This window comes from Styela clava, chromosome 4, assembly GCF_964204865.1.
Source record: "Styela clava chromosome 4, kaStyClav1.hap1.2, whole genome shotgun sequence".
Classification (NCBI taxonomy): Eukaryota; Metazoa; Chordata; class Ascidiacea; order Stolidobranchia; family Styelidae; genus Styela; species Styela clava.
In genome coordinates this window covers 20,977,125-21,043,697 of record NC_135253.1, presented here as the reverse complement: position 1 = coordinate 21,043,697, position 66,573 = coordinate 20,977,125, and the positions used below count along the sequence as shown (strand labels likewise).

General features: G+C 34.4%; 1 protein-coding gene and 4 long non-coding RNA genes across 7 annotated transcripts; 4 read left to right on the top strand and 1 right to left on the bottom strand.

Annotated features, from left to right (window-relative positions):
• Nucleotides 1–8,309: 8,309 nt before the first annotated feature.
• LOC144422220 (uncharacterized) lies at nucleotides 8,310–11,781 on the top strand. Its single transcript, XR_013475212.1, has 3 exons — nucleotides 8,310–9,296; nucleotides 10,335–10,400; nucleotides 10,717–11,781. It is a non-coding gene; the product is annotated as an uncharacterized LOC144422220 (long non-coding RNA).
• Nucleotides 11,782–18,787: 7,006 nt separating this feature from the next.
• On the top strand, nucleotides 18,788–23,305 carry LOC144422065 (uncharacterized). Of its 2 annotated transcripts, XM_078111823.1 has the most exons (7): nucleotides 18,817–19,326; nucleotides 19,788–19,853; nucleotides 20,222–20,287; nucleotides 20,795–20,866; nucleotides 21,901–21,966; nucleotides 22,339–22,404; nucleotides 23,183–23,305. In XM_078111823.1, the coding sequence occupies exons 1-7, from the start codon at nucleotides 19,236–19,238 to the stop codon at nucleotides 23,194–23,196; spliced, it is 441 nt and encodes a 146-aa protein (XP_077967949.1). In that variant the 5' UTR covers nucleotides 18,817–19,235; the 3' UTR covers nucleotides 23,197–23,305. The 2 variants fall into 2 exon arrangements, with proteins under 2 accessions (XP_077967950.1, XP_077967949.1); XM_078111824.1 differs by lacking the exon at nucleotides 20,222–20,287 and having other exon boundaries at nucleotides 18,788–19,326.
• Nucleotides 23,306–28,017: 4,712 nt separating this feature from the next.
• On the top strand, nucleotides 28,018–29,701 carry LOC144421873 (uncharacterized). Of its 2 annotated transcripts, XR_013475005.1 has the most exons (3): nucleotides 28,018–28,462; nucleotides 28,765–28,988; nucleotides 29,321–29,701. It is a non-coding gene; the product is annotated as an uncharacterized LOC144421873 (long non-coding RNA). The 2 variants fall into 2 exon arrangements; XR_013475004.1 differs by having other exon boundaries at nucleotides 28,018–28,988.
• Nucleotides 29,702–42,749: 13,048 nt separating this feature from the next.
• Nucleotides 42,750–44,122, bottom strand: LOC120327269 (uncharacterized). Its single transcript, XR_005567511.2, has 2 exons — nucleotides 43,687–44,122; nucleotides 42,750–43,350 (listed from the first exon to the last, which is right to left on the bottom strand). It is a non-coding gene; the product is annotated as an uncharacterized LOC120327269 (long non-coding RNA).
• Nucleotides 44,123–49,426: 5,304 nt separating this feature from the next.
• LOC144421888 (uncharacterized) lies at nucleotides 49,427–52,133 on the top strand. The gene is made up of 4 exons (XR_013475016.1): nucleotides 49,427–49,634; nucleotides 51,098–51,218; nucleotides 51,381–51,489; nucleotides 51,998–52,133. It is a non-coding gene; the product is annotated as an uncharacterized LOC144421888 (long non-coding RNA).
• The last annotated feature ends 14,440 nt before the right edge of the window (nucleotides 52,134–66,573 follow it).

Below are 66,573 nucleotides of genomic sequence, written 5' to 3'. Positions count from 1 at the left end.
AAGCTAACATGTGAACCAAGATGGCGGACACCGGAACGTAGTATGAGTACCAGGTTAGAGTTAGGACATAATTATATTTCAATTTTTTTATTATTTTAGTTCTATTACGAGTTCGGGGACTAGTCAAGTAACTATCCAGATTGCATACTTCTTTCGTGCCCATATAGTCGAGTATCGCTCTCTCGTTTAGTCTGCAACGCCAACTTTGTTACATTTAACGTTTTGCGCTCTTTGTGGCGGTTATTCTATTTCATTATTTGATTTTCCCTGTTCAGCTGTGGTACGGTACAGATAGACTGATGTGGCAGATTACATACCTACTGCGTTCCCATATATTCCAGCCATGCTCTCTCGTTTAGTCTGCTGCTCTGTTACATTTATGGCATTAATGACAAAGCCGGGCCGCTTAAAATGGTTGCTTGTTCTGCTCCGCACAAGTCAAGTGAAGTTTATTTTCCCAACCATTAAAACAATCACATGTAATATTTCAAAAATGGTAATTGTACAATTTTGGGCGTTCCAAAAGTATGTGCACCAAGATGGCGGACACCTGACATTTACCTTATTTTAATTACATTATGAGTTCGGGGACTAGCCAAGTGACTTCCTTATTGTTTGTCTTTGAAATTAGGGCTCAATTCCAACCTGGTACACACACTACGTTCAGTTGTTCCCCATCTTTTTGCACATGCTTCAGGAGCACGAAATTTTGCCGTGGAGAAGAAGCCGCCGGGAGCCAAAACTGGTTATCGAGCAGCGACACCCAAGGTTCAAAATAATCTAATATCTACTTGAAATGTTCAGAAAACTTATGTTGTTATCGGTATCGTATGATTTTGTTGAATGATACACCTCAAATATTTTACCAGAGATAGATAAATATTAGAGCTAATCTCAAGTCTCAAAAAAGCAATCGTATTTATTTCAGAAAAAAACTCATTTTATGAAAATTTTCTGAATAATTTTGTTTATTTGTATTGACAACAACGCGTTTCATGTATTGTCAGCTGGAATATTTCTACACCACAAACTATTTTGATTTAGTTTCCGTTTCTGTGATTGCTCGATAGGCTGCGGCAAGCGAAGCTATAAGTCCAGGTATTTAGCGCATGGTTTGCTGATGGCGGTAGTAGCTGAACGGTTAGAAGTCTTGGCGAATTTGGAATGATATAGGAAAGATTATATTTTTATATATACCAGGGGGAGGCAATTACTTTTTTCAGCGGCAGTTGCATCTTTTAGAATATGTTACTAGGCCGGACTCTCAAATCTCAATATGAAACAATAAATAAATGATAAAAAGTACTGAAATTGATATTCCGGAAATATAATAGCATAGTGACGCCGCATTAAGCGCCGCACGAACAAATTTATTGAATGCATATCTCTAGAAAAACATAATTTACAGACCTAAATACTGATATCAGGTGATATTCCTGGGAGACGCTAGCTAGAGTATTACAATGACACAAATAATGCAGATGAGAGCATTTGAGGTATATGTGTCACGACCTGCACATTATTATGTTCGGGTGCGTATAATATAAATCCTTATGTATGCACATGTAAATACCCAGTGATTTTTGGTCGACTGCGGTTGGATTTGTGACTATACGTCATGGAAACAAGCTAACGTCTATATACTGCAAAGTAAATGATCTCATTTCTAATACCCCAAACCCCCTTCACAAACACATCATTTTTAAAATGTAAACAAATACATATTTTTGTACCATACATATCAATTTTCGTAGCTTGAAACGCATTTTAGACCCTCACGACTTTTAAAACATGACTGTCTGTTATGGTTTAACTTGGCAATTACAAATTTAAGAATCTCGTTTTTGAAAATTTCTTGCTTCGTCCCTTTTAAGATTGTAAAATTATGGCCTGGCCCCAACCTGGTAGACATACTTACCTCTCAGTGTCCCCGTCTTGGTTGACATACTACATAAGTACCCTTTTCTTTATAACTACTGGACTAATTGCTTTGGAATTTTCAATGGTTATAAATTTTATTTTTTTGCTAGAATTATTTTTTTCAAAAACTTTCTGTGGATGGTATGGGTTTCGTTTTTAGTGTGTGTAATGAAGTCAGTGAAAGTTGATTTTTGGTGTTCAGCTGTGGTACGGTACTGATAGACTACTCTGGGCAAATTGCATATCTATTTCGTGACCATATATTTGAGTATTTTCATTACATTCCATGTGCTTCGTTCGCCCTTTCGTCGAATATGTGGTCATTTTGTTCATTTTATGGCGAAGCTTCTTATTCCTATATTCATAACCCATTTAATCAAACCAGTATATTGTCCATAAACACCATCTGAATAAAATGGCTACGCCGAGTATTAGTTAGAATGCAGAGCAAGTAGTAAAATGAAACCGAAGATTCCTATTCTGATTTTTGCGAAAATGTTGAGGCTTTCGTATCACATAATAGTTAATTAACGAAGGTAAGTGAATAGCCCGTCATGTCTGTTTTAAACCGTTGACCAGCAGGCCTTTACTGTTCTGAGGTGGGATGCCAAGGCATGACATCGTGGTAATCATTATATTATATCATTAGAAGTCACTCTTCTAGTTAAACTCCATGAATGTTTAAGACGATAACGATTTACTTATTTTTTATCAAATTAGAAAATATGATAGAAGATTTGAATTTGGAATTTTTCGAATATACACTCGCAAAATGTTTCAAAAACTCAACGTTTCGTCCTTGGTTATATTCACAATATTCAATTAAAGATCACGCAAAGCAGCGAATAATCTAGATACACCATCTGAATAAAAATGGCTATACCGAGGAGCTGGCCTATTAGTTAGAATGCAGAACAATTAGTAACAAAAACCGTTAGTACCGCGTCCTCGCGGAATGATCAACAAATTTGTAGAAAACGGTTAAAGAATTTCTACTTCCGGCACAATTGTTCTTACCAGCTTGTCGTTTCCTACATTCCTAATTAGGACGTTTTGCAAGAACTGCTTCAATTTATAATTATTTTAGGATGTAAAATTGCGTTCCAAGTATTTCCAATCATTGTTCGCGCTAGCTAAACGACGTCAAAATTTTGCGAAAACTGCTTCAAATATCATTGTTTTTGAAAATAAAATTAAACAAGATATTTGTTTTATTGCTTTTCCAATGATTACCCAATGTTCAAGCTTTATAATATGTAGAAACGTTTGCTCATATTGAAGTTTTATATTTCTAATTCTCAATATTTCATTTGCCTAATATTTGTCTGGAAGCACCAGCTGAATATTGATGGCTATGCCCCGTAGCTGACCTAAAGTTAGAATGCAGAGCAATAAGTAACAAAAACGTTAATACCGCGTCCTCGAGCGGTTATTAAAGAATTTGTAGAAAACGTTCTAGGAATTTCTACTTCCAACAAAATTGTTCTCAGTAGCTAGTCGTTTCCTACATAAGACGTTTTGCAAGAACTGCTTCAATTTAAAAAAATTTTAGGATATGAAACTGCGTGCAAAGTATTCCAAATCATTTTTCGCCCTAGCTTAACGACGTCAAAATTTTGAGAAAACTGCTTCAAATGTCATTGTTATTGAATATAAAATTAAACAAGATATTCGTTTTAAATAACTAAAGAGACCTATCAAACATCACTTTTCCAATGATTACCCAATGTTCAAGCTTGATAATATGTAGAAACGTTTGCTCATATTAAATTTTTATATTTCTAATTCTCAATATTTCAATTTTACGTTGAATTTAATCGTTTTCTATGAACTGTAGCTTGTTTTCCAATTTTCATTAAATTATAAGTGTTGCTTTAGCCTTTTAGTCGCTTGATTGTCGCTTGATTTATTTTCATACCCAATTTAACACTTCGATGGCGAAATATGATTTAATTTTTGGTTTGGTCAGTATTCACCTATAATACGATATGTTTAATTTTTTTTTCATTTTATTCTCACATCATTTGCTTCGGTAATAAATGCTATGTGTAATTAGGACGAGCATGTTCGTTGTGTGAACACTTTTTATGCCATTTGTATATATTGGGACAGAGGGATTTTGTTAAAGTCATCATGCCATGGAACCTGCTTTTTCATAAAATGCGAGAGCTCGTAATATCTTTCTAGTTGCTTACTCGGGTTGCTTTTGTATTAATTCGAAAATCTACACACATACAGTATGGATTGTTTCAGATCAGCAACCACACTTTCCCATGTTTTCCGTTATTTTATTTATATCGTTTATAAATAGTGCATAACAAGATAATCAAGTGATCTGTTAAAACTAGACACGAAATGTACATATGGATCGTTTTGTTGTGATTAATATGTCGTTGATGTCTATGTTCTCGATGGTGTTTTTCATGTGATTGTTATGAAAAAATGACGCTTTTCTCGGCGCTCCGCTAATATGTGAACCAAGATGGCGGACACCGCAACGTAGTATGAGTACCAGGTTAGGGTTAGGACATAATTATATTCCAATTTTTTTTATATTTTAGTTCTATTACGACTTCGGGGACTAGTCAAGAAACTATCCAGATTGCATACCTACTTCGTGCCAATATAGTCGAGTATCGCTCTCTCGTTTAGTCTGCAACGCCAACTTTGTTACATTTAACGCTTTGCGCTCCTTGTGGCGGTTATTCTATTTCATTATTTGATTTTCCCTGTTCAACTGTGGAACGGTACCGATAGAATAATGTGGCAGATTACATACCTACTGCGTTCCCATATATTCGAGCCATGCTCTCTCGTTTAGTCTGCTACTCTGTTACATTTATGGCTTCAATGACAAAGCCGGGCCGCTTAAAATGGTTGCTTGTTCTGCTCCGAACAAGTCAAGTGAAGTTTATTTTCCCAACCATTAAAACAATCACATGTAATATTTCAAAAATGGTAATTGTACAATTTTGGGCGGTTCAGAAGTATGTGCACCAAGATGGCGGACACCTTCATTTTTCCTTATTTCAATCACATCATGAGTTCGGGAAAGCCAAGTGACTTCCTTATTATTTGTCCTTGAAATTAGGGCTCAATTCCAACCTTATACACACACTACGTTCAGTTGTTCCCCATCTTTTTGCACATGCTTCAGGAGCACGCAATTTTGCTGTGGAGAAGAAGCCGCCGGGAGCCAAAACTGGTTATCGAGCAGCGACACCCAAGGTTCAAAATAATCTAATATCTACTTGAAAAGTTCAGGAAACTTATGTTGTTATCGGTATCGTATGATTTTGTTGAATAATACAACTAAAATATTTAACAGAGATAGATAAATATTAGAGCTAATCTCAAGTCTCAAAAAAGCAATCGTATTTATTTCAGAAAAAAACTTAATGTATAAAAATAAAAATTTTCTAAATAATTTCGTTTATTTGTATTGACAACAACGCGTTTGATGTATTGTCAGCTGGAATAATTCTACACCACAAACTATTTTGATTTAGTTTCCTTTTCTGTGATTGCTCGATAGGCTGCGGCAAGCGAAGCCTTAAGTCCTGTTATTTAGCGCATGGTTTGCTGATGGCGGTAGTAGCTGAACGGTTAGAAGTCTTGGCGAATTTGGAATGATATAGGAAAGATTATATTTTTATATATACCAGGGGGAGGCAATTACTTTTATCAGCGGCAGTTGCATCTTTTAGAATATGTTACTAGGCCGGACTCTCAAATCTCAATATGAAACAATAAATAAATGATAAAAAGTACTGAAATTGATATTCCGGAAATATAATAGCATTGTGACGCCGCATTAAGCGCCGCGCGAACAAATTTATTGAATGCATATCTCTAGAAAAACATAATTTACAGACCTAAATACTGATATCAGGTTATATTCCTGGGAGACGCTAGCTAGAGTTTTACAATGACACAAATAATGCAGATGAGAGCATTTGAGGTATATGTGTCACGACCTGCACATTATTATGTTCGGGTGCGTATAATATATCAAAAAAATATATCCTTATGTATGCACATGTAAATACCCAGTGATTTTTGATCGACTGCGGTTGGATTTGTGACTATACGTCATGGAAACAAGCTAACGTCTATATACTGCAAAGTAAATGATCTCATTTCTAATACCCCAAACCCCCTTCCCCCTTCACAAACACATCATTTTTAAAATGTAAACAAATACATATTTTTGTACCATACATATCAATTTTCGTAGCTTGAAACGCATTTTAGACCCTCACGACTTTTAAAACATGACTGTCTGTTATGGTTTAACTTGGCAATTACAAATTTAAGAATATCGTTTTTGAAAATTTCTTGCTTCGTCTCTTTTGAGATTGTAAAATTATGGCCTGGCCCCAACCTGGTAGACATACTTACCTCTCAGTGTCCCCGTCTTGGTTGACATACTACATAAGTACCCTTTTCTTTATAACTACTGGACTAATTGCTTTGAAATTTTCAATGGTTATAAATTTTATTTTTTTGCTAGAATTATTTTTTTCAAAAAACTTTCTGTGGATGGTATGGGGTTTGTTTTTAGTGTGTGTAATGAAGTCAGTGAAAGTTGATTTTTGGTGTTCAGCTGTGGTACGGTACTGATAGACTACTCTGGAAAATTGCATATCTATTTCGTGACCATATATTTGAGTATTTTCATTACATTCCATGTGCTTCGTTCGCCCTTTCGTCGAATATGTGGCCATTTTGTTCATTTTATGGCGAAGCTTCTTATTCCTATATTCATAACCCATTTAATCAAACCAGTGTATTGTCCATAAACACCATCTGAATAAAATGGCTACGCCGAGTAGACCTATTAGTTAGAATGCAGAGCAAGTAGTAAAATGAAATCGAAGATTCCTATTCTGATTTTTGCGAAAATGTTGAGGCTTTCGTATCACATAATAGTTAACGAAGGTAAGTGAATAGCCCGTCATGTCTGTTTTAAACCGTTGACCAGCAGGCCATTTCTGTTCTGAGGTGGAATGCCAAAGCATGACATCGTGGTAATCATTATATTATATCATTAGAAGTCACTCTTCTAGTTAAACTCCATGAATGTTTAAGACGATAACGATTTACTTATTTTTTATCAAATTAGAAAATATGATAGCAGATTTGAATTTGGAATTTTTTGAATATACACGCGCAAAATGTTTTAAAAACTCAACGTTTCGTCCTTGGTTATATTCACAATATTCAATTAAAGATCACGCAAAGCAGCGAATAGTCTAGAAACACCATCTGAATAAAAATGGCTATACCGAGGAGCTGGCCTATTAGTTAGAATGCAGAACAATTAGTAACTAAAACCGTTAGTACCGCGTCCTCGCGGAGTGATCAACAAATTTGTAGAAAACGGTGAAAGAATTTCTACTTCCGGCACAATTGTTCTCACCAGCTAGTCGTTTCCTGCATTCCTAATTAGGACGTTTTGCAAGAACTGCTTCAATTTATAATTATTTTAGGATGTAAAATTGCGTTCCAAGTATTTCCAATCCTTGTTCACGCTAGCTAAACGACTTCAAAATTTTGCGAAAACTGCTTCAATTAAACAAGATATTTGTTTTATTACTTTTCCAATGATTACCCAATGTTCAAGCTTTATAATATGTAGAAACGTTTGCTCATATTGAAGTTTTATATTTCTAATTCTCAATATTTCATTTGCCTAATATTTGTCTGGAAGCACCAGATGAATATTGATGGCTATGCCCCGTAGCTGACCTAAAGTTAGAATTCCAAGCAATAAGTAACAAAAACCGTTAATACCGCGTCCTCGAGCGGTTATTAAAGAATTTGTAGAAAACGTTCTAGGAATTTCTACTTCCAGCAAAATTGTGCTCAATAGCTAGTCGTTTCCTACATAAGACGTTTTGCAAGAACTGCTTCAATTTAAAATTATTTTAGGATATGAAACTGCGTGCAAAGTATTCCAAATCATTTTTCGCTCTAGCTAAACGACGTCAAAATTTTGAGAAAACTGCTTCAAATGTCATTGTTAGTGAATATAAAATTAAACAAGATATTCGTTTTAAATAACTAAAGAGACCTATTAAACATCACTTTTCCAATGATTACCCAATGTTCAAGCTTGATAATATGTAGAAACGTTTGCTCATATTAAATTTTTATATTTCTAATTCTCAATATTTCATTTGCCTGGGATTACTAAACATCATACTACTATTTAAATTGAAAATCGTCTATGGTATTATTCAGCATAATACTGGTAATATATAGCTGAAACTATCGATCACCATTGTATTTGGCTTATCGTGTTTTTGTGAAAGAATCAGTTGCAACACGTTTCTAATTTGTCTTTTATTTGGGAGCCGAGAAACAATGTGAAAAAGACACAGACTGTGATTCTGACCAAATTTGTGATGAGCGTTTTGATGAGTGTCGTACTGTAGGTAAATAACTAAATATCATTAAGACTCCATCGCTCCATGCGGATCACTTTATTGCTACATCATTGGTTTATGACCTCAACTACCAACAAGTTTATTGTTATATAAAAAAAATTTAAAACTGTATTTTTTTGAAAATTACTCGTGTACGACGAACAGTATGTCAAACTGGCGAATTTTACTACTTTCCTTTCTCAGTCAATTTTTTTCATATTGAAATTGTCTCATACCATACAAAAATACATTCGTCTAAAATTGAAAAGTTACTAACATTATTCTATCATTTAAATTGAAAATTGACTGATTTTATATTCATAATTATTCATACTCATGTCCAGGATTGGTCATTTATATATCAATCCCACACCCAACCTGAACGGAATTTATTTTAGAAATCTTTCAGTTGAGCCGAACCACCAGTCCTAAAGGAATTTTAACAAATATACTTTGCAGCAAAATTTTCACTTCTATCTAAATTAATTGTTTTACATCGTGCATTTTTTATTCAACATAATACATAATTACATGTAGCTAAAACTATCAAGGACCAATTAATTATTCGACATGACCGATGGTGGTGGTGGTATGAGACAATTTCAATATAAAAAAAATTGACTGAGAAATATTCAAATGAAAGTTGTATATAAAATAGCACTTCCTCGGAATAACTTCTAAGTCTTTACGAGTCAAAAATATTTTATGATACGGTATTAATTTTAGTCTCAATTAAATTAAAGATCGACTATTTCCATATTCAGTATAATACCAATCATAAATAGCTAAAACTGTTGATCACCATTTTTGCACTACGATATTTGGCTTACCTGATTGTTTTGAATGTCTTAATTTTAATATGTTTCTAATTTTTCGCAGATTGTGCGACAGATAAAGGCTGTGATTTTGAAGAAAGGTGCTATGCGGGTGTTTGTAAATATCAAAGTATTATTTTAATATTATTAAACAAAAACTTCAATTCCAAAAATAATCGTCTTCCCTAATTCGACAAAAATACCTGAATGTCTTTAAGACTGCATCGTTAGCAGCATGAGGACCACTTTTATGCTATATCATTGGTTCGTGGACTGAACCTCCAACAAGGTCATTGTTGTATTTCATTTATTGGTCCTTATTTAAGATCAAATTTGACTCAAGCAAGATTGAGTCGAGATTGTTTTGTTCATTGCCAACACTCAAACATACGTTAAATTGAAAATGTATTTTTGTTGGAAATTACTTATGCGTGACGAACAACCTATTAATCTGTTGTATTTGATAACTTTATGTTTCTGGGTTTTGCAGAGAAATGTGTTTATGTAGTTGCGAAGACCTCGATTGTATCATACCAAATAAAAATTGATTTAGTATAAAATTAAAAATTTATTGAGCATTATACTGCCATTTAAATTGAACTGTTTGTGGCAAATTTTGCAATATGCGTCATATTTGGTATTGTCCTACTAAAGGTAGTTTCTTTATATTATGAAATAGAAATATTAATTCCTACAATTACCATCGTCCCTCATTTGGTACAAATAACTAAATATCATTGCGATTTCATCGCTAGCAGCATGCTAAACACTTTTATGCTACATCATTGGTTCAATACTAAACTACCAACTTATCCCTAAAACTTTCGTTTAAAAATTTCTGAAGATTATTGATAATGATGTACAGAATCAGTCTTTTTTATATCAAACTCACACCCCAAACGGAACTCATAATTTCGTTCGAGCCGAAGCACCTGTGCAAAGGGAATTGCAACATTTATACCTTGCAGTAAAATTTTCAATCGAAAAATGCCATGAACTAATTCTAAATGAATGGTTTCACAACATACATCATTTTCCTATTAAGTACCCAATCAGATTTAACTAAAACTATGGATTACTAATTATTCGGCATGACCAATGTTTGTCTTAGAAAACTGTCGTGAATGGCTCAGTTACAGAATATTTCAATTTATTTTATTCTATCTAGCATGTTACGAAGACAAAGACTGCGGTGGTGGACGATTTTGCAATGCCAAACTGGGAAGTTGTATAGGTAAATTCTAATATTATGCATCAATAACATCTCGAGGGTTGAAAATGTTCAAACGAAAATTGTATATAAAATATTACTTCTTCGGAATAGCTTTAAGTCCACCCGCTCAAAAAATATTTTACCATGCGGTAATAATTTTGTTTACACCCCATCACACAAACGAATGTAATTATATGAACATTGTACGCTATACCACACATTCACTCTTAGAGACTCCATATTTCCATATTCAGTATATTACCAATCATAAATGCCTAAAACTGTCGATCAACGCTTCTCTCAGTTTTAATATATTTCTAATTTGTCTTCAACGCAGAATGTAGGAGTGATACGGACTGTGATTCTGACGAATTTTGCGAAAGTGGCGTTTGTGGTATTGAAGGTAAATTTCTAATATCACGGAACAGAACTTTTATTTCTATCAAATATTATCGTCCCTCATTCGATACTAATAACCAAATGTCATTAAGAATTCATTGCTAGCAGCATGTGGGCCAATTTTATGCTACATCCTTGGTTCATAAAGTCAACTACCTACAAGTCTATAGGTCTTTTTTTATTTATTGCTCCTTGTGTAAGATGAATTTCTTAACCTAAGCGAGACCCAAACTAGGCCCAGCCTAGTTTGTCCATAGCCAACGCTCAAAAAAACTCAAGTTTAAACTGTATTTTTGTCTGAAATTACCTATGTTATATCAGACTAACGTTCATGACTCATTTACTTCGCATAGTCTTGCACCGGAATGTGTGTTTTTTTTATTTGCGGAGAAAACTTATTAGTCTGAAATTAAATAGTTACCAAACATTATACTATCTTTAAATTGAAGATCGAATATGTTACCAGATTGTTGTGAATGTCTTTTAATATCTTTCTAACCCTTGCTTTAAAGCGGAATGCACAACCGATGGGGACTGCTCTTCCGACGAATTATGTTGTATGGGTCTTCGTTATATTGAAAGTAAATTTTCAATATTACAAAACGGAAATTTCAATTTCTACACTTCCCGTCGTCCCGTATTCGATAAAAATAGCCAATTCATTAGTTTATGAACTCAACTACCAACAAGTTTATTTTGATGGTATTTTATTCATTTCTCTTCGTTTATAAGGAATTTTTGACTCAGGCAAAATTGAGCCGATCCGATTTTGTCGATATTTAACACCCATTTATTTGCAAAAAAATTTATAATTAAGAAAATAAAAAGTTACTAAACATTATACTAACTTTAAATTGAAGATCGAATATGATCATAATCAGCAGAAATACCTAAATATTTTGATCACCATTTTTTGCACTTCGCTATTTGGCTTACCAGTTGTTGTGAATGTCTTAGTTTTAATATCTTTCTAACTTGTCTTTAACGCAGGTTGCACAACCGATAGGGACTGCTATTTCGACTACATATGTTATGAGGGTCTTTGTTATTATGGAGGTAAATTTTCATAAACTCAAATTTTAACAAGATTATTTTCATTTTTTAAATTGTGTTCTGTAATTTGTAGTCAAATTTCTGTCCATTAAAATTTTGCCTATGTTTGTCAACACAAAGTCTGAACTGAGAGTCAAAACTTTGATTTTGTTGGTAATTATTCATGCGTGTCAAAGGATTTAATATATGAAATCATAACAGCAAAATCATTTTCAATTTTATTTTTCAAGAGTCTCCATCACCAAGCTTGCAATAAGGAAGAATCAATGCAACCAGAGAAAAGTATAGAATAGAATATATAGTAGTAGAAAAGTATAAAATAATAAAATATCCTACAACAATAATGTTTGATGACTTTTTTGATTTTTATTTGGGTCATGTTAGATGTCTTGGACTATCATAAGAAGCATTAAAAAATTTATGCATTCATAGGCGTATCCATTAATTTTCAAAAACGGTGGGGTGGGGAATTGCACACTGTAGCAGAATGTTCAGAGATTTATGTAGCAATTTAAAGATTTAGTTTTATAGGTATTTTTTGATTCTCTTTGCCACCATCGGTAGATTTGAACAAAAAACTCTGACTAAAAATAAAGTAAACAATCCTTGACTCCGACTCATCGACATAAGATAGAATTAGTCAATATAGGCTAATTTGTTTTGTCGGTTCAAAAACGTAGTTGATATTTCCAACAAACTTGAATAGGGATATTTAAAATGAATTCATCGATTAAGAAAATATGAAAGCAATACCGAAATATAAAGGAATAATGATAGCATATAATAATAGGTAACGGCCATTAATGTGTCCAAACTCGGCTGCAAATAAGCCCAAAACTTGTCCGGAATTAATGAGACGACGCTATATTGGTTGTACCCTATGACAAGCAACTCGATATGCTTCTGCGAGAGAATGGGTTAGTCATCCAACAATTTGGTTTTCTTGTTTTGCTAAAACGATTAGGGTAAAGATTATTCAACTCGAAACTTTAATAGGGAATTAGGTATTTCCAATCATATGTATTTGAATATTTTTTTCTATCCAATAATTGATTTCTGAACTACTAGACCCAACATTGCCAGTTAGCCATCAGGTCTCTCCCGTACTTTCTGCAGACTGAAAGTGTATTGTTAGTCATTTGAATGATCCCATGATTATGACAAGAAATATGTGCGCTGCTAATTTATTCAGATACTTGACTTATGGTTGGCAAATGATTTCTATCTATTACTTATTAATATTCTTTCTATCACTACTGTTTTTTAAAAAAAAGTGGTCATTGGTAATTCATTCCCGGCAGTTTAAAAGGGGCTTACAGACAAATATTCGCTTAACTAATAATTTTTGTAAATTCGGAGTTATTTCAGGAAAACATTTTTAGAGCTGAACTAGAAGCAGTTGATGAATTGAACTTTGCGATTGCACGAATAACTATGTAAGGTGCTATTATACTTTTGTTTAAATTGATATGGTCGTCTAGAAAATTTTGCAGGAATGTTAATTTGATTTTTAGTCGAGTTGTTAAACAGTCGAAATGACAACGGAATGTGCACAGCTCATGTTAAATTCAGTCCGAGTATTTATTATTAACTATTATTATTAACTATTATAAGAACAAGAGAGCTCAAGTATATGGCCAAGAAAGCTAAACGTAGTGATATCAAATCTTTTACAGTTCCTGTGTAGTCTATCCAACATATCAGTGAGATGTGATCAAGACGCGTATTTTTTCATTTCGATTATATCATCACTCAAGATTTCGGGTGAAAAATGAATCCTATGTACCTCACAGAAATTTCTGAAATAAACGGAAGTAACAGCCATCTAGCGACAATAACGAGCTTCAACCAATAAAAAGTTGAAAACAAATAATTCTGTAGTTAAAATAAAATTGATTTGTACACAAAACATAATAACAAAACGATTCGTTTCGTGCCCAATAACCTAGTCTAGGGAGTAGCCCATCGCTTGATCCTTCTTAATAACAGGCCGATATAAGTTTTGGGTCTTAGTCACATGGTCTTAGTCAATAAGATGAAAAGGGTCTGGTGAGTAGACCTATGGTTTGATCGCTATAAGTCACAAGTTTCATTTAATTAATAACTTGTACTTTGGCATTTTTACAGAACAATGATACTAAATAAATCTGTTCAACTACCCAAATACCCTGAGACAGTAGCCCACTACCTACTGCCTTGTCAGTTATATATTTATCAGGGAAGTAGATTCATTCGAAAAGACACAAAACTAAAATTGGTGCTGACTTCAAATATAGTATCTAACAAGAGAGCTACGCCCAAATATATGGACACGTCTGTTCGCAGTACAGTACGGTTTACCGTACCGTCAGATCACAGTCTACAAATATATTCACACCAAGCGAAGCAGTACAGTCGGACACAAAATGGCGTATGGACATGTCACAAGGTGCTGATATTTTTCATTCTGACACATAAAAAACGAATCTTTTAAAGTCCACAGAAATTTTTGAAATATGTGAAAGTGATAGCTTTCTGGCAAAAAAATCAATCTTTGACCACAGAAAATTTCAAAGCAATTGGTCCAGTATTCGAAGAGAAAAGCAGAATAATAACCATAACAACAACATAATATTGAAACGATTGCTATGTCCACTACGTGTCTAATAACATGGAATTATTGAAACTGTTATTTAATATGCTTTGTCTACGAGCAGACATTGTTAGAATTAATTACTTGAAATAATCGATTATTGACTATAGGTCTTATGTTAAGGAGAGGACTTATATTAAAATTATTTCCGAAGTTGTAAGCAATTTCTGTTCTAATGTGAAATTCTGTGGCATGACATTACGGTTGTCATTAAACTATGTCACAAGAAGTCTTTTTTTTAGTAAAAATTTATTAATGTTCAAGACGACGACGATTTACTTCTTTATTTTAACAAATCAGAAAATATGGTAGCCGATTTCAATTTGAGATTTTTTTATTATACACGCCAAACGTTTCATAAACTCAGCGTTTTTTTTCTTTTCTTTCAAAAAGTATTTAATAAATGTTCACGCTAACCAGTGTATTCATCTAGAAATACCATATAAATAAAGATGGCTATGCCGATTAGTTGGCCCAATAGTTGAAATAGAAAGCGATTAGCAACAAAAACCGTTGATATCGTGTCTTCGTGGAGTAATTAACAAATTTGTAGAAAACGTTCATGGAATTTCTGCTTCCAGCACAATTGTTCTCATACGCTAGCCGTTTCCTACTCTGCAAGAACTGCAAGAATTGCGTGCAAAGTATTTCCCATCGTTGTTCACGCTAGTAAAACTTAGTACGTCAGAGTTTCGCGTAAACTGCTTCAAGTACCATTGTTTGGTAAAATAAGAATGAATAAGATATTTGTTTTATATAACTTAGGACACGTATGAATTATCACTTTCCTAATAATTACCCAATGCTCAAGCTTGATAATATGTAGAAACCTTTGCTGAGATTGATGTTTTATATTTCTAATTTTTAATAATTTATTTGCCCGACATTTCTTTTATGCGATCTTTCTTTTTTAAATTTTATTTAGTTCTAAATGAACTGCGTTAGTTCATTTGATTGAAACAAATAAATGGAGTAAGATGGCATCGCGGGCATTGGTACAGATCAATTTGTTAACTTTTCCATGATATGATAGTGTCGGCAAGATGCCAGGTAATTTTGCTTTATCCTTGATGAAATATAAAAACTAGATAGGCTAGCTCAATTGTGAGAGTTTAGGATACTTTTCTAGTTGTTTGCTCGGCTTGCATATGTATCAAATCAAAAACCACACACAATTACAAAGATTGCGTATAATCAACAGAATTAAAAACAGTATCATGAATGCCCGCCATGTCTGTGCAATATCTGATATAAGGTGGGATTCGAAAAAAACGCACCATTTTTCCAAAGATGGTCAATTTTGCTTCGTTACTTTTGAACGCTTTAGCATCTTTTTTGATGAATGTCGATTTCTCGGGAAAATGAACATAGCGAGTTTTTGCGATAGTTTCTCGAAAAAGAAACATAGTGGCGCAAAATAGTGGCGCATTTGGCGCAAAGTGGCATAGCAAAGCGCATAGTAGCGCATTTGGCGCAAAAAGCATCATTCTAATTTTTAAAACGTTTACCGAAGGCCTTTCGGTCTTAAGCGACAAAGGTCAGGCTTTAATAACACGTTAATATTTGTGAATAGCCCGTCATGCCTCTCAGGCAACTTCTTTTCTGATGTGGAATCCCGTGTCATAACATTATAATTGTCATTAAATTATGTCACAAGAAGTCTATATTTTAGTAAAAATCCATGAATGTTTAAGATGACGACGATTCACCTTTTCATTTTATTTTAATCGGAGAATATGGTAGCCGATTTAAATTTGGGATTTTTTTTTGTTATACACGCAAAACATTTTATAAGCTCAGCGTTTTTGTTATTTTATTTTAAACAATATTTATTAAATGTTCACACTAGCCAGTGTATAGTCCAGAAACACTATATATTTGAAGATGGCTATGCCGATTAGTTGGCTGAATATTGAAAATAAAAAGCGATTAGTAACAAAAACCGTTGATACCGCGTCTTCGTGGAGTAATCAACAATTTTGTAGAAAACGTTCATGGAATTTTTGTTTCCGACCAATTGTTCTCATACGCTAGCCGTTTCCTACTTTGCAAGAACTGCTTCAATTTATGACTGTCTCAGGATATAAAATTACGTGCAAAGCATTTCCCATCATTGTTCCCGCTAGTAAAACGCATGTCAGAGATTCGCGTAAACTGTTCCAAGTACCATTGTTTGGAAAAATAAAATTGAATAGAGTATTTGTTTTATGTAACTTAGGACACGTATGAATTATCCCTTTTCCAATAATTACTCAATGCTCAAGCTTGATAATATGTAGAAACGTTTGCTCATAATGAAGTTTTATATTTCTAATTCTTAATGATTCATTTGCCCAACATTTCTTTTATGCGATCTTTCTTATTTAAATATTATTTAGTTATAAATGAACTGCGTGAGTTCAATTGATTGAAACAAATAAATGAAGTAAGATGATATCGCGGGCCTTGGTTTAGATCAATTTGTTAACTTGCCATGATATGATAGTGTCGGCAAGATGCCAGGGAACCTTGCTTTATCCTTGATTAAATATAAAAATTAGATAGACTAGCTCAATTGTGAGAGTTTAGGATACTTTTCTAGTTGTTTGCTCGGCTTGCATATGTATCAAATCGAAAACCACACACAATTACAAAGATTGCGTATAATCAACAGAATTAAAAACAGTATCAAGAATGCCCGCCATATGTGTGCAATATCTGATATAACGTGGGATTCGAGAAAAACGCACCACTTTTCTAACGATGGTCAATATGGCTTCGTTAACTTTCGAACGCTTTAGCATGTTTTTGCGCTAGTTTCTCGAAAAATAAACATAGTGAGTTTTGGCGCGAAAAACATCATTCTAACTTTTAAAATGTTTAACGAAGACCTTCGGACCCTGGCGGCAAAATCCAGGCTTTAATAACACGTTAATATTCGTGAATAGCCCGTCATGCTTCTTCAACAAAAACCGTTGATACCGCGCCTTCGTGAAGTACGGTAATTAACAAATTTGTAGAAAACTTTCATTTAATTACTGCTTCCGACACAATTGTTCTCACTCGCTAGCCATTTCCTACTTTGCAAGAACTGTTCACAATTTATGACTGTCTTAAGAAATAAAATTGCGTGCAAAGTATTTCCTACCTTTGTTTACGCTAGAAAACGCACGTCAGAGTTTTGCGTATAGTGCTTAAGTATCATTGTTTAGAAAAATAAAATTGAATAAGGTATTTGTTTTATATAACTAAAGACACGTATGAATTATCACTTTCCCAATAATTACTCAATGTTCAAGCTTGATGATATATAGAAACATTTGCTCCTATTGAAGTTTTATGTTTCCAATTCTCAGTATTTCAGTTGTCGGAGATTTCGTGTAAGCCGTCTTTTTTTCTTTCTTTCTTTCTTTCTTTCTTATAAGTATATTTTAGTTTATAAGAAACTACGTGAGTTCATTTTATTTAAACAAACATATGTAGAATAACTATATATTTCCATTACATCGAGCAGAGAACATTGTTTTGTTCGCTGTGTGAGACGTAGCGTTCTGAAGCTTGAGAACAGAACATATTATTATTATTAGGTTGAGTAGGTTGAGAACTACCAAAACTATTTATATGCATTGGCGTAAATAGCAAAAACTTTTGCGAGTTTATGAATTTTCCATTTGTTTAAAAGTTATTTCTTTCATATATAATATATATATATGGCGCCGGCAGGGAGTTTGTATTCGACTCTCCCCCCCCCCTTTTTTTTACACGTTAGTGTTTATTTTCCTTAAATCCAAATTGTGCCACGACAACGACGATATTCACTTCACTTTTAAACTTGCATAGAATTGTGAATTCGGTGAGGGTTATTATACATCCGTCTGCAGCATGACGGTGGAGACAAATAAAGAAGTGAATCCGCGCCTAAAAGTTTTTGAAAAAGTGTCAATATAAAGTATTTGAAATAAAACCGTAAACAATATAAGTTTTGTTGTAGACGGCCCACGACAGAATAAAAACGCTTATCTAGGCATTGTAAATCGCAAACTATCGTGTGCTTTCAGAACACCTCATGTTTGGTTGGCGTTGGACCATCACTGAAATCAGAAGGAAGTAAATTGTGCGCGGGATTTACCCTTTTACACATTTATTTGAATTACTGTCGAAAATTTTAGTGGTAAAATATTATACAAGAATTGCAACGCGAATTTTTCCTGAATTGTGATGATATATACGATAATTATACCTAAAGTATAAACAAAAAAATTTTATTGTACAAAAATAAAATGTAAATTTTAATGCAAACTAACAGTTTTCCTTAACGGTTTTTTAAAATAATCTGGGTGACAGAATTGTGATAGAGCAAAGTCGGTGTTGCAAATACAGCACAGATTAGTCAAGTTTGCAACTGAGCTATTTTAGAGTAATATTGTTGTATTTTAATTCAAGAAGACGCAATCGCTAGTTAGGTTGGACGCAATTAAATTAATATAGAAAAAAATTAAATTCTCGTAGCGGTCATGAATTGAATATGATACAATGTCGTAGGATTTGACATTTTATTTTTCGAGGACAAAATACTGAAGTTTCAAACCAAACTCAGGTGAAAGGTTGAAAGATATTTTATTTTGCCGTGAGCTTAAATACGAACCTTCGACATTACAAGGTTCAAACTATAATTCTAACGTGTCACAATTCGATTATCTCAGTATTTTTTTTAATTTGTATTATTTTCTAATCCAGTATTTCATCCAAGTTTTAAATAAAACTGTTAGAATTCAAAACACTTATAAGCCAATATGAAGAGAATTATTGTATCGATCATGCTGTCGGCTGCTGTAATGTTGATGTTACTTAATGGCACATATGGACTAATGAATCTGGGCGACGGTTTGCTAATTATATTTACTTCGTGAAAGTTCAAATTTTTTTGACATAAATTTTCAAGTTTCAATAGTTGGATGCATAAAATGATTCAGATCCATGCAAAAATATGGAACCATGAACAAAACGGTCCCACAAATCTTTGTCTCGTGTTTTGGAGACATTATTCATACTCATGTCCGGAATCTCTCGTTTACTTATCAATATCAAAACCAAAACACGAACACGAATTCTAAGTTTGTTTGAAGTATTTCATATGAGCAGAATCACCCTATGACCGACATGCTTCAACACATATTATCTAATTCGAAGATACAATGATCTAAATATTATATAATTCAACATGATACCAATCAAATGTAACAAACATAGATTACCAAATGTTTGGAATTATCGATTCTTCTCTCGCAAAATTGTCTTGATTATTTTAGTTACAAAATATTTTATTTTTTTTCAATTTTTTTCAGAGTGTTTCAGGGACCAAGACTGTAAAGATTTGACCAGGTGCGAATTTTCTACGGGAAACTGTCGAGGTACATTTTAATATTCTAAATCAATAGGTTTTTAAGTTGTGGGAATATTAAAATGAAAATTGTATATAGAATATCACTACCACGAAATAACTTTACCTCTATCTAGTCAAAATTTATCGTGTGGTGTTAATCTTTTTTACATCACATCACACAAAACAACGTAACTGTCTGAAAGTTGGACGCTGCACCAAATATTTCACTGTTAGAGTTTCAGTTAAATAACAGATCGACTATTTTCATATTTAGTATAATAGCAATTATACAAAGGTAAAACTGTAGATCACCGTTCATTGCACTACAACATATGCGCTAACCTGTTTGTTTTGAAAGTCTCAGTTTATGTATATTCTATTTTGTCTTTGTTCTAGAATGTATAGGAAATACAGATTGTCCTAAAGATCATCTTTGCGACCAATACGTATGTTATTATAAAGGTAAAATTCCCGAAATATTACAAAACAGAAATTTTCAAATTTACAACGTATATACCGTACGAAATACATTTGACTGAAATTGAAAGTCACTAAACAATATTCTATCATTCAAATTGGACATCGATAGCCATTCTTTTCATATTTAACACTTCATCCCAACTCGAGTTAAAACTGTATTTTTGTCGTAAACTAAATGAGTGGCGAACAATCTGTCAAACTGACGTATTTGACAACTTCAATTTGCTTAGTCTTGAAACGAAATGTGTTGGTTTAGTATCGGATACCTACATTGCATCATACCATACGTTAAATGCCTTTGTCTGCAATTTGAAAGTTACAAATATCATTCTGTCGTTTAAATTGAAAATTGTTTTATTCTATATTCGGCATAGTATCAACCACATATAGTTAAAACCATAAATCACCAATGTTTGCACAACGATATTCGGCTCAACAGTTTTATGAATGAATCAGTTGCAATGCATTTCTAATTTGTCTTTTATACAGAATGCCAGGAGGACAGAGACTGTGATTGTGGTCACATTTGTGATAAGCGTATTAATGGGTGTCGTGCTGGAGGTAACTTCTAACATTATGAAACAGGAATATGGATTTCTACAACTACCATCTTCGCTTACAAAATAACTAATGTCATGGCCGTCATTGCTAGCGGCATGCTGACCACTTTTATGCTACCTCGTGTGTTCTTAATCTCAACTACCAACGAGTTTATTTTTATTTTTCCTGTTCGTGACGATTTTGTGAATCAAGCAAGCTTGAGCCGAGTCTATTTTGTCCATATACTTTCTCAGTCTAGCAAAAAAAAGTTTTTGTTTGGTTGCGAAGCCCTAAATAACACCATAACATACAAAATACAGTTGTCTGAAATTGAAAGTTACTAAACATTATTCTATTATTTGAATTGTAAATCGACTGATCCTATATTCAGCATTATCCATATTCATGTCAGAAATGTCAGTCAGTAACTTATCAATCCCACGCCTTATCCAGAACTCCCAGTTTTGTTAGAAATCTTTTATTTGAGCCGAAGCATCAATCCTAAAAGATTTGCAACAGATATACCTTGCAGCAAATTTCCACTCTAAGGATGCCAGGATCAAATTAATTGTTTACACCAGGGCTACTCAACTGGCGGCCTGCAGTCCGAATCCGGACTTTTCGAATATTTGATTCGGACGGCACCTAATTCTTTATTTTGGATCATTAGCCCCACTTTTTAAATTCCTTCTTATAAAATGATATTTATAGTTTTAAATATATATGAAAATAACTATAACACCATAATAAACAATCCTGATTATCTAATAAACGTTAGCCGCCGAGGAAGTGCGCGTTCAAGAATGCCGAAATATAATTTCTGGAAAGACCGGACCCAAATATTTTTGTATGTAAGTTTCGTATGCGGACCTCGGATAAAAATAGTTGCGTAGCCCTGGTTTACACCCCTATATTTTCATAATCGATATAATGCCGAATCAGATGTAGCAAAACTATCGATGACCAATTATTCGCCATGACCGATGTTGATCTAATCAAATTGTCGTAAATGACTCCATTACATATTATTTCTAATTTGTTTCTATTTCATCCAGAATGTGGAAAAGATGATGACTGCTTTGATGGCAAATTTTGCTACACAACTTGGGGAACGTGTAAAGGTTAATTCCACTATTATGCATTAATAACATACAGAGGGTTGAAAAAGTTTAAATGAAAATTGTATATAAATAGTTACTTCCTGTGAATAACTTCTAAGCCTTCCCGGCCTCAAAGACATTTCATTTTGCGGTATTGATTGTAATAACATGCCATCACACAAATCAATGCAACTGTCAGAATATTCCACTCTATGTCAAACATTCTATTATCAAAGTTTTAAATAAATCATAGATTGACTGATTTTATGAACTGTATAAAACCAATCATCAATGAATGAATCTACATCAAAACCTTTTGCACTAGGGAATTTGAAATACCGGATTGTTGTGAGTGTCTCAGTCTCTATTTATTTCTAATTTTTTTTTACACAGAATGTAAAAACGACCAAGACTGTGGTGATGACCAAAGTTGTTTTTCGGGTGATTGTAGATATCAAGGTAAATTTTCAATATTATCAGAACTTTTAATTCTAATACTACAACTGTTTTCCTCCAATACAAACAACTGATTTGTCAACAAGTTTCCATTGCGAGCAGCATGCGGACTACTTTTATCCTAGATCATTGATTCAATAAATCAACCAACAAGTTTATTGTATTTGTAGAGAAATTCTTGTCTCGGACATAATGATCCGATCATACCCTGATCATAGTCAACATTCAATGTTATCTAGAATTAAAAAAGAATTTTTTGTCCGAAATTACCCTTGCTTGCCGAACAATCTGTCAAATCCACGTGTTTGATTACTATACTTTGCATGGTCTTGCAAAAAAATGTGTTTTTGCAAAGACCTTGCAAAATTGAATCATACCATACAGCAATTGTCTATAATTAAAAAGTTACTAAACATAATACTATCATTTATTTTAAAGATCGACAACGGTAATTCTATATTAAGCATAGTATCAATCGTATAAATATCTCAAATTATCTATCACAACTGATAACCATATGAGTATGTTGATCAATTTATTATATCAAATTGAATTATTAACTCAAATATTAACAATGTTATTGTCATTTTTTGAATTGTGTTATGTGTTTCAGAGGCAAATTTTTGACCATTTAGATTTATTTTTGTCAATTCAACACAAAATCGGAATTGAGTGTCAATTCTGTATTTTAATCATAAATTACTCATGCGTGAATAAAAAGATAAATATTTGAAATTATAACAGTAGAAAAATTTGCTAAAATGCTTTTCATTTTGTTAAGGTGATGAAATTTGAATCATGAAGCACCCAGCGTTTTGCAAAGAGAAAGAATCAATGCAAACAGAAAAAATGAATTTGATTAAAATTTACTAAGTATAAAATAATAAAATGTCCCACAACAATATTATTTCTGCCCTTTTTGATTTTCATTCGGGTCATGTTAGAAGTCTCGAACGATCATAAAACAGCATTAGAAATTTTATACATTCATCAAGATGCAGGAATTTTTCATTGAGAAGTGGGGAGTCTAAAATTTCTATTGGTCAAGGTAGAAAAGCAACAGCTAACGGGCAAACTGTAGCTAAATATAGAATGTCCAGAAATTTATGTAGCACTATATATATTTTGTCTCAGGAGTTGTTTTTGTTCCTGTTGCCAATATCGGTATGTTTGAAAAACAACTCAGGCTCAAAACAGTAGTAGATCAGCTGACAGACGCAACATTTTATTTGCCTGGCCTTTGATATTTGTACATCGAAAGGAAACCGGTGCGATGTGGCCATACTTTGACTCGAAGCGGGTAAACAAACTTTCAAGTGCAACCAGAGGGGTAAACGTTAATTCAGGATTACTTCTAATTTCAATGTCTATTTGGGATCGATCCTGTCAAATGCGTTATCAGTTTAGCGTAAACCAAAGCCAGGTTGCGCTTGGTCTTAGTGTCCTGCCAGTTAACCATACATTTTGGGTCGTACACTCAGACAAACATTAGCTTTAATTTAATAAGCCGATATTTACTTATTCTCAGCTGTGGATTTGTTATTTTCCTGGTCATAAGGCGAGTTGATGGAGAGCCGAACATTATAGAAGCTGGATAACGATTGGGGTAATCAACGCTGAGTCGAGGGAGAGTTGTGTCAGTCAGCTTGTCGTGTGTGTGTGTGTGTTGTAAAGTTGTGAGGATTCGAAAAAGCAGCGTTTGTTATTGTTTTACATAGCTTTTCCACAGAACTCGCTGGTAATAGCGTAGAATTGAGTAATACATAGGGAGATAGAATATTTTTTCCCGATAATATATCGTGCAGCATTCATTTCACTTATTAGTGCTGATAATTAAAAGATATTCTTGATCCTTAAATAACAATATTAAAATGAATTTACCTTTTGTCATTTAAAATAGTTATTGATTGAAAAGGCTTAGGTGTTGGGAAAAATTATAATCTCGTAATCTCGGGTTTTGTGGGTTTATTTCGTTAACCATTAGTTTCGGTTAATCTAATTTTGATGGGGTTCACGATAGGTTTAAATAAATGTTTCAATTAATTCATCGATAAAAAAAAAAGAAATCCGACGCGGCGGTTTATTTATATGGCGAACCACGACCGAATGCAGTGTGTGGATAAACTAAAGTTTTACATTTTATCGGAAACGGTATTTCGCTATTATTTCGCTAACCATTAGTTTCGGTTAATCTAATTTTGATGGTAGATTCTGGTATACAGACTAGTCCGTTCCTTTTAATGCCAAGTGGTTAAATAGTTTGGAACGAAATGGTTATTTTCAAATGTAAACCCAGTTCCTGGATGTTATCTCGTTCCAAGAATAGCAAAAGTAATAAGAATAATTGTCTGGTAAAATATAAGAAAAAAGGTTCTAAGCTTAAAGTTCGGGGAAACATTCATTTCGTGCGAATGATACACGTTAGCAAAGTCTCATTTCTCAATATTGCACGCGCCCCTTCCGCCGAATTTCGTCAGCCCGGGGTTACTAACGTTCAAGTGGAAGGGCGTGCATGATTGGACTGTTCTCGATCAGCTAGGGTCGGCGACGTCACGTGGCACGCCATTTGCTGGAAATGCGGCGCACCGTTAGTACTTCGTTGCTACCAATCAACTGATGCACGGTAGCAACTCACGGATCTGGTTAACCGTATTTATAGCTAGAGCGATATATCAGCCTGATGTTGCGTGTTTGCCGATATATATCGACATAAGCTGCTTTTCTACGTTTCCAAAGTGCGAGTCCATTTTTCCAGATGAATCTGCCGCTAGAGTTTTTTCGCCTCTTTCGTTTTTCATTTCAACGCACAGAGAGTGTTCTCCTCTTTTTCTCTCCTCGCTTCTCTCGTTTTGCCCCTCATCTTCCTCTTTTGTCACTTTAAGGCGCAAACAACGACGCTCGCATTCTTCATTGGGCTGCGCGTGGCGAGCAAAAAGACTTTGCCTCTTAAACTACATTCATGAATTTTGAGATTGAAATACTTAATTTCTTGTGTGGTTGTGGTTAGCTTTATTCAAATTTCAACACTGCTTGTCTGCTAAATGTGATTCCCACATTTTTAATAAATTTCTATCCTCCGTGGTTACTATATAAATTTTAATGACTGCATCACTTCTTTATGATTGTGGTTAAGTTTCTTTATCAAACCTTCCTTCTTGCGCAGTCGATTTTAGATTGCCTCCAATAATTATTAGATGTTAAAATGTTTTTATGAGTATTTTTTATAGTATGGTGCAAGCGCTGTGTAAGTTACTTACTTTGTTATTCATATTTATGAGAAATTCTATCGACACTTGACTTCTATAAATTTTCTACTGACTGCCTTTTTTCTTCTGTGAACATGACCAAGTTTCTCCTGGGTTGTAGATTACTGTGTGTCCTCATTATTTGCTGTGAAACTCATTATCAGTGCTTATTATGGCACTGTGTAGGATACCAAATATTTTTTTCTGAAGTGATTTTTATAAACTTTCATTGACTGGAACTGAATTTTTTTCCTATTTACTGCGGGTTCAAGTTGTAGATCGGTATTGGTAATATTTTGTATTTTAATGAAAATGAAAATTAGTCACAACCATTAATAACTATATACTCCCAGATCGGATCCGATTCCCATAATGCAATTTGATTACCTGCAGAATAGCGTTGAATAAAGTTCTACTAAATCATATAGGCAAACCTTAAAAATTTGACCCAACGTTAACATGGACCTTGAACAAGATGCATGACACCAGTAACGACGTTACCTCGTCAAACACAAAATAGTGTTACGTTGTAGCAACGTCGTGCAGGCGGAAGCATAACCTTGGCTGCATCCTGTCTTCGGTTTACATCGGGCGGGCATAACCCAGGTCGCATCATACCAGCCGTTTAGTGTTTACAACGTCGCCAAACCATACGGACAAAGACATAATGAAAGTTGTATCCTGTCTTCCGTTCACATCGAGAGGACAAGACCGAGGTCGCATCCTGTCATCTGTTTAGTGTTTACATCGGAAGGGCATGACTGCCAGCTGTTCACCAATGACGTTACGTCAAGCAGGTGTGTTTCAAGAAGGTTTTACCGCTTAAAGTGTTAGACTTAGTTGTTGTGGCATTGCAGGTTGCACATCACGGTGTTGAATCTCATGCGTACCACCTCAGCTGAGGTGAAATAAATCGAGTAGGCAATGCAAAACTAGGAAAATTCCGTTTTTTTACAGTAAATAGTAGCAAAAGTTGCGTGCTGAGTCCATGTTGGTCGGTGTCAGGGTAAATTAAGTTGAGTATATCTCATGGTCGACTCAACTTCTTTCATTTACGCAGTTCGATACAAAAGAAATTCAAACTTTTAGCTCTGTTGAACTTCACTTCGATTGCTTCTTGTTATTTTACAGGCTTAAGTTTTTAGAAGGCGAAGTCAGATATGTTTTTCAACGAAATGTTCTGCCTTTTCTTTTTATTCTGTTTCTCGCTTGAAAAGCAATCACATGGTAAGACTTGTGATAATTTAATAAGCAATGTAAAAATCGACGGGATATTTTGTACAATTTCTAACTGCCCAGTTGAAACTGAAAAGTTGCTTGCGCTTAAAATTCCCTTTTTGAAATAATTCCTAACCGTCACTGTACAATTACCAATTAGTAATTTTTAAACGTCAGGCCTTTTTATTCCGATGTGACATTTTTGGATTTGTGGTGGGGACTTTTTTAAAATGATTCATTCAACTTTGTATTTCTAAATAACGAAGATTTATAATAGGTATTAGTGCTGATAGAAAATTAAAACCGACACCATGCAAATCACAGCATGTAATTTCTGAAATCCGTTACCACAAGCGCAAAAATACCTGCAAATGTTTGAATTACTTGAACCGTTTTATATGTTTCAGATGGAGTCTGCATCACTAAATTAGTAAATGATAAACTCGTCTCTATGGAGATTGCAAGATAAAACGGAAATTATCACAAACTAGTGTTCAAACTATTTTATTTATCTTTTGAGCACTGCTTTAATTCTGTAAAATACTCAATCTAATAAAACCTTCAACCCAAATGTCAACCAGCCATCTTGGCTAATTGAATCCATAACCCCAATAACACAATCGTATCTAAAAAAGCAATATCTTCTTGTTTGAATTTTGTTCGAGAGTAGCTGAGAAAAACCAGTCAAAAAACTGTACACAGAAAACACAACACAAAAAGTTAGATCAAAGTCGCATTAAACAAAAACTATAGTTAAAGAGAAGTCCTGATTAAAATTCCTGTTCAAAATTTCTATCATTCAAAGTCCGAATCCAAACTTTGAGTCTATCTTTATCTCTACGTCAAAAATTATTATCAACTGTTCATCACCCGAATGTAGAAGTCGGATCTCTGAATGGGTTCAGAATCAGGAGTGATATAAAAAAATCTTTTCCGACGGTTCCGGTATATTCCGATAAAGCAAATACTAGAAACTTTTCGTTTTATTAGTAACATTAAACTCAATTTGACAGAAAAACGACGAATCTGGTAAGAAGTTTAAACAAGATATAAAGAACTGAACAGATAAGTGCGAGTTATGCCCCCATTTAAATAAATTAATACTGTCCTGGACGAGCCAGGGCGGCTAAGACTTCTTTTGGACAGTATTACCGTCTACAGTGATGTTAGATGAATTTAGTTAATTTCTTTTTATTTCAAAAGAGTTTGGGCTTAGATTGTGTGGTATGATTTACGCTAGGATAGTCTCTTTACCTTCTAAATCAAATGTTTTAATTTTCAGCTTTAATGTGATGTAGAGATGCCTATGTTATTTGTGTACATATAATATCTGATTAGCTAGCCGTGCCATACTGATTTAGAATTACACAACGAGACATCGAGCGACTTCGGTTTTTGTATATTACTGTATATGATCACGATACTACTGAGATTTTGACATTCGGTTACTCTATATACTGAGGCGAACATGAAATTTGACAAGAATAATGATATTTGATCTCGGACTTGGAATAAATTAATCGTCATTTCACAAAATATTTATTTTCATACAGAAATCGCCAATTTGATTAAAAAAAGTCATGCAAAAAAGTACCATGGTAATGTATTTTTATATTTTGCAAAGAGTCACATATTTCAGGTTGCAAAGAAATATTGCTTGAATCCGATGCCCTTGTAGGATTACCCAAGATTAATATAAAAGAAGCTACGGCATTTGTCAAGAAACAGAATCGTTTTGTTTCGGCATTTCACATCGCTAATTAGAGATAATGTTAGAAATGGGATTGACGAAATAATGTTTTTAAGATAAATGTTAAAATTAAATTCCCAAAATTTATAATATCATTTTCTGAATACATTTTTATCATTAATTATTTAATAATCATAATAATGGTTTTAGGCACATGTGGCGTCTTTTACGATTCGAAATGCTACCCAGCAGTTGTGTACAGAACAAAGAACGTCACCTTCAATGATGCTGACCCAACTTGCAAATCAATGAACATCGGAAATCCGGCAAATATTCACGATCTTATGCATTTCCACTTGTTGCTCACATACCTACGTTCACTGATACCTGCTGGTGGGACATATATTGATATCTGGACAGGAATGGAATATAAGGTCAGTTAAATGGACCACGAACTGCAATGCAAGAGTTTTGATTTTTTTTTACAACTTTATGCGCCGAAGATTTGCTTGAAGTAGTGATTCTCATAATTTTCTGAACAGTGGACAGACAGGTTAATGATGTCTTATGATTAATTAGGAGATTGGATAGTTAAAAAAATATATATAATTCCTGACATTTTCATACAGTTCACTACAATTCGCATATGGTGGCTGCTTTTACTAAAGACCATTACTCAGAGCAAAGATTTTACCTTCATCTTATATGCCAATTGTATTACCATTTCAGGCAACAAGTTTTAAAACTGTCCATTAATTTGTTACAGAACAATAAACTTTTCCTGTCAAGCGGAGAATCAATCAATTTACCAAAAAAAGTGTGAGATGCTGCAGGTTTTCCCGAATCCGATGCATCGTGGACAAATGTTGTTGTTGATGTCAGAAAAAATCCCCAGGATGAAGATCAAGGATTGATTGTTTAATTATTCACCAATCTGGCCTAGGCACGATGTCATATGTGAAATATAAAACCAGTTCTAAACATGACAGAACTTCGTTGACGGACTGAATGATATAAACGACAAAGAGTACTTTTTACTTAATATTACTTATTTAGTCCTATATTATACAATTATTAACCGTATACCCCATGTATTGAATTGGTCGACTTGTCTATTGAAACCTTTTTCCTCAGTAAATGAAATCAATAGCTGTCTACTAATTCTATGTAATTTCTGTATATAACCAAGCATAATAATAAATATTTATTCAATCCTTTGTGGATTTTTGTTGGTATTGTTTTATCAGTTTATGGGAATCAACACAAAAAAACATGTACCGTTAAATAAAAATATATCATACGTGAGAATGACCACGCCTATCGTTCCTTGGTCAAGGACAAACATATTGGTGAGCATCTCTGAAACAAATTTAGTTCAGCATGATTGTAGTAGTAGTTCAAAAATTTGTTGTTGAGCAGCTTGAGACCCGCATTAGGTTTTCTGCAAATGAAAAAGTAACTATTCCGGAAAGCACATAGATATGACTTATCACAGATACCAATTATAACGTTAAAAAATAAAGTGTTATTCAGCAAAATTCTGTGCGAAAATCTGACTTACGCATGCCAGAAAGCAATGTTCGACAAAATTCTCTAAACTGCGCATTGCGATACAAGTCGAGTTAGTTGGTGAGTGAGCAAGTAGCCCAAATGATTTCATTTATATGACTCAAGTCTTTGATCAATTGTGACTCGCGCCCAGTCAATAACTCGAGTCTCCACAAAATTGCTAGAGAGCAAATTGAACGGGAACCATTAAAACTTCTCCATAGTAAATATTCGGTTTTTTTTTATTCCAAAATTGTTTTAAAAGAATATTGACAGTTTGCACTTTATCAGAAAATATAAAATAACACTGTTCAACGTTTTACACAGTATGGGCCTGAAAATGGATCAAATTAAACTACTCAGGCATTACCTGAGTCGGGCTGGTATAGTAGCTGAATTGAGATTGGTTATATATATATATAAATAGATCACATGGTAAAGGCATGCAACATACATTTAAACAGATAATCAAATTTCCCCTCAACTGCAGTAACATTTGGTTGTTTAGTATAATGCTAAGCCTTTTTAGATAGTACAGAGCAATCGCGTGTATTAAAATATACATAATCACAACACATGCCAGCAACTACACTTTTATAAAGGGTGAATCCAGTTTGGTTACTGATGAATGCGTTTTAATATACTATGTATTTATAGATATGAAAACAGGGCAATGGCGTACGAAAAAGGAAAAAAAAATTAAACGTTAACAAAGATTGCGGAAACTGCAATTTTATCATAGGACAATTGGGTTTGGTTGCTGCGCAACACATTCTTTTTACTGTTATATATTTAAAAAATATTAGGGTGTAATGGAATGCAACAAATATTTAACGTTATTCATTTATAAATATGAAACAAAAATTGCCCCCGGCTGCACTATTATAATATGTTAATTAAGTTTGGTTGTTGCGTGTACCGTTTTTTAACTATTGTACATTTTAGGAAATAGAAGAGGAGGACGGAGTGCAAAAAAATATAAACAATAATCATTTATAGATATGAAACCTAAATTGCCCACAACTGAGCTTTTATATTAAGTTAATTAGGTTCGGTTGGTGAGTAATAATGTTTTTTTTACCTTTATATATTTTAAGAAATAGCAAATCCCAATGGCGTGCAACAAAAATCTGAAGGATAATCAAAATTACTCCCAACTGCTCTTCTTTTTGTTTTGTGGCTGAATACATATTTTTTACATTTTAAAATTCATAAAAATATAAAACAATTCATTTGTGCGTCCCGAGTAGAGCCCGTATGTACAGAATAATACCTAATGAAAATCGGGTAAAGCTTTATTCTACATCTAGCTGTTTGTCTTTCAACAACATAGTTTCTCTGCTATTGATCGAGACAGCTAGAATCACTAAAATAGAAAAGATTCGTGATCATTTTCGATTTGACGTCATAATCTGGAATTCAAAATGAAAATTCGTCCACGGGTTGTTTTCATCAAACTTCACCAGAAGTTTGAAATAATTGATCTGTTCTTCAATAATCTGTTGAAAATTACTCATCAAATTTGTGAAAGCAGTTACGAGCATATTATGGAAAGATTACCTACCAATCATACTCAAATATTTCAATTTTCGCTCTGTTCAATGTGTTCGGATCTATGCTGAAAACATACATCTCGCGTTGAATAATTTATTTTTCTCACTATTTTCCTTTGTCAAAACAGGCTTTTGAAATTGTTTCTATTATAATCCAAATTGGTGTTTGGACCAGGCCCGCATTAAAAACAAATGTAACTCTACTTGTAGTAAGTCATTGCAGCTAAAAAAAATGGAGAATATATCTTCAAAACTAGAAATTTATGTATTTTCCCAGGTATTAAATTAGAAGTGTGCAAATTACATAATAAGATATTTATTGTAATTTTTTTTTATTTAGAGTGATTCAAATATAGCAATCGAATTTATATGGCGCTTATTAATAGACCAATAAAACCTTTAAAAACGCATTGCTGATAATTCTATCTGATTAAAAATTCCTTCTCCCCACTAAAACGAATGTATTTATGTAACGTTTCGTCCGAACAAAGTCAGACTTCTTCAGACAACAATGGCAAGTATAGTATAAGTTATAGTATTTATTTTTATTCCTACTACAGCATCCTTTTAGCATGCGGATCCCCTAGCAGACATGCATAGAGAAATAATAGGGAGTTAGTCTTTCGCAATCCAAATCAAAGTTACTAATTACTCTACCGATAATTTTTCCATCTACTTTGATCCAGAATGCAAGAGTGAGAAAACTTCTTCTCCTACCGATGATTCCACTGTAACCCCTGAAACTACAAAGGATGAAAAAGTTGAATTGGCAACACAGGGTAGCTGTTGACATCCTGCTTTATTCTCTCCCGTGTGCAAACCAGAAATTTCTAGGTGGAGAACCACTGACGACCAGTGGGCGGGTCATAATGTTGCCCACAATGGACTTACGATAACCCGCTAACTCACAGCTTGGTGCAAAATCATACTAACTGTATCCGGGCCGGATAGCGACTGTCAAAACAGCGACTGTCATAATGGCGACCCCATAATAGCGACGTAATCAAGTGAGCGACATTCCAAAAAGCGACTGTCATATTAGCGACCGCATTAAAACAGCGACTGTTATGATAGCGACTTAACTCGTGTTCACTGAGTTATATTCACTGAGTCAAATTTCCTGGTCGATCGTTGGAAGGTAACGCTATTTTGTGTCACATTAATTTTACGGTCGTTTGAAAAATTTGTCCCATTGGATTTCATAACTTCATGAAAAGGAAGTGACATGATGTGTCATGAAGGCTTTTTGTAGAGGAATGACAAAACAAAGTTAATTGAAAATTCCAGTATAGAGACTAGGCTGTTTACTTCAGTGCCAAGTGAGTAAATAGTTTGAACGAATGGTTGTTTTCAAATGTAAACCTCGCTCGCTCCAAAAATATCAAAAGTAATAGGAATAATTGTTCGGTAAATATAGGAGGAATTTTGTCAGCCCGGGGTTAATGACGTTCAGATGGACGGGCGTGTCCGATTTCCCCTGATAAATTTGCTGCCGAGTGCTTTTATTGCCTCTCTTCTTTAGCCTTTCAACGTACAGAGCGTGCTCTCCTCTCACTTCGCCTCTCTCGCTTTGCCTTTCAACGCACAGATCGCGCTCTTCTATCCCTCTGTCTCTCTTTATCTCTCTTTGCGCGCACAAAACACGAAGCATGTTTTTGCATTTTTTACCGGACCTTCAGAATGCAGAGAAGCTTTGCTTCACTACAATTCAAGACTTTTTGAGATTACAATACTGAATTTCTTGTGTGGTTGTGGTTAGCTTCAATCAAAATTCAACACTGCTTGTCTGCTCAAAGTGATTCCCACATTTTTATTAAATTTCTGTCATTAGTGGTGACTATTCAAATTTTGTACTAACTCCATCATTTCTCTAAGACTGTGATTATGTTTCTTTATTAAACCTTTCCATTTGTGAGGTGAATTTTAGATTGTCCTCATTAATTATCAGTTGTGAAAACTTATTTATGAGTATTTTTCATAGTATGCAATAAGCACTGTGTAAGTTACTAACTTCGTTATGCATAGTCCTGAGAAATTCTACTGATCAAACTTAACTTCTATAAACTTTTTACTGACTGCCTTTTTTCTTTTGTGAACATGGCCAAGTTTTTTCAAACATTGCCTTCTGTTTTGTGGATTACTGTGTGATTTCATTATTTGCTGTGAAACTTTCTATCAATGCTGCAAGTACTGTGTAGGACTGTTTAATTTTTCAATCTGGAGTGGTTTTTATGAACTTTTCATTGACTAAAACTGAATTTGTTTCCTGTTTACTGCGAGTTCAAATTGTAGTTAACGCTATCGGGTTTTGGTCACTAGTTGGCCGATATATCGGTATCGGCGCAAAAACGTGATATCGATCGAGCTCTAGTTAGATGCAACCATTTAGCGACTTGTTTTATTGTTTCTGTTGTATATAAAATGTTAAAAACTGAAACGAATATTCGAATAGATTGCCTATTTGAAAGAAAATATTATAGTCTTCTTATTAGTGCAAAGATTTCAAAAAAACTTTCAGGTTAGTGGTATCAACTTTATATTCATACTGGGATAGGTTTATGCTTCTCGAGCTTCTTGTATTCACTTATATTTGGATGAGACTTTAGTTTTTCCCCTTGCATGTTAGACCATAGTACAGCACGAGTGTCCTCAAATTGAGCAGACGAAAGACATCGGAAGGTACAATACATTCTGTCTGGTGCCGTAAAAGACAATTCTACATTTTTCAGGAATATGGTCTGAATAGACTTTTAATTCGGATTTCGATATTCGAATTTATTTGCAAACTATTCGCCACTATTGCACTTTGAAAGACGAAATTCTGGATTAATATTGACTAAGAATTCTGTTTGTTGCCAAGTCAATGTTGCCAAGCACGATAGCACTAAGCTGCTGGTAAGGTAGTGAGACTAAGGTGTATCGTCTTTGACGATACCTCTAGCTTTGTGGCGCACAAAATTAAATTACATTGCGCATTCTTGACCCGTAAACCACGTGGAAACGCGATGAACAAAAACTGAAATTTATAAAGATTGGGCTAATTCTGCACCAAAGCAATGTCGTCTACTCTTAGATGTTCTTGTGAGTCTCTGGCAACTTAGGGTTTGTTAGGCCGATCAGCTTTCTGCTTTATTGATAGTTTAGTACGGCACTTCTAAACAAGCTCATGACTACTATATTTGAATTGGTGTAGGTAGGTGCAAGGGTAGATACCGTCCGCGCTTCGATCTAGATAGCCTAATCCCTTGGTGCTTGCGTCATATAGCTAGAATTCACTCGACATATGCACACACAACTCAGGATTTATTCGTGAAAGCTGATCTTGAAAGCAGGTTAGATTATGTAGGTAGTGTTTTGTTCATTGCAATATTAGATCAGGCCGGCGCTAAATAGACTTCATCAAAATAGGAATAAAGATTGATTGCTGCTGGGTTTTCAGATGGATGGTTGAGGCGGCCGTCTAGTTAGAATTTTAGTTATGAATAGATAAGTATAAGGGGAAGAGTAATTAACACTTCCACTGTCCTCTCTTGTGACTTCAAGATGGGTTTGATAATCTACTTATCCACAGCGATAGGAACAACGCATAACGATAACAAATGATGTAACGTTTCCCAGACATTTTATCTGAGGATTGAAACTCTTTTTCTTTCATTTGACTCATAAGCTATATTTTTCACTGTTGTAGTTTTTGTTTTTCATGGTTAATCGACTTAGTGCATGTTCCAACTCCAAATGTCGTCAAATAAAATGCAAGGCCTCGGTTTTCTTTAGACTTAATTTTCCTTCATAGTTACATACACCTTGCTGTCGTGCAATCAATTGAAAAAAAATATTTTTTTATGATTCCTGTCTTATGAGCAAAAACCCTGTTCTAACTATGAATGTTGTGCATCAATTGGCAAGACATTTATCATTTTCGACTTAATTTATCAACAGTCCACATCTCGTCGTGTCATGCAATCAAATGCAAGACATTTCTCCGGTGTCGACATGGTTTATCAACGATATATCTCGTACATTACATACCTTTCTGTCGTGCAATCAATTGCAAGACATTGTTTTTTTTTCTTGATTAACTCTGTTCCAATTCTGAATACCGTGCATCCATATGCAAGACGTTTATCATGTTCGACTTGTTTTATCAACGGTGCCCACGCCATGTAATCGAATACAAGGCAGTTGTCATGTTGGACTTAATTTTTCAACGGTATATACACCGTCATGTAGTGCAATCAAATGCAAAACAATTTTCATGCCTGTACGTAGTTTCTTATCATATCTTCTTGTACTTGCTACAGGATAATTTACGGAAACAATTGCTACTTTGCATTTATTAGTTTGTTGCATTTGTTACCCTCCAAACTCTTTGTCGGCGTAAAATAATTTGTGTCATCACGTTTTCGGTTAATTCATACGCGTGTTTTTGTACACGAACTTCATAAAAAAGAGTTCAATAAAGAGTCTAATAGTTCCTGACAGAAGTGCTGCATGAAAAAATTCATGAAGATTTCTTGATTTGCAAGATAAAATGCACCAATTTTTTTTTTTCGATACAAACATTGATTGAACATATGTGACCCACACACTTCTGTATATAATTTTTGACCCATTCATTAAAAAATGTCCGCCATCTCCGAATTTAGACCATCCTATAAATTGACTAAAGAGTTTTTAGTAATTTGATTTAGCACGCCAAATAAATTTGGTCGAGTAACATTCGACAAAAAGGTCCAACATTTTGAAATGACTGCATCGAATTAACGTAAATCGGCTGAACAGTAAGTCTAAAATGGTACAAAATGACTGGTTCGTATTGACTGAAAAAAAATGATGGATATACCAAGCAACATTGTTTGGCGTAACAAAATCCCCTACTTATGAGACTGACTGGTCGAATTGACTCTAAAAATACACGAGAACAACCAAAAATAATGCTTTGACATTCGATACCAACTATCGATACTACTAATTGATTCGATACTAACTGGAACAACCAACATTGATTGATTTTAGCGTAACTACTACTAGCGTAACATAAAGTGCCCAGTGGGAAAGACTGGTATATTTTACATTTACTTATTTTGCCCGATCAAAGAGGTATTTTTATCCAAAGAGAATATTTTGAGAAATAGGAAATGACTGTTTCTCGTATTTGTTCTTGTTTATTTTTCAATGCAGTATAAGTGTATAATGATTAGTCCGCATATACATAGTTCTTCAATAACTGAGCTATGTACAACAGTGAATTTGTGGGAAGCTGACACGAATCACACAAAACTTCGGAGGGGAAAACAAATCCCATAGAGACAATAGATATTTATGAAATAAATAAAGTAATAATCTTCTAGCAACAACAATAAGCTTTGAGCATTGAAAAAGTACGGTAATTTATCTAATGGTTAAAGAGAAAAACAATTTTTCACAACGATATAATAACAAAACGGTCCTCTTCGTGTCTGATAGAAATAGCAGTCTTCAATCAAATCAACGTAACCAGATGTTTTACGCCTATCGGCATTAATTTGAAATAATCCAAAAGCTAGTGTTTACAATTTCAACAAATATCAACGTGGAGTTCATCCTACTGAACATGACCACAATTCACGCTCATAACTCACTAATCGACTGCACTACAATATTCGGTATACCCGTAGTATGTAAACCAAGATGGCGGACACTGGAACGAAGTATGTGTACCAGGTCGTAATAGAACTAAAATAAGGAAAATTGGAATTAAATTTTGAACTAACCCTAACCTGGTACACACACTACGTTCCGGTGTCGGCCATCTTGGTTCACATACTTCGAGAGTACCCTCGAGTGTATTCTTTATATTATTTCGTATATTGACTTAGCGGAGACGCGTCTCAGTCGATCTCGGGCTGTATGTAAAAATACGATATTGAACGGCCTAAGCCCTCAATGAACAGATACTGAACTGAGATATCACGATCAAAACAAACAGCACATTAGGTTCTTGAGAAACTGGTTTATACCATGACGACAAAAAATGGCTGTATAGCGAGTTGGTAAACGAACGTGGTTTAGTGTGTGCAATATTACTACAATAGAATAGTGTGAAGTGTTTTTTTTTTAATCACATTTGAGTGGTATATTTTCAGCACGAAATGATATTTTTCAAAGTGCTTTGTATTATAATATTAAAATAATTGAGCTACACAATAAAATTACCACGTTAAAATCTGGTTACGTAATAAGCTGACTATCACGCCGTATTGTTTTTGTCGAATGATTTTGTCAATACGTCGATGCTGATGGATATGATGGGACATGAATAACGACCATAGAATTGTCAAATTCAATACACCTGTGCGGGGCGAAAAATATATGGTATCGATAAGTTCCTTTTGCAATTTCATATTTTTCCAAGGCCTTATGGACACTCCATAGCAGTGGTCGGCAACCACCGGGCCGCGGCCCATCGCCGGTCCGCGGAAAGGAGACTACTGCTCTATAGTACTATACGTGTCGAGTAATCGATCGCGTCTGATGTTGAGTGAAATTGATAACATACCTCAAACAATTGCCTTAGACCAGTTTCATGCAGCGTATGTTGTGTGTTTTAAAACAGGAATAATACAGTACTGTTCATGCGCAAAATACGACATACGGATATAGCATTCGAGTATGGGCAAGACGGATTGAGCATATTATTACGGAACAAATGCAAGTTTCGCCGCTGCTAAGGTTTAAATATGAACTTACCAAATAACATGTGTCTTCACTAACAAACGATCCTACAATAACTTCTGCGAAAATTAGGTACTCCGGTACTTAGTATGCGTACTAGGCCATAATTTTATTCCGATATCCTTTGTTTTAGTTCTATTACGAGCTCGGGGTTTGTCAGTGTTAGCCAAGTGAATATCCCCCTGTCCATAGGTTTCGGTCCCTTTGCACAATTGATGTAAAACATAACAAAATTGGTTACCTCCATATTGGTACACATAATTCAGAAGCGCCGAAAACTATTGTCTTAATTCAAGAGGAGTAAGTGTGATAAATTTTATTCGCAACGGAAGCAATGTTATCATTGTTTTTTTAAATTCCAAGCGAACGAAGAATCGGACTCGGAGGGAATTGTAAATTAGACAGTTTGAGCAGTCAAGTAACTTTTATGGTTTGAGAATATTTATTTATCGCTGTTTAGATAATACCGATTGCAAGGTTTTTTAAGAAATTTTCAAAACTCACGACTAAAAATTGGCCAGGTCTTAGATTTGAACTGTGCGATTTGGGTAAATCTTAAATAAATGATGAAACATTACTCCGAGCACAATTAAATAATCAAATGAAAAGGAACATAAAAATACCTATTTTGTGGCGATTTCATTAGGAATGCGCCCAAGCCGAGCTTATTGGAATCGGCGAAATTTGTTGTATGTGTGTGTGCAGTTATCTGCATATTCAGTAATCGTTCGTTTTTATGTATGACCTTATTATCGATCAGTCGATCACGAGCTATTTTAGTCGATAGCGGTCGTAATAAGTTTGGTCACCCCTTCTATATGGGAACAGTGCGATATGATAATTGGAAGCTAAGTTCTTATCGTTAAATCGGATTCAGTAAAATGCTTTGGGCTTGGGTACATTATATATCACAGCAGGTTAAATGTGAAGGGGGGTAATAATAGTTGTGTGTTTTGCGCATGATGTTTCTTCGGCAAAGACACTAACTAACCAATCTCTGAAAGACGCAAACTAGTAGGGGGCCTACACTTGAATCACGTGCGATAGGAGTACGAGTTTTTTTTTCAGTTTATTAAAATGAAACAAGCAATTTCAAAGCACAAAGACACTGAATTTTGAAAAATTTAAACATACTTACATATAAACAATAACAGAACATAAAACTATTCAGAGTACAGACGAAACTCAAATTTAACGGAATACTATTATTTACAAAAATTAGGAAAATTAATCCAAATTACAAGTACTTGCACATATTTCAAGAATTCCCCTTAAACACCATAAAGCTAAATGAAAACAATTCATTTTTTTGATATATGAGACATACAGGCTACGCGTGATTCTGGCGTTGTCACGTGAGGATTTTAATTGTATTAATGGACATTTATCCTAGGATTCAAATACCTATCGTGTTCCCGAAAATAACACATGATTTCATTCCAATTTTTTTTTTCGAAAAATAACACTAGGGCTATTTTTAGGGGTATGTCTTTTATTTTCATTTATCAAAAGCGAAATTATAAAGAAGAAGATTAGGATATTTAAAAAAAAAGATATGAAAACCGATATCCATTTACTTATAAATTAAAAAAACTGCTAGGTCTCATTTTCAGACTTGTTTTTTTTTCAGGGAAACACGGTATATAAAAAAACAGAAGATAAATTGGGGATTTTCATTACAAATGTTTTATTGAAATGTATAGACGGTATACAACAAACTAATTCTAAGCATCTAAAAAATGAAGAATAATGAACTCAGTAACAGACACTATAATTCCAATTTAGGTATCGATGGACATTTAAATAGAAAATATAGGTTGTTCTTTTTTGAATATATCAGTAAACACCTGATTTTAGTTGAAATGTCAGTGAGTACTTTAAATTCATGTCAATCGTGGTTGCAATGCCATAAGTATATTTGCATTTCGCTTGAGATATTGTTGTCGGGGTGTTGCTTGGAAATGGAGTTTGTTATTGTGGAAACAATCCATTAAAAAGCCACTTTGTTTTACTTTGCTGAAATCACTTGTGCATCCAATCGAATTTCCTTTTTTTTTAGCAGCATATTACTTTGCAGGCTGATCGACAACGCGTGTGGCGATACATCCCGTCATGCATAACAAAATTCAGTTTATTATTCAGTACAAAAATACTACTACGTATTGAACAAAACTTAGGTCTAATGAAATGATTTAAAATTTATATTATGAACTTATAACATATGGTCAAGTGGCGTAAAAAATTTTGACTTCGACTGTGTATCGAAGCATTCAAAAGGATATATAGTCACTTTCGCTATTTAAATGCCCTTAGTAGAGGGATATTGGGCTGCGATATATAAAGCGGGTTAGGACTGGGGATGGATATAAGATAAGAATCGTTATTTTTCATCAGTAAAGGGTATTGGGATGTGATATAAATAGCGGGTTATGAATAGAAATGGGTATATGATCATAATCGCCATTTGGAATCTGAATCGCTGTTGCGCTGCCATATAAATTGCTAGTTATGATTAGGATTGGGTATGACGCAAAATTGGATATCTGAGTGGCCTCTTCTGTATAGGTATTGAAAGGGTTTGGTTCCTGGAAAACAGCCAATTATGTGAGGTTGTTCTATACTATACAGGAAATGCAGTACAAAACACCAACCCTAAAGAAACATGTAAAATTCAGTTTTATAAAATAGTTGAAATCTTTTGTACTAAGCCCTCCTCCGATGCTCGAAATATGAAATTTTGTAATTATTTTAGGGTTAGCAATGTAGATTGCGTTGTGAATTTTAATAATTACTAACCATAACTGGATATTTATTTATTTTTAAAAAATGTGGCGGGGGTGTGTTTTTCAAATCTCACATTTTTGCATAAGTGGCGGGGGCTTTATACAAAAGATCTGATCTCTACAGAATATGTACAACTAATCGCGATTCAACCGAAACCAATAAAAATTACAAGACAACAAAATGATTAGATACGATAGTCAAGAACATAAATAAAATGCATGATGTTTTCTTAAAGCGTCAAACATTAAAAATATGCGATTGAAAGTCACTGAAAACCCAAAAATGGGAGGAAAATAGAATAATGCAAATTTGGCAAAATGACATTCTATGAAACAAGGAAATCAAACAATAAACACAAAATATTCATAATGAATGAACTATTGGTTAGCATCTGCATCGGTAAGTGATGAATAACCTGCTGAACTACCACCGCCATGATCTGATGACGACATAGTACCCGACCAAGCATCGACCTGAACGATATCAGGATTTGAAGAAATGTTGGAGCCTGAACTTGCTCCGCTGTCATCGGTTGTCCGAGATTGAGAATTCGCATCTGAACTCGGTAAACTATTGTTTGATGACATATTTTCAGAGCGCACGGATGGCGTTGAAAAATTCGAGATTGTTTCGCTTGAACTGTTGATTGTTCATTGGCAAACTACACAAATTGGCATTCAGTGACTGAGACGAAATCGGACCTGGTATCGATGAGCTAATAAGGTCTGATACAGACCAAAGTTCCGGGTCACTAGAGGAATATGAGGAATCTGGTTGATGAAACATAGCACTCATGGTTTGTACATTTGTATTGTTTAACCCCTCGCTTGGAACCGAAATACTGCTCGGATGCCATCCGGTGGACCAAGCAACGACCTCACCAATATCATGATTTGACAAAATGTTGGAGCCTGAACTTGCTTCGCTGTCATCGGTTGTTGGAGATCGAGAATTTGCACATGAATTCGGTAAACTGTGGTTTAATGACATGAGGTCAGCGCGGAGTGATGCGGTTAAAAAATTCGAGATTGTGAGAGATGCCTGTTGACTATTAAATGGCAAATGACTCAATACCAATGATACAGACAAACTGTCATTGGGTATTGATGTGCTAAATCGGTTGCAGACAGACCAAAGATTGGGGACACTGGATGAATACGAATAGGGAATGTGGAGGTGGGAACATGGTGTTGAAAAAAGCGAGATCGAGTCGTCCTTTGATTGTGGAAGTGTCTGTTGGTTATTTAATTACAAACCACCTATGTCCTGCGATTCTGTGTAATTTGGAATGGATGTACGGGTTCGGTTGGTGCGAGCCTGCGATTCAATGACACTCAAGGAAACCCTTCTCAGAGCGAAAGTATCAGGTTTTGTCATTTTGGATATAGCGAGATTTCCTTGTTGGTATGACACATCTGGACCGGAATGTATATCATCGGGGAAGCTTTTAGTATCAATGTTGTGGGTTAAAGTTTGAGAAGTGACATTTTCCTTTGTTCTGTTTCTACGACCTCCTCGACCTCTTGTATGCTTTTTCGGTATATAAGAATAAATCTGATTAGACTAAGAGTAGCCATAATAATCATACATACAATATCACCTAACCAAGCAAGCGAGAAAGTTTGCCAATATATTACTAAATCAAAAGTATCGGGATTGGAAATATTACAAATGATGAAAGTAAAAAATAATAGTAAAATTCCGAAAGAGAATATTAATAACGCATAGTGAAGTGTAATATGCATTGAATTTTGATGAGGAAATGCTATCTCTGAGAACCTCCATTCGGCGTTATTGCCTAACAATTTTGTGAGTCTGAAGCTAATTCTCCATGTCAGATCAAAAGTCACTACTGATACATAAAGCAAACAATACGCTAGCTTGTTTGACACAAATAGCTCTGGAAAAGTCCAAGGTACTGAAGCTGGTAAAATCACTCCCATCAATTCTACAAAATTTAATCCGCGTTCCCATTTGCTACTGCGTCGCTTTGTATGATCTTTCGCGTGTTCATCAGGAGTATTTTTTCTAATGTTAACTTTACAGTCAAATACAATGAATGTAATTGACCCAGCCAGAAAAAATATTTGACTGGCGATAAATATTATTCCCAGACTTCGAAAAAGCTCAAAGAAGAACAAAACAAGCAGAGAAATTCCCAGTAGTGCATCTGAGGCTGCGAGCAGAATTTTTTCACCTAAAATATATAACTTAATTTAACTATATTGTCAAGTTACTTTATTACAAATTACTTGGTTTCTTACAAATAACTTGGCGTAGTTATATTCATTTCAAATGATAATAAGATGGGAAAATATTTTCTGATATGGATTCACTATATGGTCTATCGTACAAGGTATAACCAAATGAATTCGACAAATAATACAAAATTTTGATTCTACACGCCATAGTACAGAAAAATATTTAGGCAATTGAATAGTACAAAATGAAATACAATATTTATGACCTAAGTTCTGCAGATGAGTTCTTATTTCCTAAATTATACGTAAATGAATTTATAATGTAATCAAACCTTCAGTCAATTTCATGGTGTAACTAGCAGGTGTGTTCCCTTTCCAATACCAAGCATTTATATTCAATTTATTCGCTGAAATTTGCTTTTGCTCATGAATATACGAATAATAAAAATTATAGTTTGAATTAAACTTGAATACCTATAAAATATTTGAGTTTGAAAGAAACATATTTATTAGGTAAACAATCTTAGATAGTGTCACTTCTTATAGAACAGTATTCTTTTGTCTTGAGCCGTGAAAAGAGACTACTATTTATGGAATATTTGGAAATAATTTCAGAATTCGATTTTTTCCGGTTCATAATAGAGTCCTAAAACCCAAATTAGATTGAATGAATATTAGATTTCTGATTTGTAAATTTCTCTCAATATTAAACATTTCACCTAGAATCATTTTGCAGAAACACCTTGCTGTCATACAATTGCTGACAAAATTGTGATAAAGCCCAAACTTTCTCATTGCATTTGACACTTTAGAACAGTGGGTTCTCAAACTTTTTTAGTCCCAGAGCCGCGTTTCAAACCTCAAAGTTATGAAGAGCCGCACATAAACAACGCAACAAACCTTAAGCGCGTATTTAAAATAAATATTTAAATATCATCGTAACAACAACACACGTAACAACTAGGGCTGTGCAAAATATTCGAATATCAAAATATTCCAATGGCATTTTACTATTCAAATATCCGGTACCACGTGACCTGCGCCGCTCTGCTTGGACACCGAACTCGCGCGTCTCCAACTCAATCGTGAATTGTGCAAGATTTCCCCACCGCACTTGCTATCAGAAAAAAACGTTAAATTCGAAAAGTCGTTGTCTTTGGGTTATGGTGTAATATGCTATCTTTGCACTTAACGTATCGTTTCAATTCTATATTTTGCAAAAAAAACCGTACCGACCGTTCCGTAAATTTAGAAACGTCAAACCAGATTAGGTATTTAATATAAATTTCCCAGATTTTGAACTCCGCATGCTTGGTGACATATCATTAGCCATTTCGCGTCGAAAGATGTGTAAATCCCTGCATCGTTTGCTATTATGTCATCGAGCTTCATGTTAGCTCTCATGGGACGGTACAAAACTAATACCGAGTTAGTTGGCCGCCTAATACCCACGAGAAGAATTATTAAATGATTTCAACCACGATAGGAACTATGGATGGACCATGCCAAAAACTAGAAGAGCGAACAGAAAATAATGTCACCAAACGGATAGTTGGGAATTCAAACCTTGGGTTCAAAAATACTTCATGATTTTTCCTGTTAATTACTACTAGATATAGCTTAAAAATCGCATATATGGACGTAATTTCTCTATTGATTGAAATAGCTTTTATTTATTTAGCACACAGCAAATCAATTCAAAAGTTTAAGACAACTCATTAATTAGCATTGAAACTCATCGCGTTTTATATTTATATAACAACGCGTTGCGCGTGCCTAAAAATATTTTCAACGAAGAACTAATGTGTATATGCAAGACACATACAGATAAAAATATTAAGACAGTTATCGGTTAGGATTTAGGATTTTAAGGAATAACCTATAACACTGGTTCAACACTGGTATAATTATTCAACAGTCTTGGATAGTACTTGAATTTGTGTGTATCAGTTTTTGGTTACGCTATAATTTTATTCCGATCTTCCAAATTTTATTTCAATTAAAGGTTTAGGGACTGTCTGTGTTAGCCATGTGAATACACCCCCTGCCCATAGGCCCCCGTCCCTTTACACTAGGGTCCGCAATTACTTTTTGAAGCGACCCTAAAATATTATTTTAATTTCTCGCGACCTACACATTGAGATGAACATAATTTTGTGGAAATCGAATAACAATTTTAAAACTACTATTGCCAGTAGCCATTTTCTTGCACAAAATTATATAAAACAAGAGTAAATAATTGCATTTATTCCGCCTAATGATAATTGTAGACTCTGTGTTTAGAACACACATATCAATTCGAGGTTTATTGCGTAAAACGTCGTGCGTCAAACCTCGAAGGCCTTGACAATCAATTTTCAACGAATATCCAATCAAAATCGTCGTCTAAATCCAGCCCCAATTATGCTGCCCTATGCTTTATACTTTTTCTAACGTTTTTACTCGAAGTGACTCCCTGATATTTATGTTAAACATTACTGTTAAAATAGCCCTTATTTTAAACTGACTGACTTTAGAGTTGATAAAAACCTACGTTCCCAGTAGATCCACACAGCTGCTGCTGACTTCACATTGCTATGGAACAATGCAATTGAATACGTGATAGGCTAATAAGTATGCAAACAATTATTCGTAATAATTATAATTAGAGGTTTATAAATCTGTAGTTCATGAACACAGAACACGGACGCGATGCTTATTATTTATGTCAAGTTTAAATAGTTTTGCGACCCAGTGTGGAAGGTTGTGTTGAGACCCACTATTTGCGGTCCCACGCTTTGCACAACTTCATGTTAAGTATAGGCGACCTAATTAGTTACTTCCATAGACATACTTATGGAGCGCCAAATTTATTTCTTAGATAAAATAACATCGAAAAGATACTCACTTAATATTGAGCATACTCGGCTTTCAAAACTTCAATATTTAACTGCAAATGTTCGCCATAGCTAAATGTTAGTGTAGATTTGAATGAATATTAAAATTCTGCTTCGTAAATCACTTCTAATATAAAATAATTTATTCAGAATCATTTTCCAGAAGCATCCTGCTGTTATACAACTGCTAACTAAACTGTGATAAAGGCCAAACATTCTCAACGGCTCCACACATTCTCCACGGTCTACTGCGCATTGTCAGTTTTGAACACAAGGAGGTTTTGTTAAATCTGTTCATGCATGGTTAAGCCAGCTTTGATGATGGATGTTTCACTATGAATGCGAGCATTAATGTCTGCTTTATTTTAGCTTACTTGAGCCGCTAAAAAACTTGATAGTTAAGTCGATTGTAATAAATGCAAAATATACAGATGCAGTCCTGTTGTACAAAAATTTTAGCAAAACAAAACAATTTGAATATACATACTGGGCAACGTGTTACTAACATTGGGCAAAATAAATTTACAAGTTTACAACTAGCGAATAGTATAAGGACAGTTGTTAATTTCTGACAACTCACAAATTAACATTTAGTGTCATTGCGATTACCTAGTTTTGCCGTCGACTATAGAATAGGGCAGAGTAACAGTAGTTGTTGATCTTGTGAAACAGAATCATTTTTGAAAATATTTAAAACAGAAAGAGGATTTGATCGGATGGAAATATTCAGGTAGTACATCAGATTTTAAGAAATGATCTAAAATACGGAACAAGTCGTTCACGCAACGGTAGAATTGAAGATAAAGATTGACGTCAAAGTTAATAGACCAAAACATCACGTGATGTCACATATGACCATGTTCTAAATATAAAATATGACGAATTGTGTTGATGCGAATACAAACAGTCTGAGTAATGGCCTATAGCCCAACCTTTATTACAGGAGGGCCAGATACAAATGACTGGGTGAAATCGCGGGCCGCACCTTCATTTAACATAGACATCCTAGTATAGCTGCAGACAGACAATTTTGGCTACTGATCTTATGACATGATTGGCTCGATTATCACGGGTTAGCTGTAGGGCATTGTGACGTCATATACTTTAATATTAAATTGAACTCAGGTACAGGGCTTGCATTGTAAAGGGATAGAAATTCTCGCACCCACCAGATTAAACTAAATTAAAAACTTGTTTCGTGGGCCGCATTATATTTGAAAATGGCATCTCTCCGGCATCTCTTTGAAATTGGCATAAAATCAATTGCACATGAACCATTTTTATTTTAATTTATACCAGATAATAATTATAAACCAGAAAACTGTTCCAATGCAGTGGGGTAACTTGAACAGAAATAATTTTTCGGTGCATTACATAGCCTAATGCTTTGTGATGATTCGTGATTTAATTTTTTTCGTATTTTAATTTTAATGTCATTTTTTAATCAGTTCCCTTGCCCCCTTTTTTGAAAAAACATATGTATCACATTGAAGTTACTTCAGAATTTCCCAATTTTGTTATAGAAGCTTGCCAATGCCATCTTCAATTGTGAATCTTAATTACATCAGCGCATATGGTGGGAGCTGACATCTATGACGGTATGGTCTTATCGCCCCCTCCTATCCACACTAAAACCATTTTATTGCTGTTTCTATTTTATTAATGATCGTATTTTTTTGGTGGACGGAACAATAAATCAATTCCAATTTACATTTGGAATTACCTAATGATAATTATTTATTATTACAAAGGCCAAACCTTATTCGAAGCCACTCTATCGTGATGATCGGTGTGTTAGACCCGTCGGCAAACGCTACTACACAGCTACTTAGCTCTATCACAGACGATACCCCGCATAGATCCAGTATAATAGGTAGTTAACGAATTCAAATAAACGTTTGAGCTCGAATTGTTTCCCTTGGACCACTGTTTCGTGTTAATGTATATATTTACTCTGATAAAAACATTTCAAAATTAAAGAAATTTTACTCTTCCTTTAACATGAAGAGGTTCTTGGTAAGTGGCAACAGTTTTATTATTAAAAAACACTATTGCTTTAGAAATTTAATTGACAAAAAAATCATTTTGCCTTTTTTCAGTCGTTTTATTTATTATAAATGTAGTTTTTTTTATTTCTTTGTTGCATTAATTATATAATTCGATGTAGACTCTGTATGCGGAATTAAAATATTAACAAAAAAGCACAAAATTTCGAATTGAGTTTGTTTCAGCCGAGCTCAATAAATCGTGTGTTGGAGAGCATTATTCATACTTCAAATTCAGTCGTTAATTAATCAATCTCAAACCTCAACCTGGACTCTAATTATTCTCAGAAATCTTTCGTGTGACTTGAAGCACCCGCTGCAACGCATATATATATATATACCTTGTAGGAAAAATTCTATATCGAAGATGCCATGATCTAAATAGATTGTTTCACATCATACATCTTTTCCTTATTCAATATATTACCAATCAGATGTGACTAAAACTATCGATCGCCAATTATATAATTCGCAATTACTCGTTTAATGAGCCAATAATTTAATTATAATTAGACAAATGGCGATCAAACGTAGAAAAGTTGATGCTCAATGCTAAGGGTATAATGGCGCCGAAAATATTAAAATGAAATTTTTTGAGCAGCAATGAAATGAGGAAATGAATCTATATTTTATTCGAGTGATGTATTACTGATGTTTGATTTTTGAAGTATCATTCGTTCGGTTTCAACGTTCTAAAAATATGTGCGGCCCGCCAATGACTTGAAACCCTTTATTTTTGCACGCGAGCTACAAAAGGTTGCCGACCCCTGCTTTAAATTGACTAAAGAGTTTCCAGTAATGCAAAGGAAATATTTTGAGAAATATCAAATGACTATTCTTCGTATTTGCTTCTGTTCATTTTTTAATGTAGTATAAGTGTATAATAATTAGTCTGTGTATACATACACTCCTAAGAGAAAAAGAGGATATTTGCCATTTTCACCTCCTCCATTGGGGTGTAGTGATAATTTTACCGCCTTGTTTCGTTGCATTATTTTATATACACCGTGTTAATGCACTCACAGGTGGTGTTACCAAACATTTTCTCCACTAAAATTGGTGGGAATGCATGAACGCGTCATGTCACGTGATATCGAGGTGACTGTGACGATATGAGAAGGCTGACGCTATTGGCTGAAATCGTTTCGAATATTTTTATGAGCGCTGACTTGACTTATCACTCTGCCATGGCTTCGATGAAACTCTCTGCATAACAGACTGTGTGGGGTATTTAACTCCAATTTGTAATAGATAGAATAAGTGGGTGGGCACAGTTTGTGTTATACTTGTCTCAAGCTACAATATGTGGAAAACTTACATTGTGTGGAGAGGTCTGGAGGTTTAAGCTTGCTGGTACAGGTACCAGGTAAGATTTCGAATTATTAAGTTGATGCTGATAAACAAACGCGAAATTATAGTACCGGTACCTTAATCTAGCCATAATTAAAAAATCGATCAGTCAATCCACTTCTACTATTACAGTGTTCATGTGGATTCATGGATATTTGAGACCTTGTATCTGTGATCTGTGTTGTAGATTACAGGATTACATATCCTGTACCGGTACCGTACCTGAGAAATTTTCGGTCAGCTAAGGTTGCCAGTCTGCCAGTCAAGCAAAGCTTTGTTTGCTAACGTTAAGTGACCAGTACTAGATAAGACTATATAAATACAGAAATTTAACGTTATCAGTAATTTATATTGCATTGCAGCATTGTGAGTCTAACTTCTGAACATCGTACCAGTAACGTGAGCTATCACAACTAGGCCTACTTTTGATTTGGCAAACTTCAGATCTTGTCAAGCTTTGTGAGTCTAACTTCTGAACATCGTACCAGTAACGTGAGCTATCACAACTAGGCCTACTTTTGATTTGCCAAACTTCAGATCTTGTCAAGCTTTGTGAGTCTAACTTCTGAACATCGTACCAGTAACGTGAGCTATCACAACTAGGCCTACTTTTGATTTGCCAAACTTCAGATCTTGTCAAGCTTTGTTTGCTATCGTTAAGTAACCAGTACTAGATAAGATGGGTCTCCTGAAGTGTGCACCGCAAGTAGGCTACTTCTAGTTGTCCTGGCTCAACAATTTTTACATATGTATTTTCTAACCCCCACCTGACTACGTCATCCGGAAATTAGATCACTGCGTCACAATCGCGTCATGGAGCTTGCTAACATATAGTTACGATCGTCCGAAATTGCATCTGTGCAGCGATCTCTCTCTTATCGGTATCGTTTCGACGACAAGAAAAAGCTTGCCCGACTTCGGATGATTGTTTGTGCAATCATCCGTATACTTTGGAGGGCCGTATTACGTCATTGCGACTTTGCATTGATGTAATTTCCGGATGACGTGGTCATGTGGGGGTTAAAAATTACATATGCAAAAATTGTTGAGCCAGGCCAACTAGAAGTACTTGCGGCGCACACTTCAGAAGACCCATCTTATCTCAGTATCTATTCCTGGTCACTTAACGTTCGCCATCAGCACTTACTTGGATCTGCGCCGCCGATAACAAACTTGCTAAAGCCGGCGATCTCTCTCCTATCGTGATCGTTGTGACGAGAAAACGGGAGAAATTGATTGCTTGATTTCGGGTGATCGTCTGCGCATTTTGGACGACCATCCGCAAACTTCGGTGGGCCTTATTACGCCACTGTGACGTCGAAATGACGTAATTTTTTTGGTGACGTAGTCAGGTGGGGGTTAGGATTGACATATGCAAAAATTGTTGAGCCAGGTCAACTAGAAGCACATGTGGTACTAAACTATACCAGACCCTTTTGTTAGTAGCCTACAGCACATACCTTTCTATTCAGGATGTTGATTTTCTTGAAAATGAAGATGATCACAGTATTGGGATATACAGGTAGATAATAGCAGCGGAACTAAATGGGAGAAATATAGCAAATGAGCAAGGCTGCAGTGAACAACTCATAGGTGAGTCTTGTTATTTTGTGCAATTAAAATAATTATGCTAGTCTAATAATGGTACATGTTTTTAAATCTAGTGCGTTGTATTTCGGTGTAAAACACAGTGCGAAAGTGAATAAAATAATGTCACCATTACAAACATATTGTTGAAAATAACTTTCTATTCAGGATGTTGATTTTCTTGAAAATGAAGATGATCACAGTATTGGAACTCACAAGTAGCTAATAGCAGAGGAACTAAATGGGAGAAATATAGCAGATGAGCAGTGACTGATAGGTAGGTCTAGTTATTTTGTATAATTAAAATATGTAAGTCTAATAATGGTACATGTTTTTAAATCTAGTGCGTTGTATTTGGGTGTAAAATACAGTGTTGAGAATGAATAAAATAATGTCACCATTACAAACATATTGTTGAAATTTTTGACTCTATATAGCCTATATGTAGATGTATGATGATATCACTCTATGTTTTAAAATCATGAAGAGTTAGAAACAATACTTATTACTTATGTCTAGCCCTAGTGGATTGGGATATAACTTAGTTTAGTAAACTTCGTCAATTCAATATGACCTTGGTAAGAAGACAAACTGAAAAAATAGCTAGTCTGTGTTGTTCACCACTTTTATAGCGAGGTGCCTATCATAAATTACTTGTCCAGTACAAGGACTCCAATTCAGTTGGAAACATTTTCATTGAATATGTTCGAAGTTAACATGCGACCCTTTTTCTAATGCAAAAGACATACTCGTGCTCATCTAATCTTTTTTTTTTGTATTTTCAGATTGTAAGTCCATTCCAATGATGAACTCTGGATTATCACAGTTTGAATGGAAGCTTTAATTACACAAAAGCAATGGCAGTGATGGACTCTTGTTCCTCCAATCTACAAATACCATTAGGCAGCAGAAAAGCTTGACGTTAAATCCTTGTTGTATTTTATATATTGCAATGTTACTGTGGAATCATCATAATTCATCCCTATTCTTGTTATACTCTATATATGTTGATGTGCGCAATCCTATAGAATTTTTGAACTGCTTTATTTATCGCCAGTTTTCTTACCTCCAATCTAACTCAGATTTCCGTGGTCATACAGTCACACACAAGTGCCTATCTTTGAGTTAACGCTTAATAAACAACTATCTCCTAATACTACAAGCGTTAACTCGTATTATTGTTATTTATTAAGATATTATTATCAATTATTGGTATTTATTAAGTGCAGCTTTATTTAACTAATATAGCATGATACCTTACCGGTACTATAGTGGTTCTCATCATCCTATTTGTATATTTCTAGTGCATTTTGTTGTCTCATGCGCTTTTGTACTGGATCTATCCTATGATTAATAGCTTAGCATTTACCAGAAAAATGCTTACCTTTTACTGCTTTTTTGCCCATTTTCATGTTTACATCTGCCTCCACCTTCGGTAGAGACCTACGATTTTATATTTAAAAATCACTCAAATTCTGAGTGCTACTGAATTCACTTATACCTATGTCGTACTTCGGTACGGCGTCAAAATATAACACTATTTCCGCATCGATTGGAATACCTAACTCGACTTTATCTTTCTGTTTGTTATTCAATAACCAACTGCTGTTACCATGGCTACCTCGACCAGTGGTGTCGGGAGTCGCATTCTCATATAAACTAGAGTGACACCTTGATATCGGTCATTTAAATGTGTAGAAAAGCCGTCTTCGACTTTATTATTTTATTTATTATTCACGACTTTTGCTAGTATCCTGTTTGACTTTTTTCTCACTATGATTTAATTTTTAGACTCACTCCCCCAGGGTGACGCTGCTCGATAACCTCCTCTGGTTTATCGCGCCTCCCTTCACACTGAAAGTATTGTTTTATATGTGATTCGTAGGTATTTTTGTCTATTGTGTACTTTTGGTATGTGATAAAATAAACTACTGACTGACTGACTGACATTCATCACAGCATGCCTACTGCATCTGCCAAATGAAGAATTCCCATTCAAAAAAGGCGTAACTTGACTTTCTCATAACGACTGTATTTATTTGCGACCTTTAGTAGTCAATTTCGCCAAATATTTACTGTTTTAATAAATTGTTTAAATCTTGATAACCTGTCGTGGTTTCATGCTTCCTTTGGGTGGTTATAGTACGTTTCCAAACTTGCAAGAAGGTTGATCTTCCTATCGATTTGGGTGGGGTTGTTAGGGTGGAAATGTTAAACACCTACCCAAGGGGTGGAAGAAGTAGGAAACCTTGTGAACCAAATATTTCGGTGGGAATTTTTACTCTTTTCATTTACAGTGTAGTCCTTCAATAACTGAGCTATGCACAACAGTGAATTTGCGGGGAGCTGACACGAATCACACAAAACTTCGGAGGAGCAAACAAATCCCATAAAGGACAACAGATATTTATGGAATAAATAAAAGTAATAATCTTCTAGCAACTACAATAAGCTTTAAGCATTGAAAATTTCAAAGTAATTGATCTAATGGTTCAAGAGAAAAACGATTTTTTACAACTATATAATAACAAAACGATCCTATTCGTGTTCAATAAAAATCGCAGTCTTTAATCAAATCAACGTAACCAGATGTTTTACGCCTGTCGGCATTAATTCAAAATATTCCAAAAGCTAATGTTTACAATTCCATCAACTATCAACGTGGTGTACATCCTACTGAACCTGACCACAATTTACGCTCATAACTCACTGATCGACTGCATTACAATGATATTCGACATACCCGTAGTATGTAAATCAAGGTGGTGGGCATCGGAGCGTAGTATGTGTACCAGGTTATAGGCTATAGGATTGGTGCACCCCTAGTGTAAAGGATAGCGGACCCAGTATGCATAGATGGCAAATGGTGGCGCTAAATGAAGAAAATTTTGGGTGAAGCGCAGAGTTTCAATACCACGATGTTCGATCAAGCAGGACTTTGTTCGAACGCAATGCGCGAGTATAAACGCTGTATAAAAAGTGAAACAATACAAGGATGTCCATTTTTTGTCCACTTTTTACAAATTAGCTTTTCAACAATTCTTACAAGTTCTACCTGTGCTTATTTAACTAACGTGTTATAAGGTGCACTATGAATGAAATGCATAGTCGGAATTATGTTCATACAAAAGGCACATCGTATATACATTGCACATAAATTTACTCTTATCACACCAACATCAACTTGTTATAAATTATTAGTATCATAGCATTTTTATTACGTCATACGCGATGATTTCGATAACGGATAAATGCTATATTATACCAAGCGTTAATTTTTGACGATTTCCCGAAGTTATTTTCTTTTTCAAACCGGATAATATTGCAAGTTCGCGGCTTAATAAATTTGGTCCCGATTGAACGAACAGTACTCGATATTTGTTTTGCATTTATTATTTTCTCCACGCACGTAAACGATTAACAAGTTTACACACCGGACGTTTTAAAATATACTGCTTTTATTTATACCAACGTGTGCAAGGCGTTAAATAATCTGACGTAACGAGAACTGTTGGTTATAGCCTTGCCCTACCTTACTGATGTCGAACATTTTTGTTCATACTTTGGATTAAAGAAGCTGAAACGTTGAGAGAGTTATTGTGAACATAGAACATGACTGAGGGCGGACAGCAAACTGCTAACATTAAGGTTGCTGTACAGTAAGTTGGTTATTTGATTCCATACTTGAGCTTGCTAAGAAATAAATACCGTTTCTAGGTTGTTGGAGCATAAATTATGAGTTTGTGTAATATGATGTTTTCATAGACTGCGCAGTTCTAATGGAGTATTTTCAAATGAGACTTGATTGCATCTCTACTTCAAAGCTGACATACTCAGATTTCAGCTTATTTGTATTAATTTTGTGGAATTTTGATAAAGTTCCAAAATTTGCTTGGATGCGTCTAACTTTGCATTACCAAAATATAGTATCGAAATCGATCGTAGTCATTAACCCTTTCCATGCGATTTTTATTTTTTATTAAATAATCGTATTTGCTACGCCGACTTTATGCATTTGTACGCCCACAACTAATCGATCGACTAACGAAAAAGTAATGATCCTCTGCTGCCCACTGACGGCTCGTTGGAAAGCTTATTTAAAGAGCTTGCAATTGGCGATTGAAAAATTTTTTTTTTTTTTCTCAAAAGGGGTGGTCTGAGTCACAAACAGGATAGGAAAAAGGCATTTTTTTTCTTGGGTGTTGAAACTTCAAGCCGTGATAAAAAATAGAAATATTCGCTAAATCCTTTACTGTTACCGCTTCTTGGTTGGCAAACAATAGCATGATATTACTGTAGCAATTTCGTTATCTAACTCTAAATACTTTGGTAGATGGAAGGGATAATATGTCTTCTATTACCACCCAAAAAACACCGAAATTTGCATATATCAAAAACACTCCCTCGTTCCGCCGCAAATAAAACTCCCATGGTAAACGAAAGCGAGATTTACCGTCGCTTATGTTAATCTCGAAGAAGGCTTCTTATCAATAAACTAAAACCCGGAAAAACTAGACCAACAGTTTGCGACCGATTGCTAAATAAAACAGTGGAGTACATCAACGTACCCGCCGCAAACTAGCGAGTTTTGTCGTGGGTACGTATACGTGCCCACCGCACGGAAAGGGTTAAGACGTAACTTAGTAATTTAGTCGACTTCGGACTCGACTCTAGGGACTTGGATGGTATCTTTTGTACAGAGTCCCCGTAAAAAAAATTACCCCGCCACCGCTTAAACTCAAAATAAAAAATAAAATTTAAATTATCCGATTAGGCTTAGAATGGGGGCTAGAAATGCGGTGGTAAAACAAGCCCTAACTGGATAATTACTAACTTGTTACTGTCGCGGGATTGTTTCTCTAAAATCTCACATTTTTGCATCAGTGGCGGGGATTTGTACAAAGAATTGAATGACTGACTCGACTTGACTAAATACCGATGATAATTAGACTCGTTGGAAAGCGACTCATGCTTCGTGACTCGAGGTTTAGCATCTGATCAAGAACGATTCAAATGTATCTAAATGTAAAAGATGATAATATATAAATATATTCTTCTTCATCAAAAAATGATCACTAATATTATGACTTGAATAATAAGATGGTCAGTCAACTGCAATTGCCGGTTTTTATACACATTATGTATGTCGTAATATTTTATTCAGATCAAACACGAAAACTGACATTGTTGCAGAAGAGATTGAACAAGTGATAAATCCACAGGCAGAAGGGCAACCTAATGTCGTAGAACAAGAGGAAGCAGGCAACGTAGCACCTGAGAATATTCATAAGGAGGCCAACGACGACTTGAATTTGTCAGCAAATAATCCCCAGACTCTTCAAAGTGGCGCAATTAAAAATAAAGGTTAGTTTAAGTGTGTGTTGCCATTAGCGTACTATTTTTATTGGATGTAGCGGGGGAAAATAGATTTTTTTATATTGTGTAAAAAACTAATATAACACATCAGAAATTTTCAATTGTTAATTTATCACGAAATCACCGTCTCACAATTTTTCCGATTGTTCGACGAAACCACATATTGAATTAGGTACAAGGTATAGCTGTATAATGGTAAACAACAACTCTGATACTTTGTCAGAATGGTTTTAATTCATAACGAAAATCTATTTTTCTTCCAGGTGATTGCAGAGCCCAAGAAACCCCGGAGATATCTGCAATTTGGAGACAATTTGGACCAACAAAGACAAAGGCCGTCACCAGCTCTCAACACTGCAGCAAGCGGATATAACCCTCTGAAGATTCCAACACTGCGAAGTAAGTAGATCTCATAACAACAGGCCCAACAGTTTCAGAGAAGTGGGGCGGAATGCTGTTAGGTTCCCACTTCAGCTATATATTTGCTGATTAATGACAAGTTTGGTCTGGTCGTGGCATGTGGGAGTGTCTTTGATCTTAGAACATTCACCATCACGCGATGCAATATTTCATTGCGCTAACCATTGAGCTATTGTGAACATAAAATATTTCATTAGTAACATTTGCTTTGATTTTTTCGTATTTTCTGACTGCACTTGATGTGCTGTGAAAAGTCAGCAAAATTAGTATCATATTTCAGTTGATGTGTTTGTTCAATGACTTAGAAACGCGACTGTTTTGGCAAAATTATGAATGACGCCATCGTAAAATTTTATTGTATTTTCGTTCCATCTTATTGGCACAATATTTTTCTGTGTCTTTGTTTAAAACGGGATATATGTATACTGGCTCTCCTTGTGTAAGAGATTCATTTATAAACGCTTCATGGCGCGTCGGACCCGATTTTATTTCTAAAAAAAAAAATATTTTTTTTAGGAAAAATCCTCCAAATTATTCGACGAGTCTAAATACGAAGAGTCAGTCCCAATCTTAGACGAACTGGCAGCATTACAAAATCATCGGGATGTAGATACAATCAATACTCATGCTGATCGAGTGTTTTATTCATCTTGGCAAGGGAAACAAAGCGGAAAAGGCTATTGAAGATCTCAGAAGTATCTTGATGACGGCATCGATGACGAGTCCAGATGAGGTCAAAGCGTTTGCCATCGATTTGACTTCGAATTTCGCTTTCATCCGCGGTATAATATTGCTTCGTAGGCTTGCACGTAATTGACAAAAATCAATTCCGTAATAACGGCAAAATCAATTACGTAATGACCCCGTAATTGCGATATTTTTCCACGCATTTAAACCTATCATAACAACCAATTGAATCCACTTCTTTTCCGAATGGGACATTGAAGTTGGGTTTTCCTATTCCTGGCAGTACTACACGCCGGCGGCAGATGTTAACGACAACTATCAAGGAGTGAATTCAAATTAATTTTATTCTGATTTTAATCTTTTGTGTTAGCTTTGGTTTTTCTTTATCACCTTCGCAAATTAACCGTCCCATTTTTATGCGATCAATTTTATTTTATCATTACCGACACTGGTATACGGATATTTATGGAAACGATAGTTTTTTAAAACCACCTTAGTACTGAATAAAAATTACGGGTTTCTAATTTATTAACCAACGACGAGCGTATTCTCTCATTTGATTATACTTGCGATTTCCTCGCGACGAAGACTTGTTTTTGCAGCGTTTTCTGCATTATCCGACATTACTGCCTTGTTAGCATTTTTATAATAATAATTATTGATGTCGACTTATTGACGATATTCCGATTACCATGCTTCATTTTACATTCAATCATTTCGCGGACTGAATGTTTATAACATTATTTGCGATAAATTTAGATCAAATATTATTTATTTGCGTATAATTTAAATACCGAACTTATATGACATGCCTTCTCCGAAAATACAAAGTTATATCGCAAAACAATGCATTTTGTGACATTTATTTTACACTCACAACATTTATTTGCTAACTCAAGTCGGCGATCCTATCGGCCAAGATTGATACAAGTTTGGTCGAGTGCCGGTGGTATTCAAGTCGACGATAAATCAAAATAAGTTGCCGCATTTGGTAAGACAGTTAATCATATATGGCCGAAATATAGAGAGGAATTGTGAAAAACATCATGAGCAAGGCCAAGTCCGGACTGATATATAACGATAAAACCGTTAACAGAACATCAAGATTTTGTAATAGAAAATGGATCTCGCACAGAATAAACACACAGGCTCATATTTGATTATATATGATAGCAGTTAAATTTTTAACGGTACGCGAGGAATCCGTCGTTTTGGTTCATTACGCAATCTCTCTTTTGTCGTCATATTGCTATTTGATAAGCGCGACATTAATTATCACGGCGAGGTATTGGCTAATTTGGTTCCAATTCGTTGCGAAAGCTCTTCGTTAAATTTCACAAGATCGTCGTGTTGAAAGGTTATGGATATTTTCCTGTTTATACCCCAAGTCTGAAATGAAACAGCCAAAAACAGTATGATATTCCATGTTCATATATCAAGTGTTGATATTAACAATAAAGAATGGTTAAGCATTGCTAATCCACACTTGGTGGGGAATTCCCACTATTCAAACGCGTGACAATAAAATAGTATAAAATAGAAACGGAACATATATACCATAAGTAACGGAAAACTGGAACAAGTAAATAATAAATAAAAGTAAAATTGATACAAATGTTTGATAGATTGATCTCCTGCGTTCATTAGTCATTTCACCCGAAGAAGTTGAAACCGGGCGTGTTAGCGTCCATCGGTCTTAACACAATTCTTCCCCCTTTCTACGGTTATTATGTACATTGGCCATGCTAGATAAGATGCGAGAGAAGTTGAAACCAGGTGTGTTGGCGTCAATCGGTCTCAACGCAATTCTATCCCTTATCTACGGTTAAGTTGCGGGAGAAGTTAAAACCAGGTGTGTTGGCGTCAAACGGCCCTACTCAGTTCTTCCCCCTTAACTACGTTAATAATTTACATTGGCCACGCCAGATAAATTGATAATAGGTTAGTAAATGGCAACGCGTCATGCCTTACTTCACCTACGTAACAAGAGAAAAACGGCTGCGAATACCGGAACTCTAACTTCTTCTACTTGTTGAGCTTTCATTTTTCGCAATCGACGAAATTGACTGCTTTGAAGAAAGCTCGTTTCAATGCAATAATTACGACTTTACGTAATTCGTAACTTCCCTTCCGTAACTCCAAATAATTACGTAATTCCGTAAATCCGTAAATTACGTGCAAGCCTATGCTTCGTATAGGAAGTGATGTTCACAAGGTTCGGGCAACGCCCGATGGCATTATTAATGGAATTGAACCTTGTGCCACTCACATATTTCAGGCCACTAAGCTAATGATTTCACTCGGTGGTCGATTCAAAATGATAGTAATCGATTACGGAATAAAATACATGATAGAAATGCTCGGTGATTTGCAATCAACGATTGGAAACGCCGATCCAGCAAATAAAGCAATGATAGTGGCTCATTGTGCGGGTTACATAGGGCATTACTATTACCTGGCGGGCGAATATGAAACAAGTATTGAAATGCGTAAAATTGGAAACACCGCTCTTGAGAAGCAGTTTGGCTCTAACGCTTCAACTTACCAAATCTACGGTGCTCATTTACATAATATCGGTGCATCGTATCATGCTCTGAAGAAATATTCAGAAGCAGAACCTTACTATATTAAAGCCATTGAAGCGTTTAAAAATGCTTCTGATAAAGATTGTAACATAGATATTGTGGTTTCTATGATTGACCTAGGAGACACTCGCTCAAAATTGACCTGATATTCGGTAATTCTGCATCTACGAATGGCATATTCACGTAACATCGTAAATTACTGAAATTAATGAATTTAATTATTAATGAATGAAGTAGTTTCTTCTTTGTCTTTGATTTGCATTCATATCTAAAATTTTGCAATTTTAAGTTATTCCCGTGTTCTTTTTCTATTTCTATTCTTTAACCTGTCTACTGACAGACCAATAAGTTCTTTTGACAGACACCAGTCTCATACTATGATAGAAGAATATTGATGTATAATTTTTTAAATATCTAGAATATTGCATTTTCAATTTTTGTTGTTACGTTTAAAACAGTTATAGGCCTAGATGCATGCATTGCGTAATTTGCTTTAAAAAGTTTCAACAGTTTTACTTGCTTAGATTAGTGATATCAACATTTATTTGATCGTGTTATTATCTATGAATCATACATGACAATGGTTGTGATTCAAGTTATTGAACAGGTAAACACAATTATTTGTAAATCCTGATTGATTTATTTTAAATTAAATATACTTCCGTGATTTTACATGAAACTTAGTCTAATTTGGTATAAATTCTTACAAGTTCTGATCGAGATTTTGATTTTTTTCACGCAGTGACCGTGTTACAAATATTGCAATAATTGTTAATTGTACTTAAAAATGACAAATTTGATTTTTAATACACCATCTGTCAATTTGTTATGAACGATTGACATCTTCGTTATGATTCCTATTACTCAAAGGCCTAATTTCGTGGGCGTAAATAAATCATTTTCTCATCCAGAATGAAAAAAAATATGCCTGCTTAAATTAGGAATTTTCAAAATGTTACAGTTTATGGCATAATAAATTTGGTCCCAATGGAACGAACAGTACTCAATATTTGCTTTTACTTTTTCTGTTTAATCTGTAAAATCCGCTCAAATAAAAGAAATGACCAACCCCTGAGTGGAAAAACCTTGCCCTGGGTTGATAGTATTAGAAATTTCTCGTTTAATCGCTTGGCTAAAGTAATGTTTTAGTGTTTAGTTGTGAAAGTGTCGCAACTACTGCACCAATCAATTGTAAATTTTTATTTAATGAAAGCCGTATTAGTCGCAATCACTTTGTTTTCCAATTTTTTATTTGAATGAGACCAAATATTTTATCCTAAATTTGACTGTTGTATACTATATTACAGAAACCCTTTTAAATATTTGAAGTGTCTAGAACAGTGGTTCTCAATCTTTTGAAGTCGCGCCCGCTTTTTCAGAATTTGTCAAGTTATAAGCGCCATAAAACATATAACAACAGCAACAAGTCTTGCGCGCATTTCAAAATAACTATATAGCTAAAAATAAGCTACAATTAACAGATAGTAAAGCGAAATTATGTTTTATTCAAAAAACGCGTGGATGGAATGTGAATATCCATAATAAGGCGGACAAGAATAAATCTAGCAAACTCTCTTTTTTCATTTAATGAAAATACTCAAACAATTATAAATTAAAAAACAACAAAACTGGTAAAGATATATTGAGAACTGACTTCGTAACAAAATTGGAATTGTTAAGGGACTTTATGGACACCGTATAACTTTCTTATATTCATATTTACGCATAACTCACAGTAGAAATTCTGAAAATACAAAGTTAAACAAAACTTTTTTCTCATAGTTATTTGTCAAATATAATAAAATAATTTACAAAAAGTAAAATTATTTCTAAGAATAATTAGAATTAGTTTTAATTTATTTGAAGCTAAATTACAATTTTATTTTGTTTTATTTCAAAAGAATTTTGCTCAACTTATATTTATGTCAGTTCCAACATAATAATTATTACTGATTGTTCCTTCAAATTAAAGAAATATAAAATAAAAATTGAAATAAATGGTATTTATTGAACGAAAGGATTCCTAATTTGAGTCACTAATGATGAAAGGACGTCGACCTGTAACGATGCTTTATGTCGGTCTTGGAGGTCCATACTTCCAATAAAAAAATTTCCACTGTTAGGAAAATATACAAAATGAAAAGTTTCTATACTAAACCTCACAGTTTAGAGACGAGATTGGTTGTTTGTTATATGAGGCGGGCTCTATTTTACTGTTCTATATTTATAGATAGATCACATGGGAAAGGCATGCAACAGAAATATAAACAGAAAATAAAATTGCTCTCAACTATATTTAATATAATGCTTTATTCAGGTAGTTTAATATAATGCTAAGCATTTATAGATGGCGCAGGGCAATATACATAATCACCACACATGCCTGCGACTGCACTTTTATAAAGGGTGAATCCAGTTTGATAAATGATAAAAGCGTTTTTCTTAGAACTATGTACCCTAATTATAGTTATGCAAACCAGGCGTGTGCAAAAAAATATCTAAACATTAAATAAGATTGCGAAAACTGCAATTTTATCATAGGTGAATTAGGTTTGGTTTCTGCGTAAGACAATCTTTGTAATGTTATACAGTTTAAAAAAATATTAGAGGGTAATGTAGTGCAACAAATATTTAATAATCATTTATAGAATGAAACTAAAATTGCCCTCAAGTGCACTTTTGCAATATGTTAATTAGGTTTGGTTGCTGAGTAACACTTTCTTTTTACTGTTATAAATTTTAAAAAATAACATAGCGTAATGGCGTGCAACATAAACCTAAAGGATAATCAAAATTGCTCGCAACTGCTCTCCTTATTGTTTTGTGGCTGAATGCATATTTTTTTATATTTCAAAATTTATAAAGAGATAAAACAATTTCTTTTTGAGTTGCGAGAGTAGCGCATATGCACAGAATATTAGGTTGATGAAAATTGGGTAAAGCTTCATACTACATCTAGTTGTTTGTCTTGCAACAACATAGTTACTCTGCTACCAATCTAGACAGTGAGATTCCAGAAGCAAAAAAAGATTCGTGGTGGTTTTTAATTTGAAGTCACAATCTTGAATTAAAAATGATGATTCGTCTACGGGTCGTTTCCATCAAACTACTTATTATCACATTAATTAAAGGTTTGTTTTATTATTTACCCAAAGTTTGAAAAAATTGATCTGTTCTTCAATGATATGTTGAAATTTTCCTATCAAATTTGAGAAAGCGGTTACGAGCATGTTATAGAAATCTTATCTACGTATCTCACTCGAATAGTCTCCCTTTCGCTCCGTTCAATGTGTTCGGATCTATGATAAAAACATAAGAAACATCCAGGCGTTGAATTACTTATTTTTCTAACTGTTTTTATTGGTCACAACAGATTTTTAACATTGTTTCTATTATAATTCAAATTGGTGTTTGGACCAGGCCCGCATTAGGACCAAATGTATCTCTACTTATAGTGAGTTATTGCAGCCAAAAAGTGAAGATTATATCTTAAAAACTAGAAGGTTGTGTATTTTTCTAAGTATTAAATTAGAAGTGTGCAAATTACATAATCTATCGTAAAAATTTGTATTTAGAGTAATTAAAATATAGCGGGAAATAATTCGTGTCCGGAAGTAATTTGGATGAACTAAAACATTTACTAATTTTATTGTTCTCTTGGGTGACATGAGTTCCTTGTTGAAAATCCAGTGCGATGTCGCTCCAAATTTTCAAAAAGTTGTTACTCTGAGTATAAAAAAAAATATCCACGATCGACGTTAGAATTTTAGAGCTAGAGTTTGGAATTCGATGTGATGATCCGAAAAATGAAAAATAATATTAGCTTACAGCACGTCATGATTACCGAATAAACTATAAAATATGAATTAAAGCATTATGTCAGGTCCATACACCATCATGGCCCCCGTTAAAATGCCCACCATAGGGTTTTTGTTTGGAAGCTTTGCGTTTGATTTACGTTTTCATAAAGTCTGTTTAAAATTTCAATTTTGTTATGAAGTCAGTGCTCAATATATATTAACCAGGTTTGTTGTTTTGAATCAGTAATTGTTTAAGTATTTTTACCTTGTTTACTACATTTTTGAGGTCAAAACAATGTATGGAATCGATAAATTCCCTTTGAAATTTAAAAAAAAATTAAGACTTTTTGGAAACCCATATATATATTCCCATCTATATGAATTGAATGGATTTGAACTAAAACTAATCCACAGTCACGCGGAAAAAGCAAGAAATATTATCTGATTTCCTCTGTAATGAATATATCATGACGTTGTGCGATATCAGCAGATAACGGCGTTTTTAAGTCCATTCTTCTGTTCATTTTTACTAAAAAGTTTTATCTCTCAACAGGAAAAGAATGTATGATGCCAATGACTTGCAAAAATGGAATCGAATAGAAGACTGATCCGGTGAGCATTTTATCTTGGTTTGTTTAAAATTTTCAAAATCACATATTTTGAAATATTATATCTATGATAGAATACTTGCACTAAGTACCAGGTCTGAAGGATGTGGACAGTATTGTACAGTCTGGTTAAGGGCAGACGATTGTATGTCAAATGTAATTTCAAAGTTTTTTGGTGAAAAATTTATATTCTGTTGTGAATATAGAATGAATTAAGTTAAATATTTAATTGCATAAAAAGGTGATATCGCTATTTTAAATTGGCACATAAAAAATTTTCAACCACTTCCTATTTTTATCGCTTTCAGAATGATGCATGCTCCGCCCAGTACAAGGAATTAAAAGATTGCTGTAATGGAAACTATGATTGAACTTTAGTTCTGATTTGTAATAAATCATGACGGAAGTTTAACGAGAATATCGGTCGGAGACTGGAGACTTATCGATCGAAAGTTAGGGGATCCCCCATTCATTCACTCTGACTTTATAGTGACACCGCGTGTCCTATCAATAATTAATTAATACTTCGCTAATTATACGACATAATTCATCCAAAAATCAATAGGCTTCTGGTCCGAGCTATGACGAATGCACATGCAAAATTGCATGGAGCAGATTCAACCACGCTTTCGTGAGATATCGTGTGCATCTAACAGACAGACAAACAGACAAATACCTATCAACATACACACCGATCTTGAGATCGATAAGTAATAAGCCTCCATCGAGTGAACTGCCACACGCGACTTCTAGCTTTTCATTTTTTCAATTATCAACAATACTTTGATTGCTATGGCAATGAAATCTATCAGAGGTCATACATGAAAATATATCTGTCAGATAAATTAATGATGAAAATACACTAGTAACCATCAAATTTCTTTTGAATTCCGCAGATCGAGTGAATAAGTTGTTCACAGCAGTTTATGAGATTCAAAGACAAGTGGATGATTCCGCAATCACAACCAATACGACATCGACTTCTATAATAGATGAAGCTAAAGAAACAACTTCACAGGGTATTAAGAGCTTTGCCTTATTTAATATTGCCTTCAAGTGCCAATCTTCTGACAAGTCGCCACATGCAGTGGTTGATAAGCAATTACCTTTTACCATGAGTAATTCAAGAAATTATTGAACGATTAAAGACATCGTTCAGAAATTATGACATGAGATTAACATTTTTTAGTTTTTGAGGTGGTAAGAGATCGAAACTAATTTTCAAAATTCAGTTGTGCCCTCCACTTCATACACTGTATTGGTTTTGTAGTGGCATCTTTTAAAAAGCTACTATACATATATAAGAAGAGCAGTTGTAGTATTTTTATCAAAAATTAATGATACATGATTAAAAAATTATTGGCGTGATAGGAGATCAAAACAAATTTTCAAAATTCATTTGGTGCTCACTGTGATGTCTTGGTATATTCAAATCACCAGTAGACAGAAATATTACAGTTTATTATACATCCAAGTAAGACGTCAGTATATCGCAGCTTAACGCTAGACAGTTCAAACACAAGAATGAATAACAAGCACGCAGACAGGTAAAAGCAAGGAGCAACTACGAGAAAACAATTATGACATCAAAATAACAAATCTAGTCTGTGTTAAAAAAACAACAAGCTATGACGTAAATACACAACACTCATTACTTCATAACATTATTTTTTATAATTCGTAAAATTAAGGCGCGGGAAAGTTACAATTTACCTGGCGCTTATGGATAGACCAATAAAATCTTTAAGAGCGCAATACTGATTATTCTACGTGAAATTTTCCTATCTATTCTGATCCAGAATACAAGAGTGAAACTTCTTCTCCTCCCGATGATGCCACTGTAATTCATCGAACTACAAATGAAAAAGTTAAATTGGCCACAACA

Coding starts and splice junctions, on each gene's coding strand:
- LOC144422065 (XM_078111823.1), top strand. CDS start 19,236: ATGAAGAGAATTATTGTATCGATCATGCTGTCGGCTGCTGTAATGTTG. Junction 19,327..19,787: donor ACTAATGAATCTGGGCGACG/GTTTGCTAATTA, acceptor AATTTTTTTCAG/AGTGTTTCAGGGACCAAGAC. Junction 19,854..20,221: donor TTCTACGGGAAACTGTCGAG/GTACATTTTAAT, acceptor TCTTTGTTCTAG/AATGTATAGGAAATACAGAT.